At 40.9% G+C, this 70126-nt stretch overlaps 2 protein-coding genes and 1 long non-coding RNA gene across 5 annotated transcripts in view; 2 read left to right on the plus strand and 1 right to left on the minus strand.

Moving 5' to 3' along the window:
• LOC307038526 overlaps positions 1-1203 on the plus strand; it is a 2615-nt gene extending 1412 nt beyond the window's left edge. For both annotated transcript variants that reach the window (XR_013808010.1, XR_013808011.1), the window contains exon 3: positions 340-1203. This is a non-coding gene — a long non-coding RNA (uncharacterized lncRNA). The remainder of the gene's footprint in view (positions 1-339) is intronic.
• Positions 1204-37716: 36513 nt separating this feature from the next.
• On the plus strand, positions 37717-51253 carry mterf2 (mitochondrial transcription termination factor 2). Of its 2 annotated transcripts, none has more exons than XM_079679996.1 (2): positions 37717-38280; positions 50103-51253. In XM_079679996.1, exon 2 carries the CDS (start codon positions 50123-50125, stop codon positions 51248-51250), a length of 1128 nt encoding a protein of 375 aa, XP_079536122.1. In that variant the 5' UTR covers positions 37717-38280; positions 50103-50122; the 3' UTR covers positions 51251-51253. The 2 variants fall into 2 exon arrangements, with proteins under 2 accessions (XP_079536122.1, XP_079536121.1); XM_079679995.1 differs by lacking the exon at positions 37717-38280 and adding an exon at positions 48582-48993.
• A 5296-nt stretch (positions 51254-56549) lies between these two features.
• On the minus strand, positions 56550-60190 carry LOC307038525 (dihydrofolate reductase). The gene is made up of 6 exons (XM_079679997.1): positions 59954-60190; positions 59080-59129; positions 58858-58963; positions 58611-58737; positions 57443-57558; positions 56550-56974 (listed from the first exon to the last, which is right to left on the minus strand). Exons 1-6 carry the CDS (start codon positions 60058-60060, stop codon positions 56884-56886), a joined length of 597 nt encoding a protein of 198 aa, XP_079536123.1. The 5' UTR covers positions 60061-60190; the 3' UTR covers positions 56550-56883.
• Positions 60191-70126: the final 9936 nt, after the last annotated feature.

The following is a 70126-nucleotide window of genomic DNA, read 5'->3' on the forward strand; positions in this document are numbered from 1 at the left end:
TAGTGAGAACTGCTACTATTTATCTTTCAATATTGTTCAAAAAAACGTGGTAAAAGTTATTCTTTCAGTGAGACAACAGAGCAAGCTTCTACAGTTGCACTACGTTTTGATAAGAGTTAAATATTATTTTGATAATAACATACATTTTAATGTTGATGAACTTCATACTTTTCATTCATAATCTGATTGTCTTTGTAGCTCACTGTTAAAATAAGAAAAAAACATTACAATTACAAAATAATTATATCTACAGCCCCTAAACACACAAACACACAGCTTTCATAAATAACACACTTGTTCTGCAATAATATGTTTTATGTTTCCTGTCATTTTTGTTAGGAAAGGACATGCCTGAAAGACACAACATTTTCTCCTTCTCTGAGGGTCAAGAAGAACATCCAAGAGGAACATTAAAAGCTGAAATGAGATTTTAAGACCAGTACACTAAGAAACTACTTTTATTGTAAAAACAGTCAGCTGATCGAATGCACCTATTTCCACATCTACACTCCATCAGCTAATTATTTCTATTTGCCCCGCTTTATGAGCTTCACATCACTTGTGCCTTGTACCGCAGAGTTTGCAACGTCAAAAATAAATGGGGCCAATCTTCAGTCAGATGTGAATGTGTAATCTAACATCTTCAGTAAGAATAATGGACAAAAGGAGTGCAAATACAAATACAATTTATTGAAAATGGCAACCAAAACTTAATCAAACATGTTTTAAATAAAAAGCACATATGGACAGAAGGTGTAAAACTATTAAATGTATAAGTAAACACATTTAGTCAAATAAAGTGACAGACTAGGCCTGTGCAGTTGGTATCAGCTTTGCCCAGCATGGGCTCCTCCATCAGGTCTGGTCCTCCTCGCTGAGGAAAGACCCTCAGTCCTCTCCAAACCAACAGACAGGACGTCCATCACACGGAGGTTTCTCCCTGAAGTCTCTGCATTTTCTGGACACCACGCTGTCTCAATCCGTCCACACTGAATATGAGAGGGGGTAAATGAAAATAACAAATGCTTTAGACCAAGCGTGCCCACACTTTTTTGGCTGGTGAGCTACTTTTGAAATGACCAGCTCACCGAGGTCTACCAACTAAAAATAAAATCCCAAATTGCAAGGGTTGCTGACTAACACGTTTTATTTATACATGGGATAACTACAATAGGGCTGCCTGCAACAAATGACTAATTTGATAATCGATGAATCTATCGATTAATGGACTATTCGGACTATTACTGCCTTGCACAATTTCTCAAACACTCTTATTTAGCAATTAACTTTTAGATTTAGCTTGAGGTTGTTTTAGGCATGTGGAAACTAACAATGAAGACAATAAAGATGAATACTTGATTCAAAAATACATATATTATTAAATTAACTTAACAAATTGTGAACACAATTAACATTGCTTTGTATTTGAATTAAATAAATAATATTTCACATCAAAAGAAACAATGTTTTAACAAATCGTATTAAATAATCTGATGACAGAACTGTAAACAGAATAGCTGAAACTTTAACAAAATAAAGAGTAACTCTGTTACCTCTAATCATTAAACCATGTTTGTATAATTGAGTTAACTCCGTGTGTTGCTGCTAGCATACATAACACCTGACGTGGAAAAGTTACTCATGGATGGACGGGGCGGGGCTACAGAGCTACTAGAAAGACAGTCGAACCCGGTGCATTCCTCCGTCTGAATGTGGTGCTCTTTTGCTACATGCTAAACACTCTTGGCAAGGAACATTGTCCACCTCAAGACGGGGAACATTTAACCACACCTTGGAGCGCTTTTCTCCACCATCTCCTCCGTGTGTTGCTGCATGTAGCAGCCGCGTGTGTGTGTAAACTGCCCCGCCCCCTCGCACACAGACGGGGGAGAGAGAGATCTCTTCTGAATTGGAAAGGTCGAAAATACACCGACCATAGACGCATTTGTTTGTCTTTTTGTACGTTAGAAACGAGTTGGCGACACTAAGACTACGAGATAAGGTTTTTGTAGCAATAATACATGACCTTTCTCTTTCTCAACTCGCTACTCGGAGGGAAGTCGCTGTCATATGCCTTGTGAACACTCCGATAATGCCTCTCCACGTTACCTTTCTTTGGCAGAGCGACGCTTGCTTTACAAATAAGGCAAATAACCTTTGAATGTGACATCACAAAATAATATTCTTCCTCCCATTCTGTGTGGAAGTGTTATGTCTTTAGCTTTTTGCTCGGTCCCGCACTCATTTTGTTGTTTGTCTCTTTAACTTAATTTGAGTTTTCCCGGCACTTGACTGATTTTTAATCGCTTTGCATTCTGGGTTAACAGACTGGAAAGCGATAGGTCGCTTTTTCTGTCAATCAAGTAAACTCCTGAATTAAGTGGCAGGGAGGCCAAGGGAGGAGGGATCAAAACCTGTTTTTTCTATTTTAACGGAGCTGGATTTTTTTTTTTTATGAATGAATCGCGATCTACCAGCATTGCCCCCGCGGTCGACCGACGTACTGGGCACCTCTGCTTTAGACAATAAGAAACATAAAGTTGACTGTTGAGTTCAGTGGCGGCTGGTGGAAAATATTTTTGGTGGGGCTGTTGATATAGTGAGTAAAAAATTGGGAGAAATGACCCCTTAAATTGGGACTTCTGGTGATGTAATGGACCCATAAAATCGTGGTTCAAGGGCCAGGAACAACCAGGCTGAGTCGGGCTGAGTATGCTAAACTAGAGAGAGAATCGCTGTCAAGGGGGCTACAACTACAACAAGATGAACATATTTGACCGTGATTTAATTGTAATAAACGTTTCAAAATGATGCCGAAGTAACAACATACTGATACCGGATAGTAAAAACCATGAATTAAGGCTTTGACAAGTCTGCAGACAGACGGCAGGCGAAAAACCTTTTAAAATGCTTGTTTTCTAATGAAGATTTGGCTAAGCTAACGTTTTAAATGCTCCGACCGTCCACACTCACAACAACGGCCTATACAGACATAAATAAACCAGCGACTGTATTCGCCATGACACAGACAGTATGTGGTTTGTACTTGTTTAACTTTTGTCTAGTTTCTGAACAGATATGAAGAGCTGTGAGCTCTGAGTGCTAAGAGCTAACGGCTGTGTTGTTTTTCTGGGGAGCTCATTGAAGATGACGTCACGACTCCGCCTACACTGCGTTACTATAGAGAGGCGAAGTCCCGCCCATCTACTTCCGACCCATGGGACCCCGGAAGGGGAAAATTATACATTGACGTCAATGGAGAGAGAAAAGTCATCTTTCGATCCCGTTTGAATTGTGCCACGAATGACACATATGATGTTTGTCAAATTAAAATAACATTTTGCAAGTCAAAAAAATAAAAATGTGTCGTAAAACTGTGAAGTTACAATTTTTTTTGTGTGAAACCGCTCAGTGAACTACAGGTCTCTGGTCTCGCACAATACGCGTCACCATCACAAAGATGGCTGTCACGTTAGTAAATTTCACCTGTTTCTTTCAGAATGAGGCGAAAAAGTATAAAACGAGGTGAAAATCACTACAAGTCTGGGCATGTTGAGAGCTGTACATACACGAAAGGGAGCGGTTCTGTAAGAGCCAGCATGCGGGACCGGCTTTACAAGGTTTCAGTGAGTAATATGAGTGCAATGTTTAAGGATAATGTCAGCTAGCTAACAAGGTACACTAACGTGTTTTGTTTTAGCAACTAGTTTTCTCCTTAAGAACTTTGTGGTGTCTGTGTATGCTGTGGATAACATTAGTGTTCACAAGAACAAGATACACTCCCGTGTTTTGTTTTAGTTGCTCTTCAGATTGAAGCGGCCAGTTCTATATCGACTATATGTGTGATCTCCTTTTTACATCTCGTTGTGTCATTTGAGTTTATTTGCTGTGTGTAGATTCAAGGATTTTGGTTATCTTGTCCAGGGATGCAAACTTGTCACCTTTCGGCGAAATTCTCCGTTTTGAATCCAAAATAGGTCGTTTTTGTGATTCCTGTAGATCTGCAATAAAAATATTTTTGGGGTATGGGAGGGGGTCTGGGACCCGGATTAATGTGCGGCCGCGAGCTTTTTTTTATATATTATAATGAAGCGCGAGCTGTGTGCTCGAGTCTTCCTGCCTGTCGGCTCTGCTCATGATGTATAATAAGCCTCTGCTGCTCGGCGATGATGGTCTAGCTTCAGCAGCTACATTACCTACGGTGCGTTCGTTAATATTAACTGTGCGTCCGGAGTCACTGTGGCACAGACTGGACCGCTGGTGAACAGCTGTTAGAACGGGCCGTTCAGGTGTTCACAGTAGAGCTCCCTGTCGGAGCGGCAGAGCATGATGTGCACTGAAAAGTTTTTTTTCCCCGTCGCAATATTACAGTAGGGCCTGGCTCATTTCGTGGCATCTGCAGGCAGTGGCAAGTACTTCCGGCATCTGCCACAGAGGCCGCTACTCCGTGGTATCTGTGGCAAGTATACAGGACTGTCTCAGAAAATTAGAATATTGTGATAAAGTTCTTTATTTTCTGTAATGCAATTAAAAAAACAAAAATGTCATACATTCTGGATTCATTATAAATCAACTGAAATATTGCAAGCCTTTTATTATTTTAATATTGCTGATTATGGCATACAGCTTAAGAAAACTCAAATATCCTATCTCTAAATATTAGAATATCATGAAAAAGTATACTAGTAGGGTGTTCAACGAATCACTTGAATCGTCTAATTAACTCGAAACACCTGCAAGGGTTTCCTGAGCCTTGAAAAACACTCAGCTTGGTTCAGTAAACTAAATCACAAGTATGGGGAAGACTGCTGATCTGACTGCTGTCCAGAGGAACGTCATTGACACCCTCCATCAGGAGGGTAAGACACAAAAAGACATTTCTCAAAGAGCAAGCTGTTCACAGAGTGCAGTTTCAAAGCACATCCACAAAAAGTCTGTTGGAAGGGGGAAATGTGGCAGGAAACGCTGCACAACCAAGAGAGATGACCGCAGCCTTAACAGCATTGTGAAGAAGAGTCGCTTCCAGAATTTGGGGGAGCTTCAAAGACAGTGGACTGAAGCTGGAGTCCAGGTATCAAAAGTCACTGTTCACAGACGTGTCCGGGAAATGGGCTACAATAGCCGTATTCCCATGGTCAAGCCACTTCTGAACTCAAGACAACGGAAGAGGCGTCTGACTTGGGCTAAGGAAAAGAAGCACTGGACAGTTGCACAGTGGTCCAAAGTCCTCTTTTCAGACGAAAGCAAGTTTTGTATTTCATTTGGAAGTCAAGGCGCCAGAGTCTGGAGAAAGGCTGGAGAGGAGCAAAATCCAAGTTGCTTGAAATCCAGTGTGAAGTTCCCACAGTCAGCGATGGTTTGGGGAGCCATGTCAGCTGCTGGTGTTGGTCCACTGTGTTTCATCAAGCCCAGAGTAAATGCAGCTGTGTACCAAGAGATTTTAGAGCACTACATGCTTCCGTCTGCTGAAAAGCTCTATGGAGATGAGGAATTCATTTTCCAGCATGATCTGGCACCTGCCCACAGTGCCAAAACCACCAGTAACTGGTGTACTGACCATGGCATTACTGTCCTCGATTGGCCTGCAAATTCCCCTGACCTGAACCCCATAGAGAATATGTGGGGTATTGTGAAGAAGAAGCTGAAAGACACCAGACCCAACAATGCTAATGAGCTAAAGGCCGCTATTGAAGCATCCTGGGCATCCATAACACCTCAGCAATGCCACAGGCTGATTGCCTCCATGCCACGCCGCATTGATGCAGTAATCCGTGCAAAAGGATTCCCAACCAAGTACTGAGTGCATTAATGGACATTTTCAAATGTTTGATTGTGTTTTGCTGTTATAAATCTTTTTTTTTTACTTGGTCTGAGGAACTATTCTAATTTTTTGAGATAGGATTTTTGAGTTTTCTTAAGCTGTATGCCATAATCAGCAATATTAAAATAATAAAAGGCTTGCAATATTTCAGTTGATTTGTAATGAATCCAGAATGTATGACATTTTTGTTTTTTTAATTGCATTACAGAAAATAAAGAACTTTATCACAATATTCTAATTTTCTGAGACAGTCCTGTATGCCACAGATGTGGTATCTGTGGCAAGTATATGCCACAACTTGCCGTGGCAACTATATGCCACAACCATGCCACAACTTGCCGTGGCAAGTATATGCCACAACTTGCCGTGGCAAGTAAATGCCACAAGTTAAGAGAAGGTTTATGGTAGCTGCCACGCGATCTAACATTGTTGACCAGAGGTGGGAAATAGGCTAACTTGTATACTCAAGTAGCCCACTGTACTTGTGATTTAGAAATAGCCTACTTGTGCTATAAGGATAAGGACAACCAAGCGCAAAGCCTACAAGCACTGAAAAGCTGGCAAGGGGAGACGGATGAGCATGACTCAGCGTTCTGTCAAGAACTCGAACAATATAAATTGTTCGCCAGTTTCAAAACGCAATAAAAGGGTGGATAAAAAAGCATGCATTGTGTCTCGATTTTTAATATACTGTCATGATTGTCTTAACGGAATAACATGGTTTGTTTAGATTCACTGATATCAATATCTAATAAGAATAATCTTAAGCATTTAAATAAAAATGTTCAACCAGAATTAAAATATTAAATAACAAAACAGATACAATGACATTAATCTGTTTATTAACAACGAAAATAATACAAATTAAGTACATATGCCTGGATTTAAAATAACACATTTATACATGTGTACAATCAAATATAACTGTCCTTTGCCTCATTTATAAAATATAAATCTTAGCATCTCACTAGCAGTGGCAAATGCAATCAGTTACAGCTGCCCTAAGTCTGTAGCCAAGTCTAATAAAACCATTGTACACGTTGCTGTGTCAATACAGATATTTATTTTTTAATTATTTGTCTTTACTAGTAACAATACACCTGGTTATCGTCAGTGCTTGAATTGGAATAAAAAAGGTGCCAGTACTCTAAATCAGCAACAAGTATTTGGCACAAAGTCATAGTATATCCTATAATGCTGGTGGGTTTGTCTCTTTACTGTATATTTTAGAAAGGCTCACTGTACTTAATCAAAATGACTCAGGGTGCATCTGAGATTAGAGGGGGTGCAGTGGTAAAGTGCTAATATTGAAGTTAGATGCATCAATCTGGTGCAATTTGAGAGCAAAATGAAGAGATATATGGATACCTCTCAACATCCATAAGGAAACAACTGTAAACAGATTTACTTTTTCTTTATGGATATAAAAGAAAGTAAAGCTTGACTCCTACTGGCTGGTTAAATGACTCCTCGTCCCTGAGGCCACTACCAGTTTTTTGTGCCATTTTGCTGGATTTATTTGCCAATAGTGTCGCTGCACAAAGTGATAGCCCTCTAGTTTAAATCTACTACCCAAAAAGAAACATATGGAGATGGGTTACTATTTAAAAAAAATTGCAAATCTATTTGGGAACAGTGGGGCCGGGCCTCAAATCCTATAGGGGGTCCGGGGGCATGCTCCCCCGGTAAGATTTTTTTTTAAATGTTGGACTTAAATGCATCAATCTGGTGCATTTTGAGGGGGAAATAAAGAGACTACACCCATATGAAACAAAAATGTATACATTCAAATAATCATAAAATCATAAGTACATGGCCATAACCAATAACATACAATATCCAATATGAAAAAACATTGAAACTTGTTTATTTATTTGTTTTTGGTTCATTTATAGTTGTGAGTGTGTCTGGGCTCCTGAATCGGCCTCTCCTGTCTCCCTCCTCTCCCCCTGCTCCTCTTTGAGGCAACAGCAAAGACTAGTTTTAGCTCTCAACAAGTTTATCTTACCTTTTTTCACCTAGTTAACATTTTGTTTGTATTATTCATGCATATTTTACTAATCACTACCCCCTCAAATGGAAATATGTGTTTACATAAATGGTGACCGAACCGTTTGAGACCCACTGAGATAACTTAAACTAAGTTAACTATCTAAAGACTCAGAGATTAATTTACCTCACCAGAGCTGTAGCTCCTTATATCCGTTAGCGCAGCTAGCTAGCATCATGCTAACAACAATACACGTAACCGGTGCGCGCGCTTTCTCGCTCGCTCGCGCCAGACATACACCAACACACACCCTCCCGAGCTTGAATGACACACAGAGACCAATCGAGGGCATTAGTATGATCTGTATGAAAGTGGCAATGTCGGCAGGCCACGTCATGTAGACAGCCAGTCACCCTCTGTGAGGCAGAGTCAGACCCACATTTGCGCTGCGTTGCGTTTACAATATATACGTATATTGCCGGCGGCTGAGTACCGGCACTTTACTGAGTACCGGCACCTTGCCGGTACTCAGTAAGAAGTGCCGGTACCACATGGGTAAAAATCAGAAGTGCCGGTACTGCGTACCGGTGAGTACCGGCCCAATTCAAGCACTGGTTATCGTAGCAAGCAGTGGAAACTCCCCTCAAGAAGCGACAATTGCCAAGGGCTTGCGTTGCAACGCTCACTTGCCAATATTTCTTTTTTTATTACAATATAGGCCTATGTTTAGCCTACTATCATAGATATAGCACGTTTGTTTATTTTAGCAAACCAAGTAGGCTATTCCAAGTAAAATTGAATATAAATGATAATTTATTATCTTTTTGAAAAATAGAGATCGCACATCAGTCCTGTGATAGTCCAGCGACATTTTACACGATAAATACGAGTTTAAATATCAGCATTTGCCACGGAAGGCGAGTGGCAGCTACCGTAAACCTTCTCTTAACTCTTAACTTGTGGCATTTACTTGCCACGGCAAGTTGTGGCATATATAAGTTGTGGCATATACTTGCCACGGCAAGTTGTGGCATGGTTGTGGCATATACTTGCCACGGCAAGTTGTGGCATCTGTGGCATATACTTGCCACAGATACCACATCTGTGGCATATACTTGCCACAGATACCACGGAGTAGCGGCCTCCGTGGCAGATGCCGGAAGTACTTGCCACTGCCCGCAGATGCCACGAAATGCGCTTGCTGTCTCTCCAATATTATCGTTGAGCTAGCTAACTAGCATACATTGTCACTATCTGCTAACGTTAGCTTTAGCCTTCGTTTTCTAATCGTTTTTTTCATAGGCTATAAACAGCGGTGGTATAAGTATATATCTTGTAATTGATTAAAAGTAGAAGTACTCAGTTCTTGTACTTGAGTAAAAGTAGAAGTACCAGAGTGTAGGAATACTCTGTTACAGTAAAAGTCCTGCATTCCAAATGTTCCTCAAGTAAAAGTAGAAAAGTATTATTATCAAAATATAGTGAAAGTAGCGACAGTAAAAGTAGTCATTTTGCAGATTGGTCCATTTCAGAATAATATGATATGTTTTATAATGACTGATCATTAAAGTGTTATCAAAGCTGGTAAAGGTGCAGCTAGTTTGAATGACTTTGTATACTGCAGGCAGGGTAGCTTTTGGATTTACTCCAGGTGGAACTAAAGTCTGATTTAACACTTGATTATATTTCACATCATTCATCCACATCTGTAAAGTAACTAAAGGTATTACATACATGTAGTGGAGTAAAAGTACACCATTTACCTCTGAACTGTAGTGGAGTAGAAGTACAAAGTAGCAAAACATTGAAATACTTAAGTAAAGTACAAGTATCTCAAAATTGTGCCCAAGTATAGTACTTGTTGAGTTTATGAACTTAGTTACTTTACACCAGTGGCTATAAAGATAGAAAGACTAAGCCTTGCACAGAGGCATGAAAATACATTTTCAAAATGCTCAACAGTGCTGCCAAAATTATAAACTGACTGCTACACAATTAAAATAAATGCTTTTTATATATTTCTATTAGATGTGACTCTATGGCGTTTCTGTTAATATTAACACTGCTGCTTTAGTTGTTCTGACTGCTAAAATCCTCTGTTATTCCTCATTTTAAAGCCGATATTCTGTGGGGTCAGGGGGCTCGGATCCTTGTCACCTTTTTCATACCTGATGAGTTTGCATCCCTGTTGTCAATTTGTTTGGTTATCTAGGCACAGCTGTGTGTGACTCCCTCTGGTACACTGGTATGTGTTTTCCTAATGTAGAGAGCATTGATTAATTAATAAACTACACACTGACTCTAGATCCTGACCAAATCCTTATTTTTTGATCAAATGTTTTTCAAAAAAATGTATTGTATATTATATAACAGCTGCACATCACAGACCGGAGTCTCTGCTACTGTGGACCACGAAGGAGGGGATCATCATCATCCCCATCCCCAAAGACCCTGCATGGCATGGAAATCTCCTCCTCCTGGAACAATTCTACACCCAGCATATGCTCCCTGTGTTGTCCAGTAGAGAGGAGGACATTTAAATAAACATACTCTTAACACCCTCGGACTCTGCGTTGTGTTTCGTATGTGTGATGGGGTGTTATGCAGAGGGGAGGAAAACAGGACACAGCAGATTGGGATTTTGGTGGAGATGCTGAGCAGTTATTTAATTGTTGCGTGTAATTATTATTATACTGCGTGCTTCTTAGTTATTCCATCTTTTGCTGTAACATGGATCTGTATGTAACTCTATATTTACTTGTTATCTACCACACTTCCTTCTACATCATACACCATCATTATACATGGTGTATAGAGGATATATATATATTTATTTGTATACATATCTGTAAATTGTATAATTTTATTTTTCGTATTTGGGATTTCTCTTTTGTCCACTCAAATACACTTGGCCCTTTCTCTTTTCCATGTGGAAAATGGCAGCTGCATATTCTGCTTTTCTCATCTGCTCCCTGTCTGCTCATCTACGATGATAATTAATTACTAATAATCATTAAACCTGTTATTACCAATATTTCACAAATTCTTCATGTAAACTTAAGAGTACAGCTGTATGTTGAGTATGTCAACTTTGCTTGGTTCATCTTACTGGGGGGCAGCTACATGGATGTCGGTGCAGTCCACAATAATTTTGCAGCTGAAGGCAGAATTAATTTATTATTGACTCAGAATGAAGCACAACTTCATGTCATACAATACATTGACTTTATTTGTAATTGTGACAAATAAAAATATAAAAATTCAATTTCAAAACAAGTTGCCGCTCCTACAGTTTTCTAGTATGTAAAGATGATTTCACATGACCAATGCAAAATATCCCACTCAATACATGTGTGTCTCTGAGGGGTGCATTGTGCCTTTGATGTATATAAATAATATACCATAACCAAATACTATTACGTACAGTGGAAATCAGGTTGCCAGAGCAGGTCAGACCAGTGTGCATGTTCCTCAGGGTCTCAGCAGTTACAGGTGAGGTAAAGAAAATAAAAGAGAAAAAGGTCAGTAACAACACTTTAAAGTAACAACACTGAATAATTATCTCTTTTAATAATTTTCTCTCAGTAATCACTCAACTACTGTCTTTCCAACAAACAGATTGACTCACTCTCACTATCATCACAATGAAACACGTCCAGAAGAATGTCATGCAAAGCTGCCTGCCTTCCTTCCTTCGACTCTCCCTGAACTTCCTGATCTTTTAATGGTCAATGTTAACCATTTGTGCAGATAGCATTAAGTAGAAAAGATCGCTGATACTAATGTGGCGTTAGCCTACCTCCCGCCCCCTTAGCACCTGGTGGAGGGGGCGATAGGCTACTCTTCAAATGTTTCACAAAATACTTACGATCATGACTACTCTTACTGTTTAACATTTTGGTTTACTTAATGTTAAGGCTAATACAAATGACAAGGCTAAGTAATGTAATATAATGCTAACTAACATGCTCGCTACTAGCTAGGTAGCTAACTTGACTATGTTCCATGCAAAACATGTATATTACCTGATATGTTTGGTCCGACGACTCCTGGTCCTTTCATCAGACGGGAAGCGATAGAACGAGCAAGTGGTATGATCTCTTTTGTGATTACAACCTCGTACAAAGCACACAGGCATCTTGTAAAAGTGAATTTATTGGAGCAATCTCTTATATTTATTGGAGGGAATAAATCAGTCTTCTTCTTCCTCTTTGCTTTGCGAGTCACAACCAGTCTTGGAGCATTATCGCCTATGACATCACTTACGCGACCCAGAATGCATTTGGGATTTGTAGTCTTTCTAGTTGCGTATTATTCATAGTCTTATATTTCAGCATTTTTACGACAAATTGTGACTTTTTTTTGCATGGAAATGATTGTTTAAGATTGACAAACATCATATGTGTCATTCGTGGCACAATTCAAACGGGATCAAAAGATAACTTTTCTCTCTCCATTGACTTCAATGTATAATTTTCCGCTTCCGGGGTCCCATAGAGGCTCCCGGAAGGGGAGGGACTTCGCCTCTCTATAGATACTACCCCAGTTCCTCACGAGTCTAAAAAACAACTCACGTCAACGCACGAAAGCAACGTGGGCGCCAACGTGAGCGTCCTCGTGACCAAAATATTTGACGCCGCTGATTGGCTGAAATTATGTTTCGGCGGCACAGTTTACTATTGAGACTTTTGCAACGTGCTGGTTGCTGCTGTTTGGCTCGGGGGCAGCGCCCCGTAATGATAAACTAATGCCAAGGGCAAGGCCAGGCAGGAAACATGTGACTTATCAGTAACTTTAGACATCGTAACACAATTTTAAACAAGATTTTATTGTAGATTATACATTTTACTGATACCAATTGTATGATATTTACCTTGTTCATTAAAAATAGAAAAAAATAGAAAATATATATATATTTTAAATATATATATTTTTAAATATATATTTTTCTATTTAATTTTTTTTTTTGTATGTGGGAAGAGGTGGGGTGGCGCCCCTAGTGCCCCTATAGGCCCGCCGCTACTGGTTGAGTTGCTCAATTTTTTTAGATTGTCAATACTATTACTGTATAACTAATATATCAGGTTAAGAGGCACATTCAAATAAAGATTGGTCTTTAAATACATGTTTTCTTTTGAATTGTTTGTCTAAAGTCAAGGATCTAAATCTGTGTATCTACCGTCCAATTGTTTTTCTTTATTAAACACGTAAACGGAAGAGCGTTCGAGAGGTCTTTTTGCTTTTTGCTTTTTACCTTACTAAATGGTCTAATGTTCATTGGAGCGAGGGGCGGGGAGAAACTCACGGAAGTGATTTCAAAACAAAAGCACTCGTTTACTAAAATCACACTTTGAATCACTACAGTATCCTGCTGAAGGACCGGTGATTATTATAAACAAGGGGAATTTAGCGATCATAGCAAAAACGGCCAAGATACTTATTGAGCCCAGAAAATGAATGTTATTAAGGGCTGTAAATATAATAAGCCTCTGTCTAAAATGGACAACATTGTTAGGAGATTTAAACTATACAGCGATTCTGCACTGCGGTCACTCAGCCGCCTCTCGCGTTTGTTTTTTCAAATCAGATTCTCTTAATTATTCCTGCTATATTTGACAAGTGAAACAAATGTTTGTTACCACAAGTTCTTAAGGAAACTGACACTGTTGGACACGGTTCTAGTTTGACTTCTACCAGAAATAAAATGAAGTACTTTTACTGTGTGTGAGTAATCCTCTGTCAAAGTCCCCTCCTTAGTACATAATGCATGTTTTTCTGATATCTTTGATGAATGATACAAATATAATTTTACAATTAGTTCTTAATGAAGTTGATACTGTTTGACTTTGTATTAGTTAGCCTACTACTTACAATACATTGAATTACTTTTACTGTGTATTTATTGAGAAATACTCTGTCAAAGTCCCCTGCTGAGAACAAAATCAAGCCACTTCTGCTAAGTTTGATGAGGGAATTCTTTTTTGTTGCCATTAGTTCTTCATGAGATTGATCCTGTTGGACTCAGTACTAGTGAAACTACCCCCACAAGTAGGCTACTATGAAGTACTTACTGTGTAATTTTCCAGTAATCCTCTGTCAATGTCCCCTCATGAGAACAAGAATGCAACCTTTCTTCATGAGACTGATATTGTTGGACAGAGTATTTTAAGAGGATGGTAGACTGCACACTGATACACTCTGTCACTCTGGTTGCCCTGTTATGATGCTGCCGTCTTTTAATATATGATTATTTCTCAGCCGCTAGTTCGTTCCTCGCAGATTCTTCAGTCTCAACAGCCTCATCCTTCCATCAGTCCCAGTCAATGCCTCCAGCACAATTCCAGTGTCTGACTCCATAGGATATTGTCCTGATGCTGTATTCAAGGGTGATGCCCCATGATCACAAAATGACCCCTCTAGAGTCTGAGTGCCAAGGACCTTATATTATGTCTGTCATTAATGTTACATCACCCATTATAACAATTTTCTTTCCTTTTTCCTCTTCTCTTAAATAGTCCTGTCTTTAAGTATAATACAATGTAAAGTCCTTTTCTTGCACCATTTTAAGGCTTCAAAAACAGGCATTTTTGTATGTGTTTGGAGAAATAACACAATCAATGGCCCAGAATTGTACTTTATAAACTATGAATCTTGTGGTGCTTGAAAAAATACACACTGGCTAAGCCGGCCAGGTTATATGCCTATTTTGGAGCCCTTTTTTGCAATATTTATTAAAATGTCAATAGTTATTTAAACAAACCACTATCTGAGGATAATACAAGCAACCATAAAACACCCTTTACTAGAGAGCCATTGAAGCCCATGAAGAATTTATCCTTCCACAAATCTTTTCAACTGCTGTAAGTTAGGGCACTATCTGTGCAGAAAATTAAAAATTTTCTCATTTGCAGTATTTTTTTTTAAAAGTGTTCAGAAAGACTGCATCAACTGTATGCTATATAATATCAATATTTGTATTAACTAACGAAAGTCAATTTAAATAGCGGGCACAAATTGGTTAATTGCCATGCATCTGGTCTTTGATATAGTTTACGTTCACTATTCACTATTTTAGGCAGAAAAATAATTAATTGACTAAACCTTTTTTTAATAATTTAGTATAATTTAGAAAGGTTTTTGTGAAAAATCATTTCAAAAGTAAACTTTTTTTTCATTTTATATTTAAATTTGAAATGTTTGCACATAACATCATTAATTTATACATTTTTATCAATTTTTTAAAATTATGAATCCATTTATTTTATTGTATTTCCTTGAGGCTGGGGAAGATATCCAGCATGTAGTTCAACATGCAAATGTTCTAATGCAAGTAAGTATACATTTAACATGGAAAAGGAAATAAAATAGGTTTCATAGGAGGATGTGGATTTATTTTCTCTCACCTTGTAATTACACAATCAAACCATCAATAATTTAGATATGGCCTTCACTCACAAAACATTTTTTGTTGAATTGGACACATTTTTCGAAGCTCTATTGACTGACATGCAATGACTGGGACTGATGGAAGAATCTGCGAGGAATGAACTAGGAGCAGAGAAATAATCATATTTTAAAAGACAGCAGCTCCATAAGAGGCCAACAAGAGTGTGTCAGTGTGCTGAAGGATAGACCATCTACCCAGGCCAGACTCTAAAGACTTTCCAGGAGTGCTGATATCAATTCTACCATCCTCTTAAAATACTCTGTCCAACAATATCAGTCTCATGAAGAAAGTTTTTTTTTAAAACTTATTCAAAATAGAAGAGAAACATGCGTTCTCGTTCTCAGGAGGGGACATTGTCAGAGGATTATTTGAAAAGTACACAGTAAGTACTTCATTTTATTTCTGGTAGAAGTCAAATTAGAACCGAGTCCAACAGTGTCAGTTTCCTTAAGAACTTGTGGTAACAAATATGTGTATCACTCGTCAAATATAGCAGGAATAATGAAGAGCAGCTGATCTGAAAAAACAAACGCGAGAGGCAGCTGAGTGACCGCAGTGCAGAACCGCTGTATAGTTTAAATCTCCTAACAATGTTGTCCATTTTAGACAGAGGCTTATTATATTTAAAGCCCTTAATAACATTCATTTTCTGGGCTCAATATGTGTCTTGGCCGTTTTCGTTGTGATCGCTAAATTCCCCTTGTTTATAATAATCACGTTTCCTTCAGCAGGATACTGTAGTGATTCAAGTGTGATTTTAGCAAACGAGTGCTTTTGTTTTGAAATCACTTCCGTGAGTTTCGCCCCGCCCCTCGCTCCAATGACCATTAGACCATTTAGTAAGGTAAAAAGCAAAAAGCAAAAAGGCCTCTCAGACGCTCTTCCGTTTACGTGTTTAATAAAGATCAACAATTGGACGGTAGATACACGGATTGATCTAAATCCGTGTATCTACCGTCCAATTGTTTTCAAAGTCCCCTGCTGCCAAAATCAAGCCACTTCTGCTAAGTTTGATGAGGGAATTATATTTTGTTGCCATTAGTTCTTCGTGAGATTGATCCTGTTGGACTCAGTACTAGTGAAACTACCCCCACAAGTACTATGAAGTACTGAGGCCTACTTTGTACTTTTCCAGTACTCCTCTGTCAATGTCCCCTCCTTAGAACAAGAATGAATATTTTTCTTTTAATAAGCGTTAAAACACCTTTCTTCCTGAGACTGATATTGCTGAGTATTTTAAGATGGTAGACATGATATCAGCAATACTTCCAGTCAGTACTCCAGCAGCAGCATTTTTACCCCTTGGAAAGTCTATAGAGACTGGCCTGGATAGATGGTCCCAACTCCTTCAGCACACTGACACACTCTGTCACTCTTGTTGGCCTCTTATGATCCTGCTGTCTTTTAAAATATGATTATTTCTCTGCTCCTAGTTCATTCCTCACGGATTATTCCATAAGTCCCAGTCATTGCATGTCAGTCAATAGAGCTTCGAAAAATGTGTCCAATTCAACTAAAGGTTTTTCGTGAGTGAAGGCCAGAACTAAATTATAGATTGTTTGATTGTGTAATTAGAAGGTGAGAGAAAATAAATCCACATCCTATATGAAACCTATTTTATTTCCTTTTCCATGTTATACTTACTTTTATTAGAACATGTACATGTTGAACTACATACTGGATATCTTCCCCAGCCTCAAGGAAACACAATAAAATAAATGGATTCATATATTTTTTTAAATTGATACAAATGTATAAATTAATAATGTTGTGTGCAAACATTTCAAATTTAAATATAAAATGATAAAAACGTTTACTTTTGAAATGATTTTTCACAAAAACCTTTCTAAATTATAGTAAATTATTAAAAAAAGGTTTAGTCAATAAACGTTGTTCTGCCTAAAATAGTTGAAATTGAACGTAAACTATATCAAACACCACATCCATGGCAATTAACCCATTTGTGCCCGCTATTTAAATTGACTTTCGTTAGTTAATACAAATATTCATATTATATATATATAAATATAGATATATAGCATATAATTGATGCAGTCTTTCTGAACACTTTTTTAAAAAAATGCTGCAAATTAAGAATATTTGTAATGTTCTGCACAGATAGTGCCTTAACTTGAATTTGGAAACACGTGGCAACTTTATTAATACAACAGATGAAAAGATTTGTGGAAGGATACATTCTTCATGGGCTTCAATGGCTCTCTAGATAAAGCGCGTTTTATGGTTGCTTGTATAATCCTGAGATAGTGGTTTGTTTAAATAACTAGTGACATTTGAATAGATATTACAAAAAAGGGCTCCAAAAAAGGCATATAACCTGGCCGGCTTAACCAGTCTGTATTTCACCAAGCACCACAAGATTCAGAGTTTATAAAGTACAACTCTGGGCCATTGATTGTGTCATTTCTCCAAACACATACACTAAAAATGTCTGTTTTGAAGTCTTAAAATGGTGCAGGAAAAATACTTTACATTTTAATATACTTAAAGACAGGACTATGCAGTTAAGAGAAGAGAAAAAAGGAAAGAAAACTGTTATAATGGGTGATGTAACATTAATGACAGACATAATATGAGGTCCTTGGCAGTTGGCACTCAAACTTTAGAGGGGTCATTTTGTGATCATGGGGCATCATCCTTACAGCATCAGGACAATATCATGGAGTCAGACACTGGAAGTGTGCTGGAGGCGTTGACTGGGCCTGATGGAAGGATGAGGCTGATGAGACTGAAGAATCTGCGAGGAATGAACTAGTGGCTGAGAAATAATCTTAAAAGACAGCAGCATCATAAGAGGGCAACCATGTGACAGAGTGTGTCAGTGTGCTGAAGGATAGACCAGCTATCCAGGCCAGACTCTAAAGACTTTCCAAGGTGTAAAAATGCTGCTGCTGGAGTACTGACTGGAAGTATTGCTGATATCATGTCCACCATATCCTCTTAAAATACTCTGTCCAACAATATAAGTCTCAGGAAGAAAGGTTTTTTAATGCTTATTCAAAATAGCAGAGAAACATGCATTCTTGTTCCCAGGAGGGGACAGAGAGGAGTACTGGAAAAGTACACAGTAAGTACTTCATAGTAGGCTACTTGTGGGGGTAGTTTCAATAGTACTGAGTCAGACAGGATCAATCTCACGAAGAACTAATGGCAACAAAAAAGAATTCTCTCATCAAACTTAGCAGAAGTGGCTTGATTTTGTTCTCAGCAGGGGACTTTGACAGAGTATTTCTCAAAAAATACACAGTAAAAGTACTTCAATGTATTGTTAGTAGTAGGCTAACTAATACAAAGTCAAACAGTATCAATTTCATTAAGAACTAATGGTAAAATTATATGTTTATCATTCATCAAAGATAGCAGAAAAACATGCATTATGTAGGCTACTATGGAGGGGACTTTGACAGAGGATTACTCACAAAGTAGCCTACATAGTAAAAGTAGTCTACTTCAGTGTTTCCCCTATATACAAATAGTGGCCGCACATGTTCAATAAAGTTTTTTTTTTTTGCTAAATCTTGACACATTGCCACTGTATGTACTAGGCAGGGCCAATTTCTGGCATAGGCGACACAGGCGGTCGCCTAGGGCGCCAGATCTGGGGGGCGCTGCACTGGTAGCTCTGGGAGGGAAAAAACATTTTTTACCGTTGGCGCTCATCTAAATGTTCGGCCTTGATGTCACAACATTCATAATTAAGTGAACGTAACACCCCTTTCACCCCGGTTACACGTATAATTTGCCCTGTACGGTGGGCGCTGTAAGTGATGAAAGCGGGGGATGTTGGCTTATCAGGTGTCCGCAGCTCACAGCCAAAGTGCGGAGGAGAGCTCTCCTGTCAGAGGCTCAGTGAGGTAAAGGACTCTCTGAGTGTTTAGATAGTTAATTTTAGTCTAAGTTATCTCAGTGGGTCTCAAACGTTTTGACCACAAATGATGTAAACACATATTTCCAAGGCACTCCTTTATAATTATTAGGATAAATAAAAACAGGTTTGAAATCATTCCAATGTATACTATAGGACAGTAAACCAAAAATATCGTTTAAAGTTGGAGAGATACAAAAATATGCATAAATAAATAAATGTTAACTAGGTAAAAATAAGATATGAATGAACAACAAAAATAAAATAAGCTACATTTATTTGTTATTGGCTATGGTAGGTTATTGGTTATGCTCATATACTTATTTGATTATTAAAATGTAAACCGATCTTTTTCATAAGGGCGTTTTAGAGTTGTGCCCCCTAGATCAGGTCTCTAGTAGGGATGTGCATCTCCATCACTGAGGCCGATGCGATGCGCATCTCGATACGTTGCCACGATACGATACATTAACGATACATTTGAAACACCAGGCGATGCGATACGATACGATTCACCCCTGTTGCGATACAGTTCGATACGATTTGATTCAACATTATGCGATTCGGGGCGATACGATACGATTCAACACGATGCAAAAATAATGATACTTCAATATGGTACGACAGAGGATTTTTGTTTTATTCCTGATATGCAGCAAATCATACATTAACAAAAAAGTGCTTTACATATTTGGTACTGCACATCCCATCATGCCGTTTATTTTTTTACCTTTAAAAGCTCTCCAGAGTACAATTGTATAACACCTCACAGTTAAACAATGTAAGGATGCATTGCTCATGATTAACAATGTGCAAATAACAGCTACCATAGAGCAATGCCCATACAGCTGCCAGCCTGATGTGCTTAACACTCATTCATAGGCTAACTCACCAGTGAGCAGAAAGCAGTGGTTTCTATATGAACAATAAAGAATACAAATAACCTTTTACAAACAGGTATTTCATAACTGCTTACAGTAAGGAAGACATTTAAATTATTATTGGCCACAGGCTGCTGTAAACTAAACACCACTCTCTCTGACAGAACACCTCACTGAGTGATTTAACTCATATGTCTAACTTTCAGGTTTCTCTTTTCAGCCGAAGACCCCACGTCGCCTCTTTATGTGCGTCGCTAAGTTCCTCGAACTACTTGTGTACTTTAAAGCGGCTCGGCATCGTTAACAATTTGCGAGTGATTTTTCAAGTTGACCGTCTGTAGTAAATAGTGCCGCGCACATATACCATCAGGACGTTACTGATGGGGTGCGGCTGCGGAGTGATACTGTGTTTATGCAAGTCCGCATCTAGGACGGATCTATGTATCATGGCTGTAGACCTGTTAAGTAATAAAGATACCTCATACAAAGGTCTACGGATACCTTATTACTCTCCATGACCTGCGGTCAACTATATAGCATAAAGGACTTTTACACCGTCTTTCTTGAACAATCCGAAGTGTTGCCAAACGTTTGATTTGTAGGTATTTTTCGGTGCGCTGTGTTTCTCTTTCTCCTCTACTTCCGTGTGTGTTGATAACTGAGACTCTCGGCCTCCGTAGTGGCGAAGCAAATATCAAAGATCGTCTCTGCTGAGCGTTGACAAGATGAGGGGATTTTATATGAATGAATCGGTTTTTACCGATGCAAAGACACTACGCAATCGATGCATCGCGAGTTCAACCCGGTTCAACCCAAACTGTAGCCGATGTGCACTCTTTCAACCGGTGCACTCGCATCTTGAACGTTTATGCCGGTGCACCGATGCGAATCGGTGAATCTTAACATCTCTAGTCTCTAGTAATTGTGTGCTCAAAGTGCACCAGATTGAAGCATTTTACTGTAAAATGTTCCAAAAAAATCTTCCCGGGGGAACATACCCCCGGACCCCCCTAGAGGATGTGACGTCCACCCCCCAATTCAAACATGTTCATACAATACTGAATACATTTGAAGCCATTTTGACGTCTATTACCTATGTCAATAAGTTTCTGTTTTTGCAGTGTATTTGTCTTTTGTAGAGATTTTTCAGTTATTCTTTACATATAAAATGTCGCCTAAAATCTCACCTAGGGCAGCAAATTGTCTAGAACCGGCCCTGGTACTAGGCCTCAAGAGCCTTTCTTGTGCTGACACATAGAAACAAATTTGCACGCGCACATACAAAAAAATTCCACGCGCTCCGCGCTCACATTCTGCTGGGCCATGTTCAACTTTTGAAGCTTTGACGGAAGCGTCAGCCAATCAAATCCCGTTTATGAAAATCTGCCAGTACAACTGCTAGCCAATCAAACTGCGTGTATGCTGCGAGTAGTGAATCACCCGGTGCTGTATGATCAGTCTCTGTTCATCTACCGGGATACAAACCGGAGGAGCCAGGCATGGAGGTAGGTGGCAGAGATAGTGGGTGAAACTGGTAGGTTTTCGCCTGTTTGGGGAGTTTATATCCAGTGTACCTCGTTTAAACATTGAATGGACAGTTAGCAGGAATAGACAGTATATATAGCTAGCATGGAATGCTAGCATTTTGCTTTGTATGTCGGGGCCGGGAGATTCATGTGATTGGTTGTTGGTCGCGTTGCTCGCGTTGCTCGCGTTGCTCGCGTTGCTCGCGTTGACTCCCCAAGCTTGAGGCACGGCCACCGCCAAGCGTCAACGCACGCTGCTGTGTGGACGCTCCGTAAGCCAATCACATGAGCGCGCCCCCACGAGGGTATGATTTCTTGCGTTCATGACACTTCATATACAAATTTTGCGCAGTCTGGTCAGCTCGCTAAACAGAGGGCGGAGCTTCAGGTGATCATGCAGAGCTGCATGTCTCCGTCAGACTCAGCAGCTGAACCAATCTCTCTCTCGCGTCCGGTTACACTTCACTCGCGTTTATGTCCATATCGATCAGATCCAGCTCTCCTGATCGGCCTTTATAGAGAGCACCGATCAAGCTATTTAGAGTGAATATCGGCCGATAATGACCGGCGGGGCTCCCCCCCGTTAACAGTTCACTGTCTAGCACTGGCTTCGTAGTGCACTGATCGATTAGGCTAAGCTAACCTGTAGCTGCTTCCTCCACATTCACAACAACTTCATACAGACATAAATAAAGCAGCTGTATTCGCCATACAGGAAACACACATTTAAAACGGTTTTGCCTGCCGTTTTTGTGTACACACAAGCATTCATCAATGGTTCGGAAAGTGGCGCTGAACCTTAATAATATAAAGGCTTGTATTTGCATGCATTTCCTGTTCGGAAAGTGGCAATGTACTGAGAGTGGAGGTGTCCTGAGATTAGGACCTGTCAGCTCTGGACTGCGCAAAATGCGTACATGAAGCGCTACGTCATGAACGCAATAAATCTACCCTCGTGGGGTCGCGCTCATATGATTAGCTTATAATTGAGGAGACATCTGATTGGCTATAGATAGAAAAAAGGACAAGTACGAATCAGCTGACCGTCAGGGGAGTCTCAAAAAACCCACACACGAATGCACAGCGATCCATGCACAGAAAGCGGTTTGTGTTTGCAGGTTCAGAGGTTTTAAACGGAAAACAAATATGTGTGGATCAAAAATACACATTTAAAACTTTTTTCTGTATTTGGACTTTATTTACATGTAGCCTATATGAAACGGAACACATTTATGTGTGCATTGAAAAACACAAGTGTAGATCCTTTTGCGGATCATGAAATACAAGTGTGAATCCTTCTGTGTGCATGTGTGTATTATGAGACTGTTCTGAGCCCATAGTTCACTGTCATTTATATGGATTATAAAGCAAGTCATTAATCCTTTGTTTTGTAAAATGACTGTTTGTTACTGTGTGGAATGCACTTTTTCAGTTTGTCCATCCATCCATCCATCCATCTTCTCCCGCTTATCCGTGGTCGGGTCGTGGAGGTAGCAGTTCCAGCAGAGAGCCCCAAACTTTCTTTTCCCTGGCCACATCAACCAGCTCTGACTGGGGGATCCCAAGGCGCTCCCAGGCCAGCGAGGAGATATAATCCCTCCATCTGGTTCTAGGTCTACCCCTTGGTCTCTTCCCAGCTGGACGTGCCTGGAACACCTCCCTAGGGAGGCGCCCAGGTGGCATCCTAACTAGGTGCCCGAACCACCTCAACTGGCTCCTTCCGACGCGAAGGAGGAGCGGTTCAACTCCGAGTCCCTCCCGGATGACCGAACTTCTCACCTTATCCCTAAGGGAGACACCAGCCACCCTGCGGAGAAAATCCATCTCGGCCGCTTGTACCCGCGATCTCGTTCTTTCGGTCATGAGCCATCCTTCATGACCATAGGTGAGGGTAGGAACGAAAATGGCGCGATAGACAGAGAGCTTTGCCTTCTGGCTCAGCTCCCTTTTCGTCACAACAGTGCGGTAAAGAGACCGCAGTACCGCTCCCGCTGCTCCGATTCTCCGACCCATCTCACGCTCCATTGTTCCCTCACTCGAGAACAAGACCCCGAGATACTTGAACTCCTTCACTTGGGGTAAGGACTCATTCCCTACTTGGAGTGGACAGTCCATCGGTTTCCTGCTGAGAACCATGGCCTCAGATTTGGAGGTGCTGATCCTCATCCCAGCCGCTTCACACTCGGTTGCGAACCGATCCAGTGAGTGCTGAAGGTCGCAGACCGATGAAGCCATCAGAACCACATCATCTGCAAAAAGCAGTGGTGCAATCCTTAGTCCACCGAACTGCAGACCCCCTCCCCCACGACTACGCCTCGAAATCCGATCCATGTATATTACAAACAGGATTGGTGACAAAGTGCAGCCCTGGCGGAGGCCAACCCTCACCTGAAATGGGTCCGACTTACTGCCGAGGACCCGGACACAGCTCTCGCTTTGGGAGTACAGAGATTGGATGGCCCTGAGTAGAGACCCCCTCACCCCATACTCCCGCAGCACCTCCCACAGTGACTCCCTGGGAACCCGGTCATACGCCTTCTCCAAGTCTACAAAACACATGTAGACTGGATAAGCGTACTCCCAGGCCCCCTCCAGGATCCTTGCGAGAGTAAAAAGCTGATCCGTCGTTCCATGACCAGGACGGAATCCGCATTGTTCCTCCTCAATCTGAGGTTCGACAATCGGCCTGACCCTCCTTTCGAGTACCTTAGAGTAAACTTTCCCAGAGAGGCTGAGTAGTGTGATGCCTCTGTAATTGGCACACACCCTCTGATCCCCCTTTTAAAAAAGGGGAACCACCACCCCGGTCTGCCACTCCTTCGGTACTGTTTCCGACTTCCACGCAACGTTGATGAGACGTGTCAACCATGACAGTCCCTCAACACCCAGAGCCTTCAGCATTTCTGGGCGGATCTCATCCACCCCCGGGGCTTTGCCACTGTGAAGTTGTTTGACGACCTCAGTGACCTCCCCCCGGGAGATTGGTGTCGATCCCCCGTCATACTCCAGCTCTGCCTCTAACATAGAGGGCGGAGTTGTCGGGTTCAGGAGTTCCTCAAAGTGCTCCTTCCAACGCCCTAACACTCCATCAGTTGAGGTCAACAACGTCCCATCCTTACTGTACACAGCTTGGATGGTTCCCTGCTTCCCCCTCCTGAGGTGTCGGACAGTTTTCCAGAAAAACTTTGGTGCCGCCCGAAAGTCTTTTTCCATGTCTTCTCCGAACTTCTCCCACACCCGCTGCTTTGCCTCGGCCACGGCTGAGGCTGCTGCCCTTCGGGCCTGTCGGTACCTTGCAACTGCCTCGGGAGTCCCCCGGGATAACAAATCCCTGAAGGCCTCCTTCTTCAGTCGGACGGCTTCCCTGACCACCGGTGTCCACCAGGAGGTTCGAGGGTTACCGCCCCTTGAGGCACCTAGGACCTTGAGACCACAGCTCCCCGCCGCGGCTTCGGCAATAGAGGCTTTGAACACCGACCACTCTGGTTCAATGTCCCCAACCTCCACAGGAATGCCCGAAAAGCTCCGCCGGAGGTGTGAGTTGAAGGCCTCCTGAACTTGGGCCTCCTTCAGACGTTCCCAGTTCACCCGAACTACACGTTTGGGCTTACCAGGTCTATCCAGAGGCTTCCCCCGCCACTCGACCCAACTCACCACCAGATGGTGATCAGTTGACAACTCCGCCCCTCTCTTTACCCGAGTGTCCAAAACATACGGCCTCAGGTCCGATGATACGATAACGAAATCGATCATGGACCTTCTGCCTAGGGTGCTCTGGTACCACGTACACTTATGAGCATCCTTATGTTCGAACATGGTGTTTGTTATGGCCAATCCATGACTAGCACATAAGTCCAGTAACAAACCACCACTCCGGTTCAGATCAGGGGGGCCGTTCCTCCCAATCACTCCCCTCCAAGTGTCTCCATCATTGCCCACATGTGCGTTGAAGTCTCCCAGCAAGATTAAAGAGTCCCCTTCAGGAGCCCCATACAGGACTCTTTCCAGGTTCTCCAAGAAGGCCGTATACTCTGAACTGCTGTTGGGTGCATAAGCACACACAACAGTCAGAGTTTTTCCCCCCATAACCCGCAGGCGTAGGGAGGCAACCCTCTCGTCCACTGGGGTAGACTCCAACAACGAAGCACCCAACCGGGGACTTGTGAGTATCCCCACACCCGCCCGGCGCCTCACACCTTGAGCAACTCCGGAGAAGAATAGAGTCCAACCCCTATCCAGAAGTAAGGTTCCAGAGCCGATGCTGTGCGTAGAGGTGAGCCCAACCAGATCCAACTGGTAACGCTCCACTTCCCGCACAAGCTCCGACTCCTTCCCCCCCAGAGAGGTGACGTTCCACGTCCCCAAAGCCAGCTTCTGTGACCCGGTTATGGTCCGTCGAGACCCTCTGCCTTCACTGCCACCCTTCTGGCAGCGCACCCGACCCCATCGCTGTTTCCCGTAGGTGGTGGGCCCGCGGGACGGAGAAGCGGAGGTGTTGCCCACGTCGCCTTTTCGGGCTGTGCCCGGCCGGGCTCCGTGGCAAGCCCGGCCACCAGACGCTCGCCGACGAGTCCTCCTTCTGGGCCTGGCTCCAGAAGGGGACCCCGGGCTTCCTCCGGGCCGGGTATCCTCACTTCGTGTGTCGTCTTTCATGAGGTCTTGTGAACCAATCTTAGTCTGGCCCCTTGCCTGAGACCAATTTGCCATGGGAGACCCTACCAGGAACACAAGGTGGTTCCGGACAACACAGCCCCCAGGTTCATCAGGGCACACAAACCTCTCTACCACGGTAAGGTGCTGGTTTTTCAGTTTGTGTTTACATATAAATGTCTAACTTGTTTCAGTACCTTATTTTTTTGTTACTGTGAGGAATGCACCTTTTCAGTTCGTTTACAGAGACTGATTTTACTTGTCAGTATTTAATTTGAATCCTTATGCAAAGATTTGCACTTTGCAGCATCCCTGCTATAGGAGTAGAGGCCTTTATTTTTATATCACTCAGTGATGCACCTTACTATGGCAAATGTTTACATTTTACAATCTATTTGACACGTTGTCAAATTGTTTTTGTTTGATTTATTTTGGCAAATGTTTGATAGGCTTGCTGTCCTATAAATGCCAGGTAATAGTTGTTTCCATTTCTTAATATGGACCACTCATTGTTGACTCATTGTTCAGGGGAACACATTGTCATTGACTGATTGACTCAATTATATTTATTTGGGAAAATAAATATGGTCACTTTGAAGACCCAAAACTGTTCTTGGCTTTGTTTTGTTCATAGTAGTAATGCTCATGTCATTTGCTCACTACTAGTCTTTTTTTACCACCAGGTGTGCAAAAACTACAGGTACATTTAATATATATATATATTATATTATTATCGGTATCGGTATCGGTCTTGAGAAGCAGGAAGCTATCGGTATCGGTATCGGTTTCAAAAAAACAATATCGTGCATCCCTAGTGCACATGTTTATACAATTTATACTATTTATTGATGTAGTGTTTATTGTATTTTATTTTTGAAATGTGTTCCCCTTTCCCCATGTCTGTTGCCGTTGATTGTGTGCACCTGGTGCCCTGTGTTGTCTCCTCCCCCCTCACCTGTGTCCTGTTGGGTTGATTGGGTTGGGCATTTAGGCTCTGGGGTTTTTCTGTTAGAGGGAGTGTGTGTGAGATCCTGGTGCGGTGGCTGGTGACTGGTGACTGTGCGCACAGGAGCAGCAGATTGAGGCTGTGTCATATCACGTGTATGATTTAATAAATGCCCACACCGGTTTGTATTTTTGGACGTTCTGCCTCTGCCTCCTTGCTTGGTCGGGCTGCACAATTGTCAGCTTCACAGACTTCAGCCTAGCCCTGCAGAGGAAAACAGAGAAGGGAGGGAGAGACAAGAAAAAACACAAAAAGAGCACACAACAAAACCAAAACTAAACAGAATCATCACACACTCTGCAGATTTGTGTGTAATTCCCTCACAGAGGGACTGTAAGATAAGCTTTTATGTATGCAAAACCTTAAAAACTAGAAAATAAAATACTTTGTCTGAATAGATTTTCTTTGAAGGCACTTTGATTTTAACGCTATTTCAGTGGAACAATCCAGTTTTGTTAACATCAATAATTTTGTTCTCTTTTCTTGTGTTACTAAGATACTTTTAGATACACTTTGATGTATGGAACACTTTACAAATGGTAGAATATGAATATGAATATGAATAGGAATTGGGTTTCTTGGTAGAATATGAAGTATTTTGTAAGGACTTGGATTTCTTTAATGGCAGTTTGTGACTAATTGGTTCAAACTATTAAATAGCCCTGCTATATACTATGACCATTCTTTACTTATTTATAATATGGTTCAAATGGAGTAATTTGAGTTGTCTGATGCACTTTGACTTTTTAAAATACTGATGTGTTTATTCAAAACCATTTCATCACACGACCATGACCTTTTCAAGATCTTTTTGACAAAATATACTATGACTTTCTTTCATATTTTTAGAAATATTTTGACTTCCCTCATGATATTTTTCATAATACTATTCTTTTACCTATTTTTCTCTATATTTTCAACACACATACTATGACCGTTTGGAGACTATGTTATCTACTATTTACTTTTTTTTTTAAAAATATATTATTTTGCTATGTCTTTTGTCAAGATATTTTCGACATACTGTTAAACACATTTTATAGTTGTATGAGGTTTTTTTGTTTGTTTAGTTTTTTCATACTATTTTCGAAAATACTATGGCTTTTTTGTTTTACTTCTTAAAGATTTTTTCTTTGGCTCAGATTTTAAAAGGATAATGACAGTGTTAAAAGGGGGAGATAGAGGGATGACACGTGTAAACAGCGTCTTTTTTGTTTGTTTTCTTGTCGTTGTTCTTTTATTTTTCGGTGTACAGTGATTATATTTTTCCACATCTTATTTTATCAGATTTTTATTTTGTCCTTTTTCCTAGATTAATATATATATTTATTTTATTTTTGGACATAATATATAATGACTCATTTCCCTTTTTTTATGCTATATCATGACTCATGACATCCTATTTTTCTATACAATCATTCATTTTGACATACAGTAGTATATTATAATTTAAAACACATTATGTACATACTAAACACATATCTCTTTCTTTTCATTATTTTTTTACATACATGAAGTTGGCACACCTTAACCAAGCCAACCAATAGCTTGTGGCAAAGCCAGGGTGACAGCTAGTGATGTTACGTGCTGAGGCTCCGGAGCATGGTTTGAGTTATCCAGAAAGCTTTTGGTGAATTGGTATTGAGGTTTGTATCGCTTGTATCGCTTTAGGCCAGTGACTGCTTCAGATAGTGGTTCAGAGGTGTTAAACCACTGACACTTCACAGTTTTATTACACTCATATTTCCCCTCCTGTCACCGGACCCGGTCAAGTCAGAAAACCTCTACATAATCTTCTTTTTGCATGCTGTATTTTTACTTTTTATTTTATTTTAATGTAAGTTTAATTGATTTCCTACATAAGTACTTCATATTCTACCAAGAAACCAAGAAACTGAATTCCTTACAAAGTACTTAATATTATACCAGTTGTAAAGTGTTGCATACATCAAAGTGTATCTAAAAGTATCTTAGTAATTGTGACGAAGGTAACTTCGTCACTGTGGACTGACGGCTTTGGGCCTCGTAATATTGCACATGTGGTTTAGTTTGAAAGTGTTCCCCCTCCCGTTCTGTCTGTGGCTGGTGATTGTGTTCACCTGGTGCCCTGTGTTGTCTCCTCCCCCCCACCTTTGTCTTATTGGCCTGACTAGTGTGTGTGTGTGTATTTAGGCTCTGTTTTCCCTGTCAGTGGACAAGTAGTGTGGGTATGAGATCCTGGTGGCTGCTGACTGTGTTCAGGTGGACAGCAATATTGAGGCTGTGAATCATGTGTCGAGGATGAATAAATGCCCACACCGGGTTATATTTGGACGTTCTGCCTCTGCCTCCTTGCTTGGTCGGGCCGCTCAATGGTCAGCTTCACAATTGGTGTCAGAAGTGGGGTTTACCAAGTGAGGAGGTGAAAATGACGGGAGAAAAAAAGAACACCCAAAGAGAGGAGCCAGATGACGGTGTGGCTAGGCCTGGAGCTGACCATGGGGCCACGGATGGTAAACCAAGGGGCAAGTTTGAGGAACTGAAGGAGATGATGAAGTCATTCCTGCAGTATGAGACAGCCAGATTCAAGCGGGAGGAGTGCCGTTTGAGAAAGATGGAGCAGCCGTTTTCACGGATACAGGAACAGATTTCCCTGATAAAAGAGAAAGACGACTCTAAAGGCTCGACGGGCACTAACTCTGATGCTGAGGCAGCACAGATCCTGGCGGAGAACCGGAGATTGATGCGAGAGCAGAAAGAGGAGCCGCTCAGGTTGCAGAGGGAGGAAGAGGAGAAGCTGAGAAAGGAAGAGGAACATGCTTTTCTAGCGGAGGAGGAGCGGGTGAAAATGGCCAAGAAGATCCGTAAGGAGAGAGAGCGCGTCAGGCAGCAGAACCAGCAGGAGCAAGAGAGGAAGAATCAGATCCCGAAGAGGAAGAGAGGGAAGCTTCCTTCCGACTTCACGCCCCCCCCCTGAGGAAACCGTGCTGCACAAAAGGAAACAGAAACACCGGGCGGACTGGAGACACATGGAGGAGAGCAAAATGGCCAAGATCAATAAGTGTCGCAGGAATGAGGTACTGTTCTCTTTCGGGAGAGGAAGGAGGAAATGTGACGAAGGTAACGGCTTTGGGCCTTGTAATATTGCACATGTCGTTTAGTTGTGAAAGTGTTTCCCCTCCCGTTTTGTCTGTGGCTGGTGATTGTGTTCAACTGGTGCCCTGTGTTGTCTACTCCCCCCCACCTGTGTCTTATTGGCCTGATTTAGTGTGTGTGTGTATTTAGGCTCTGTTTTCCCTGTCAGTGGACAGGTAGTGTGGGTGTGAGATCCTGGTGGCTGCTGGCTGTGTTCAGGTGGACAGCAATATTGAGGCTGTGAATCATGTGTCAAGGATGAATAAATGCCCACACATGGTTATATTTGGACGTTCTGCCTCCTTGCTTGGTCGGGCCGCTCAATGGTCAGCTTCACAGTAACACAAGGAAGGAGACAAAAGCATTGCTGTTCACAAAACTGGATTGTTCCACTGAAATAGCGTTAAAATCAAAGTGCCTTCAAAGAAAATCTATTCAGACAAAGTATTTTATTTTCAAGGTTTTGCATACATAAAAGTATATCTTACAGTTCCTTTGTGAAAGATTTACACACAAATCTGCCGAGTGTCAGTAAAAATAAGTGTTAAAATCACACAACTTGCCTTTTAGAGAAACCCAATTCCTTACAACGTACTTAATATTCTACAAGTTGTAAAGTTTTGCACACTTCAAAGTATATCTAAAAGTATCTTAGTAACACAAACAAAGCAAAAAGCATTAATTTTAACAAAGCCTCAAAGTGCGGACTCATGAGCTTCGTAATGTCTCCCTAACATGGCACATAGACTATTTCCATCATCCAGGGAAACCCAACTTCAAAGGGGCTTCCTTAGTTAATAAAGTAATTAAACATGAGTTCACAAGCCATACAACTTAAAAGAACATCCTTAATTAACACATCATATAAAACTAATCTAATTTAGAGAGGAAAATAAAACAACAGGTCATCAGACACTCATCAAAGGTTTAATATAAGGGGCTGTTTAAGACTCCTAATATTAAACCTTTCACATCTATATTCACATCTATATGATATCTGTCATCAGACACTCAAAGGATATCAAAAGGTTAATTAGGGGTCTTAAACATATCACATCTATATGATATCTGTCATCAGACACTCATCAAAGGACATCAAAAGGTTAATTAGGGGTCTTAAACATATCACATCTATATGATATCACACCTCACATCAAAAGGTTAATTAAGGGGTGTGATATCACACCTATATGTTATCACACCTCACAACATCGGGGTCATTAACATACACTGAACAAAAATATAAATGCAACACTTTTGTTTTTGCTCCTATTTTTCATGAGATGAACTCAAAGATCTAAAACATTTTCTATATTCACAAAATAACCATTTCTCTCAAATGTTGTTCACAAATCTGAAAAAATCTGTGATAGTGAGCACTTCTCCTTTGCCGAGATAATCCATCCCACCTCACAGATGTGGCATATCAAGATGCTGATTAGACAGCATGAATATGGCACAGGTGTGCCTTAGGCTGGCCACAATAAAAGGCCACTCTGAAACGTGCAGTTTTGCTTTATTGGGGGGGTCTGGGGGGGTCCAAAAACCCTAGGGTTAAACCCTAACCCTAACATGTCACCCATTGAGCATGTTTGGGATGCTCTGGATCGGCGTATACGACGGCTTGTTCGCACAGCCATTGAAGAGGAGTGGACCAACATTCCCCAGGCCACAATCAACAACCTGATCAACTCCATGCGAAGGAGATGTGTTGCACTGCGTGAGGCAAATGGTGGTCACACCAGATACTGACTGGTTTTCGGACCCCCCCAGACCCTGAGGCTGTGCGAAGTTGCTGGATATTGGCAGGAACTGGAACACGCTGTCGTATACGCCGATCCAGAGCATCCCAAACATGCTCAATGGGGGACATGTTAGGGTTAGGGTTTAACCCTAGGGTTTTCGGACCCCCCCCCCCAGACCCCCCCAATAAAGCAAGAGTGGCCTTTTATTGTGGCCAGCCTAAGGCACACCTGTGCAATAATCATGCTGTCTAATCAGCATCTTGATATGCCACACCTGTGAGGTGGGATGGATTATCTCGGCAAAGGAGAAGTGCTCACTATCACAGATTTTTTCAGATTTGTGAACAATATTTGAGAGAAATGGTTATTTTGTGTATATACAAAATGTTTTAGATCTTTGAGTTCATCTCATGAAAAATGGGAGCAAAAACAAAAGTGTTGCATTTATATTTTTGTTCAGTGTAAGTAGTAGCACGTGTCACCTGTCACACCACCTGTCACTTGTTATGCATACTAATAGAACAAAAGGGGTATGAATATCACTACTACCCTTAGATCAGAGGGGGATTACATGTTCCAACTTCTCTGCCCTCATCTAACCTTTAAGGCAACACAATGGAATACACCAATACAAAAGATCTCAGAAATGGGAGCCACCGACACAAATACAGAGCATGCTTTTTCTGGTGATATGGGGCTGAGGCACATTATCAGCCGAAGGTCTTCCTGTACAAGCACACACAAAGGACGACAAGCTGCAGAACGCCCAGTGAGGGTCCTGTCCTCCGCAACTCTCAGCACTGATCCCTCGCTCTGCCTGCCTACAACATTGATTCCTCAGCTCCGAGCAACCGAACGCCTCCACACCATCTTGGTGAGATTTGAAACAGGCAATAAGAAAAAAGTTGAATCTTCTTTGAGTGAAAACTGAATCCTCCACGGGCCTCCCTGTTTAGCTATACCCACACTTGCTCCATACCACGCACAAAGTGCACAGAATCAGATGCGCATTAGAGATTTCAAGTGCCTTTCATTTTTCCTTTCTCCAGAACTATCAGCCTCTCAATATGCCTCACCAATCTACTCCCTTTCTTCCCAATATCTCTGTGATCCACCCCATATCTGATGCTTAACTTGACAGCAATCTTTCATCATAAAGTGGATGGAAATGTGCTTGGAAATCACTCTACTCTACTCTCTTAACCTTGTTTCCTTAGACTATTTTTCTATACCTGGGCTTGCTTGGCAACTTTTGCCCCTTCCGTTTTCTTTTACAGAAGTGATCAGTCAGTCAGATTTTCTGTCAGTCAGCGTGTCACAAGGCAAAGCAGTTCACAAGAAAGTTATCTAAGGCAGAATGTTGCCTGTGGAGGAAACTAAGTGTTTCCATATACGCTCTGTTTCATTTGATGGAGCGGGAAAAAAAGCTGGCCCTTTGTTCAGCCCTCCCTCTCTATAAGTGCAATAAGCAGGTGAAAATAAATCTAATTTCACCCACTAGTATGCCAGCTGAGACAGCTAAATTTAATTCAGCAAACAACCAGCACAGGGCACACTTTCTCTTTTTCTCACTGGTATTGCACTGGCAACCTCTAAGAATGTCATCTAAGAGTTATTGTAGCTTGGACCATATTAACATCGTGGACACACACAATTATTGAAATCAAATAAAGAGTTTGCTAATTGGGGATATACTGCTTATTACCTTAATTGCTAAGAGTTACAATACAAGTTTCATTGAAACAAGTGATTGATGCTGTAAACTGAACAAAATGAAAACACACAAAACTGGTTATTTTTAAGTAACATAACCACTTAGCTAGGGGTAAAATATCATTGTTTCCAATATACATAAAGTAAAACCGTATATTTTAATATTTTAATGTTGTGTGATTTTTCTTTATTTTGCTTTTGCACTCAAATCACTAAGAAGGTCCAAAAGAAATGTGTATCAATATGCTATATCAATATAAAAAAAGATGTATGCCATATTTCTTGTTAATGGGGAGGTCATGATTGAATTCAATGAAGCTGACCCCAATCAGACTTAGCATGTAAGTCTGTTTGAGTGCTTGTTATCCTTAAACCCACAGAACTCTGACCGGCTCGCCTCAGATCAGTGTTCAGTAAGCTCTTTAGGGCGAAGAGGATCATCTGGCATAAATGTGTCTTGCTCGTATACAATCCCATCGCTGCCTGGCTGTTTGCTTTGATAACTCCAAATCCAAAAATCACCGTCTTTATAAACCCAAGCTTTCAGCTAACATTTACCCAGCCGTGGTGTTCCCACCCTGTTTGCCAATTTTGCAAGGCTTCATTTATTACATTTAGGCTGGACGGTTGCGAGCCTAGGTGGTTTTCTGCCGGCAGAGTGAGCGAATCCGCTGAGTGACACACGGCATGATGAGAGGAAGGAAGAATGTGGGACATGAAGGATGAGAGAGGCAAAGAGAGGGATGGAGGAGAGGAAGAGCAGGAGGAGGAACGAGACAGTTTACACACACCATCTGTGCATCAAAGGTGTGGCTCTGCTGGATTGCCTTCACGATGCACGTCTGTGTGATTGTTTTTGAACGAGAGATCTCTTGAATATAGATAGTCTCATTTTCACTCCCCTGTCTACAGAGATCACCCATTTTTCTTTATTTCATCTGCACATGAGTGAGCAAGTCGGCTCGACTGTGTTGTTGTACCCTGCTGTGTGCACAAAAAAAACATTTCTGCTTCTGAGCTAGGGCTTGTAATTATCTGCTATATGGATGTGGGTAGCTGAACGACATGTAATGAAATTAAAACTTTTGCCATACTTTAAAGTTTTCTCCTGACACCCATCACCACATTTATAGTCACATTTACTTCTTATATGCCAGAGGAGTCAATTACATGACTAAGAATTTTGTAGTTAAGCTCCTTTTGCCTCCAAGAACACTTTCTTCACAAAATGGTCCCTTGTGAGGCTTCACAGTAACACATGAAAAAGGTAGATGAACTAAATGTTGCTTGTAAACCTCACACAATGAGCACAATCACTCCAGGGGATTACAAAAACAGAATGATTGCACCTTCTTCTCTCCATCAGTTTCATCACACGGGGGAGTTTAAGTTTTACAATGTGACAGAGAGCGTCTATCACAACATCTCCGCTCCACGCTCACTAGTTTCTAAGTTATAGACTTCAAATCAGATCTACTGAAAGCCTTTGAGACTTCTAGAGGGAAGTCGGTTTTATTGAGAGCGTTTGATTGGTCCCCGTCTCGCTTGAATTGCCCCTCTGAAAATAACAGACATAAATTCCTGCGTGGCTGCGCTCCAACCAGACACCTCCACATGTCTGGGTGGCGAGCAGACTGCTATTAGGAAAGAAAACCCCAAGTGGCTCGTCTCCCACCAGCGTCTAACAGCACATTTCTTATTTATTAATCCTGACTCAAAGACCTCTGCAACAGTTTTTCCCGCTACACGTTTGCTGTGAATCCAGCCCATCAGCAGTGATCTCTGGTGCATAGTTGGTGCCATTAGCAAATAGCATCACACACCATCACATTGAGGCTGGACGGCAGCAAGGTACTCTGCTTTCTCTCTCGCATTCGCATTCTAACACTATTCATCCCACCAACTGTTTCACACTCACAGGGCTCACAGCCATCACATTTGTGGGAGTAATGGGCCTGGCAAATTACAGCAGATCGGGCCTCAGCGGGCTCCGCCTGGCAGCCACCAGGGAGCAGCGAACAGACGTGCTGATTCTACAGAACATGGTCTCCTGATCGGACAGAAAGAGGTGCCCTGGGAGGGAGGGAGGGAGCCAAGGAGGGAGGGAGGGAGCCAAGGAGGGATCATGTTAACATCCGGTGGCAGTGATTTTCATTGTTGTGTTGGTGCGAAAAATGGGCCAGTAAGTGTGTGTGGGTGTGTGTGTGTGTGTGTGTGTGTGTGTGTGTGTGTGTGTGTGTGTGTGTGTGTGTGTGTGTGTGTGTGTGTGTGTGTGTGTGTGTGTGTGTGTGTGTGTGTGTGTGTGTGCATGTGGCTGTGTGATAGAAAACTTTTGATAATCTTCAAATTGGGAGTCTAGTCACATGTCTCTGGGTTTTTCTGCAGAAGTTTGTCAAGCCCAAGTGAACACAAGAGGCTCTGGGCAACAACCTGTCGAAGCACAATTTCTTGGCCGATTTCATTGATTATTTTTCAAGCTTTGGTTGTGCTTGCCACGACAATGGCTCACAGTTTGCCAAGACAAACATGCAGCACACAGACAGACAGAGGCAGACATGCAGCTGAAGCAAGCGCCCCCTCACACGCAGATGGTCTGAGAGATGCCTCGACAATTAAACCGATCCATTTAAACTCTCTCACTGTAACAAGCTGAAGGAAGCCTGCTGCTGGATCTTGCTGTTCTCTGAGGCGTGCTGATTCCTCTGCGCTCTGTCGGGCCCCCCGGGGCCTTGTGTGACCGAGCCCTCTCTTAATTACACCTGAGAGCAGCAAGCAGCTGCTCCTCTTTCACATCTGTTTCTCCATCAATCAAGCCTGTGGAGGGGCATATGGAAATCAAACTGGCAAATATGGAAGACACTCATCCTTAATCTTTATTTTACTGTGTTTTAGAAGATTTTGAAGCTTTGCTTTGATATTAAATCTGACTGTTTTTTCCTCAGCCAACAGACATTGCTCACCTTGTCCTGTGAGTGTTCATGATGACAGATGTTGTAATAAAGCTATTTTTGAAAACAAAGTTGTGATTCATTCATGGCTCAGCTCTAAATATGATGTTTTTCTCAAATTTGGTTGACTTTCATCATGTATTTTTAATAGAAATGCTTCATCTCAGGGTTGTAAAAATGTGGGCCGGGAGACAATGTTGGCAAAGAACACAGAGCAGTAAAAAAAGGAAAGCTTGCTATAGGAAGTCAACACTGTGCTATTATATCTCCTTATATAAATAAAACAAAAGAACAGATTATATCATAACAGGTAAACAATTGGTTTATGATCATAGAAACTCCACCTGTTCCCTGCAGCTGCATCTTCAGATATTGGCCAACATCAAATTAAGAAAAATGATGGATGAGCGTTAATGCTTTATATAGCAGCTGAGCAAATATTTCCTAACAGAAACCATGTTTCTTTGTTGGATTTATTGGCACTACTGACGAAAGTAAATATTTATCAGGGCTCGAAAAATTGAATTGTGTGGGTGTAATACAATCTGGCAGCTGAAAATATTTCTGAAAGACAAAATCTTGAGATTGAGTCGCAAGATAGAAATCTTCACACCAGTGCCGCTTTGCATTACCAACACCAAAAACTATTTTTGCAACATTTTGAGAACAAACAGGCTCATCAATATTGCAGCTCGATGCTGCCTCACATGTTGCATTTCCTCTATGCAACAGTGCAGACTGTAATTTTCAGCCGTGCATGTCAAAATTAATTTAACACCAAGGACACATTTCCTTTCAGTTGCAGTGCTGTGTCATCTACTATTACATTTTATTGTTTAGATGCCGCCTGAAGAAAGGATTTAAAAAGCTTATAAAATGATTTTACTAACTCCTCTACTTTATTATGTTGTAAAGATCTATTATTAAAGGTTTAATAAAAGAAAGCCTTGTGGCTATAAAACTAAGAATATTTCCATCTAAGGAAGGCATGGGCGCGGGAAGGGGGGTGCTGAGGGCGCTGCAGCACCCCCTAGCGGCAGGCAGGGGGTGCGGAGCTCCCCTGTCTGAATTATTATTTTGACGGTTATTGCTGCTCCCGCTGTGCATAATCTGTGTAATATGTAGCCAATAAATTCCACATTGTTGGTAAAATAATATTTTGGCCTGCCCCGAATGTTTTTTCTGTAGGCCCGGACAATTCTACCTCAATAATATAATACATTAACCGTGCTTTACGTGAACCTCATCAAGACACTAGAAAGGACGGCAGGGCTGTAATTTCCCGTGTTCAGTGAATGCAACAGAGGCAAGACACCAGACCAATCAGAGAGTTGCATGGAAATAAAAGTGCTTGTGTCATTCAAGCTCGCGGCTCTGTGTGTGTGCGGAAATAGCGCATTTAGTGTGTGTGAGAGAGGGGGAGAGAGAGGGACCGGTGCCAGCAGCAGGGACCGTGTTGTTAGCATCTGGTTAGCTAGCTGCACTAACGGACATACGGAGCTGTTTGTTCCACAACAAGCTGGAGGAGAGCTCTCCTGTCAGACTGAGAGACTCAGGTGAGATTAAGGACTCTCTGAGTGTTTAGATAGTTAACTTTAGTCTAAGTTATCTCAGTGGGTCTCAAACGGTTTGGTCAAAAATTATTCAAAAGATTATTTCCGCGGCACACCTTCATATGATCATTATAGTTATAAATAAAATAAGAGAATAAAGGAAAAACAGTTATGAAATACTATATGGCAGTAAAACAAGAATACAGTTTGAAAGGGGAGTGATTTGTAAAATATCCATAAAGAAAAAGAACATCTGCTTACAGTTGTGTTTCATCTGGGTGTTGAGAGATGTATCCATAGATCTCTTAATGTTGCTCTCAAAGTGCACCAGATTGATGCTTTTAACTTCAATATGTTAAAAAAATCTTCCCGGGGGAGCATCCCCCCGGACCCCCCTAGAGGAGGTGAGGTCCGCTCCCCACTCGTAAAAAATAGCACTTTACCCCTGCCTATATGCCGTGAGCTGATTATCGAGCCTTCATTGTAACAGTCGCGGGTTTACTGTGTGTTTGCGTGTAGGGAGTTTTTTGTGCGTGCTCTATAGTGCCCGTAATAGTGTTCACTGGAGTCCAGCACCCCCACTCAAAATACCTTCCCGCGCCTCTGAAGGAAGCCCTGGGAGGGAAGTAAGATAATCCTGGGGATCCAATGTCCAAGTCTGGGGCCGTATTCACAAAGCATTTTATCTTACCGCTAGGAGTGCTCCTAACTCGCGCTAAAACATTTTACGTAGGAGTTTTTTCTTAAAAGTTATTCACAAAGCCGCTGAGACCTACTCATACTAAGGATAAATCACTAAGAGTGAACTAAGAGTGACGCGCCGTTGCTATGGATTACGTCGATTCTCGTGCATGAGTTTAGAAGCGGTCAGTACGGTGATTGGTTGTTCAGAGCAGGCGGTCTCGGTGAAACTCATCCGCAACATCCCACAAACGAGCCCACTAAATCACCGAAAAACAAGGAAATAGCCTAGGCTAGAAATGTATTCCTATCAAATAGTTATGGACAGTGCAGTTAGCAGAATACACGCATGATGACAATTTTGTGCAGACCACGATAATGACGTTGTATATGCACGTTAAAGAGAGAGAGCAAACAATACAAATACGTAAATTGCATTAAATCAAGGAGGCAATTAAAAGCACCCTACAATCTATTATCCAATGAGCATATTTCCAGCACTTAAACACTTTCAATAACAGCCCATACCGCCGTTCAAGTCCCCCTATCATGATGAATGAAAACAATCTGCGTGTTGATGGAATGTACTTTCTTTCTATTGACGAACACGTCCTCATCTTTTGAGGGCGCAATTATTTGTATGTGCGTCCCGTCAATAGCACCGACCACACCGGGCATACCTGCAATTGCCATGAAGTTGGCTTTGATCCTGTGTAGTTGTTGATTGTCCAAAGGAAACCGGATAAACTGTTGGATGATATGTGGTCTAGAGAGCGCGTTGATGGTTTGGTTTATGGCACGGCTGACTGATGGTTGCGATATTCCTAAATCGTTGGCATTGCAAAGTTGCATTTTCCCTGTTGCTAAATATCGTAGTGTTGCCAAAGATTTTATTTCCGGACTAATCGGGTTATTCCTGTTAGTCGGGGATGTTATTGCACCCCGCACTAATTCCACAACAAGTGTGATACCCTCACGATTTAGCCTATCTCTTGATCGATTCACAGTCTTCCATTGTCTCCAAAACATTTCGTCTCGCAGCCATTTTCAGATTCTTTGTGAATAGGTCTTACTGAGTTAGGAGTCCTCTCGAGGACTTTTAAGCTCTCCTAAATTTAGGTGCTACTTTTAGGCCTAAAATACTTTGTGAATTGCTCTTAGTGAATAAAATTAGGAATTCTTAAATTAAGGCTGACACGCCCATTATGTTTAGGAGTTTCTCCTAAATTCGCCAGTTAGGAGCTACTTTTAGCCCTAAGATCCTTTGTGAATACGGCCCCAGATCTGGATTAGTAAGAACAAGTTTTATCTGGCAAGACTGTGTTGCACAGATTAAATAAAACCTTCTTTCTACCCGGTCAGAAGTCCTGAACACAAGACACAAAACAATAAAGATCAAAATTACAAATTGGATCATAGGCATTTTTTTCTTTCATTTGCCTCTCAGGGTCACCTGAAGCTATCTAAGACACAGAATAATTTACTGCATATACATCAGGGGCCGTATTCTCAAAGGATCTTAGGGCTAAAAGTAGCTCCTAACTGGCGAATTTAGGAGAAACTCCTAAACATAATGGGCGTGTCAGCCTTAATTTAAGAATTCCTAATTTTATTCACTAAGGCAACACTACAATATTTAGCAACAGGGAAAATGCAACTTTGCAATGCAGACGATTTAGGAATATCGTAACCATCAGTCAGCCGTGCCATAAACCAAACCATCAACGCGCTCTCTAGACCACATATCATCCAACAGTTTATCCGGTTTCCTTTGGACAATCAACAACTACACAGGATCAAAGCCAACTTCATGGCAATTGCAGGTATGCCCGGTGTGGTCGGTGCTATTGACGGGACGCACATAAAAATAATTGCGGCCTCAAAAGATGAGGACGTGTTCGTCAATAGAAAGAAAGTACATTCCATCAACACGCAGATTGTTTTCATTCATCATGATAGGGGGACTTGAACGGCGGTATGGGCTTTTATTGAAAGTGTTTAAGTGCTGGAAATATGCTCATTGGATAATAGTTTGTAGGGTGCTTTTAATTGCCTCCTTGATTTAATGCAATTTACGTATTTTTATTGTTTGCTCTCTTTCTTTAACGTGCATATACAACGTCATTATCGTGGTCTGCACAAACTTGTCATCATGCGTGTATTCTGCTAACCGCACTGTCCATAACTATTTGATAGGAATACATTTCTAGCCTAGGCTATTTCCTTGTTTTTCGGTGATTTAGTGGGCTCGTTTGTGGGATGTTGCGGATGAGTTTCACCGAGACCGCCTGCTCTGAACAACCAATCACCGTACTGACCGCTTCTAAACTCATGCACGAGAATCGACGTAATCCATAGCAATGGCGCGTCACTCTTAGTTCACTCTTAGTGATTTATCCTTAGTATGAGTAGGTCTCAGCGGCTTTGTGAATAACTTTTAAGAAAAAACTCCTACGTAAAATGTTTTACCGCGAGTTAGGAGCACTCCTAGCGGTAAGATAAAATGCTTTGTGAATACGGCCCCAGGTTATGATAGTTATGCTTGAGAAATCCTAAAATCTAATTTGTCCACCATGCTCAACTCTTTCAGACAATATTCCGAAACCTACATGATGCATATGCACTATATATCTGTCAGTAAGTATATATGTAAAGTAAGTGGGAGCAGCACACTTTGTTGGCGCTTATTGCTAAGTTTTGGAGAAAAGTGGCTTCATGGCCCCGGTGTACAACAGAAGACGGATAAGTACTCAGTGGCCCCTCTGCAGAGGAAGTCAGGGTCAACCTTCAATACATAATCACAGTAATGAGCATTTGTCTCTCAGTTTCGTAGTCTTTCTAACTGAACAAATCCGATTACATGATGCTAATAAACCATTTTCCAGATCCCACTTTGAAGGTATTCAAATTCATGACACACTGGCGCTGTGGCAACTGCACACATTTTATTCAAATATAAACTGCAGATCTCACTGTCTTCAATCATGTATTATAAAATGCACAGTTGAATCAATCTGAACAGTGTCAGTTAGTCAATAACATATACAATCTCTATGTATACTCTAATCCTATTTCTTGTTTGGCAATCATAAACTGTAATATTGGATCAATAGTGAAGTTCACTCTAAACTTACTCAGCGCTCAGGAGTTTCAGCAGATATTGATTCAATAATGCAGTTTATGTGCATAGCGTTGGATGAGATGCCTGTTGAACAAAGATAGGGGAACTTACACACAGAAATGCAAGATTCATAAGACACCGCAGGCTTTGAGAAACTAGAAGAGAGGACAGCTGTTCCTAGATCGACTGTCTTTGTCTTGTCATTTTTTTATTGTTTTTCTTTTTGGTAATTACACAATGACCCATCTCCTTGTTGATCTTTTGCAAAACATAGATAATATAGTCATAATGAGACCCATAGTCATCATTCCATGTTAACAACAGGGACATTTGCTCTTTAAAGCTGCACTGATATTCAATATTTTCGGCACATGTTACATTTGTAAATGATGGTCCCATTTAGAGTAAATAGAAGATGAAGGGGCTTCATCTCAGTGTAAAATATGAAAGATAAATTAAGCCTTTAGATTGCCTAAAATGTATGTTCAGCATTTAGTTGAACTTATCTCAATACTCTTGTCACTTCTGGTTCCAAAAAAAACAAGTTGTTGATGGCCAAATTTAAAGCTTAAAAAGGTCATCCACAAACCAATGGGTGACATAACGGTGACTGATTCTACTTTTAATATACAGTCAATGTCTTTTAACCTAAAACACCTTTCACCGTTTGTCTTCACTTCTATTGCTCTCATCAATCTTGTTTCCATCAGCAGTTGTACACTATACCTGCCCAGAACCAAAAAGTCAACAGACACAATTAGTGACTTGCTGTTGAACATTTTGGAGCATTTAGCAGCCACAGGGTCAGATATTTCAGATATTGGTGAAGACCCTTAAAAATGTTAAGGAGAGTGGATATTGGAATAAGAACTCTAAATGAATGCTAATGTTTCTTTTTGTGCCTGCTAGCATGCCGTGTAACCTTTACGAGTCAATAGTATGTCGATGTTGTATATAAAGCTCCTGTCTGCTGCAGCAAACATACATGAATGAATCAACTAAAAAGTAAAAACCCCCAAAAAGTACAGTAGTTGTATTTATTACTTGAATGTGCATGGCAGAAATAGTGTCACAGTGAAACAATTGTCTGTTGCCTAATGTCTAGACATTTTCTTGGCAGGAAGATTTTAGGTACTTTTCGGTCGTTACTTATTTCCTTGTTGGAATGCAGCAATCTGTTGACAAGAGAGCAGCCTGACTGGTTTAAACTCAGCATTTCATTTCACATTGCAGCCATCCCACATTCTGATCAGATATCAGATAAGGTAAAAACATGTATTACACCCTACTAGCTGCACTGAACGAGTGACAGCATTGACACTTTTTTTCCTTTACTTAACAAAGGATTTTTATGTTTTCAGCTATGGTTTAAGCTATGGTCACAAAATAGTAAACGATTTTGAAAAGACACACGTGTAAAAATTCTTCTTCTGTTTAAAACCCAGTCTCAGTCATATGTATCTAAAAAGAAGAGGGAATGAGGACATTATCAACATGACACTGAAACTATACTGTAGCTACAACTGTTTCACAATCACCAAGTAGTGATTATTCAACAGATTTCAGAGCACAGTTAATGCCCTTAAAAGGCCTTAGAGCTACATTGCAAAAATGTTAAGAATCAGGTTCATCACTACGAGTAAAACTGTGAGTACAACGAGAATCATATCACGGTATTTCCCTGGTTCTGGGAGGCCTTTGCCTTCCTGTTTTTCACAAAAAATATCACCCCTACAATCACTCCAACCACCAGCATCCCCACCAGTCCTGCACCCACAGCATAGGCAGTTACATTAGAGGTTTCTGGCTGTTCAGTCACTGGTTTTAAGGTAACATGCTTGATTACTCTCAAAATGGTCTCCTGTTTAGAGACACACTTGTGTGTGTCATCCCAGAAAGTGTCATCACTGTTCTCTTCTTCTTCTGTGTCTTCCTCTCCACCATCATCATAGTAATCCAGGAATACAGAGCCCACTAAAACAACACACCAGTACACCCCTCCATCTTTCACCTCCAGGTTGGAAATGGTCATCGTGGCCCCATTCTCAGACAGTCTGCCCCTCAGATCCTCCGGGACGGGAACAGCCATGTCGTTTGAATCGTGGATAAGTCCATTCTCGCCCGATGGTTCTCGACGGTACCACTGCACACTTAGGGAATGTTCTTTGTCAACATCACAATCTAGCAACACGCTCCTGCCTTCTAAAACCACTTTATTTTGGGACTCATTTTTGGGGCAAAGAAACAGAGAGTACCGCACTTCAAACAAAGAGGAGAAACAGGAATATTCCCCACTAAGTTCCTCAGAGAAGGCAGGAATCACCAAAGAGAAGTCCTCTGATTTCTCATCAAGTGAGAGGTTCATCTTCATGTTGCTACTATTGAACAACCCCAGTGGGGTCTCCCATTGCTGGTTGGTTCCTTCAGCGGGGCATTTTAATACAACTCTTTCTCCTTGTGTGGCAAAAATGTCCCTGCTTTCACTGTTGTCTTGTAGCTGCATGTTTTGGAAACTGACACAAGTCTTACCTTTGCTCACAAGACAGTAAAAGTGGCTGTTATTCTCTAATGCGCTTTTGTCAAACAAGAGGGACGCGCCATTGTTTTGGACCTTTATTACTCCCTGCAACTCCTTCACCAGAAGGTCCAGAGCCACACTGCTATCCAGTAACAGTATAGGCTTGTAAAGTGGATATGTTTCATAGTACCAGCGTACGGAGGTTCCCTCTGAACCAATGGAAGTGTTGTTGCACAGAAGCTTGGCACCTTCATCTTCTTTCACAACGATCTCTTCAGATTCAACCTCCTTATCGCACACAGAGAGCTGCTGGGTGTTCTGGCTCTCTAGAGTCTGGTGCAGCCAGCATTCCCTCCTGTAAATCCCAGAGTCCTTGTGTGTGAGTTGACTGATCTGGAGCCCAAGCAGGTGCTGAACTTTGTTGATGTGAATGCGACCCTGGAGGTCATCAGGAGGTGTAGATGGGCTTTCAGACGAGGAGTTGCCAAGAAGCTGGTCTCCCTCCGGAGCACAACGATAAACAACAATATAATCCACTCCAAAACAATATCCCATCTCGATAGTGGTGCCCTTTGCTCTGAACACTGGCTCTACTTCCTTACTGAGGACCATGTGGAGGAGCACGGGAAGCAGAAACTCAAGGAACCTAATGGAGGTCATGGTGTCTGTCACCCTCAAGGAAGTGTGCTTACTGTAAGCCTTGTAATTCATTCACTTTGGTTTGTCCCTCTAGCTCCGCCTCCAGCTAATATCAGTTCCTGCTCCACATTCTTCCACAAACACTCTTAGTTTCTGAGTGACAGGCTAATGAACACACACAGACACATACACATATACACCAAACATACAGGGGAAGTTATTGACAGGAGTCGTCTCAAAGTAACTGGACATTAATGTTAAGAACTGTCTGAAGTGCGAGACAACCAATAACGCTAAACATAAGCCATGAGACAGAACATGAAAAGGGGATTATCCTAGTTGTACATTAACTGTGTTGAAGGACAGGTTTTCACTCCACTATGGGAGCGCTCAGTCACCGTGCAAGGTCGCTTCACAGCAGTTGAGAGGGAGTGTTAATGTGCATGTGTGCTTTTTTTCCGGTCAATTAACAAGCATTTTAACGTGTATGCAGTGCATTTACCATCACGCTCTTATTCATTGAGCACACTAATCTGAACTACATCTAAACATCAGGTAATCTATCTGGCAGTGATTCCTCTGGAACCGTGAGAAAACACAAAGGACTCATTCAGTATTGTTTTATTTATCAGCTGAAAGGATCTGCGTCTTATGGTTTCATACCTTGCAACAGTTGAGCAATATGATATGCAACATAAAAACTGTAAAATCAAAATAGCCTCAACTCAATTAATATTAAACAATTTAAAACATGTGTGGTCATCTGTGCTTCTACAAGTGGCGTCATGATGTTGCACGTAAGAAATGTGTTTTATTTGGTTAATATTGAGATTTGAAATTGTAGCTGTCTTCGTGAGTGTATAATTCCTTTTTTAATAACACAACATAGCTGGGAGAGTATAATCTGTTAATAATAAATAGCTCTTGCCCAATCTCCTGCCCAATAAGTTAATGTGTCCCCACAAATCCAATGTTGCTCTATACTACACGGTTTCACAATATGAAGCTTTGTGTAACAGCTCTTTCCAGCTAATGAAATGTAGATGAGAATACACTACAAATATATACATTTCTTACTGGTGATGCATTCAAGGTTAAACTCCTTTAGTTTTAAATTGCACAACCAGGAAACACAATAGGAGCAACAAAAGAATAAACCTATGCTAGGCAATGTAAAACAGAATGTTATTTTACTCTTACATTAGAGTTTAATATGAAAAAGTCTCCTTTATCAAGAACTGTGATGTTTTTGTTCAGCATGCTCTCTCTATCTCTTTCGGTTTCTCAGTCTCTAAATGCCCAGGGCTATCTCTAGTATTATATGACAGAGTACACTGTCGGGAAAACCCTGTACTTTAACCAACAGTGCAGGAAGTGGGTCGGAGGATAATCTTTGTATCAAATGATGCCTTTGCAGTGGACAATAGAAACTACTTTTTTAATTGTATTTGGACAAAATTGCCTCTGTGATGAGGCGTATTTAATTTCTTAACTCAACAAAGCAGCACCCGGTGTGTGTGAGCATCTGCAATGACTCTGACAACTGGTACCAAATTGTGCTTGTGGTGCTCAGTGGCAGTTTGGAAAAGCTTGTACTTTCATTCTTCCTTTACATCTCTGCCCACATTTAATCGGAAAACCCCCATTATGCTATTATTCTTTGATTTGGTGACGGTGCTGTAACCTGGTTACAGTTGAGTCCTTCATTTGAGTGTTATAAAACACAATAAAGTTACAGTAAGTACATTGCGTCATGTCACAAGTCTAGGCAAGTTATGCACATTGGACACCACCATCATATTTATAAGAGGGGTAATTGCATCTCAGTCTCAAATAGATCTGGGGACTTGAATTCTGCATACAGCCCGTATCCTTTATGCATTTGTTACTTATCTTTGCCAAGTAAGCTTCCAAATGTTTTTGCTTGAGTTGGCTCCTAAAAAAACCTACTTAAGTTCCTCACACCTGCAGAAATAACAGGAGCACTATTGCCAGATGTGTTTGATTGCGTGACTTTGCTTAAACACTTGATACAGGTAGGGGAAACTTTAACAGGTTGACTGCAAAGAGAAGAAGGGTGAAAGACAGTGTTTACCCAGCAGGCCTACATGCTGTTGTATGCCTCTGCTCCACACAAAATAAAGTCCTCTCCCATGAAACACATGTCTCTTCTCTGTGTTGTGCTTGGTCACAATCTACCTATCACATCATACATATCTGTGCAATCTGATGACCAGCTCACTCCTGTCAACATATTGGGTAAAGGAAAGAGGCACCAACCTGTTTTCCTTTGAGGCGCATCATCTGTTTACTGGTACATAAACTCTAATGAACCTAGCTACCCACTCAGCAGCAGCGGCTCTGGGAACAGCTTGCAGAGCTGGTGATCAAGCATCATGATTAAGCACCAACTGTGAGAAAACTCTCCGTGTGTTCAGTCCAATTCAGCCCTGCACTGATTAGACTCATCAGGGCCCCGTATGCTGCAGGGCTTGGAGGCGCACCAACTGCTGTTTGAGATACAGACTTTTGCCACAGATATTTCACTACTGGACATATGGGCTACAATAAAAGAGCAGAGCTTTGAAAGGAGGAATACATTAGGGCATTGGGAGCATGGAATGAATTAACACTTTTCTACATTGTGCATGATGCAATAAAAAAAGGAAATCAAAGTTATTTCAGGGTCACATTTGTATTTTTGATGACTTAGTGGTGTTTTCCTCAAGTATTGGACACCGCGTCTGCACGACACTGATCTCTCTTAATAGCAGAACAGGAAACCAGTTTCATAACATAACTTTGGTCGGATAGAAAATGATGTTAATGTTGATGCTAAAGAGTGTATTATCTGAAGATAGGCCCTTCAGCGGTGTTTCCTTTGATGGCTCCATGGGTTTTTGTGTGGCCTGAAACAGATTTGTATTTGTTAGAGGCTTAAAAGGAAAGGAAACAATAAGATATACCTAAAAAGTGCATTTGAATACTATGTTAACAATGAATATAGGGTATTTCAAACACATTAACACAGATGGTGCTAAGAAACCTTGGACAGTAGTGACAGGATTTGGGGTGGCAGTACCGGAAAAAGGTCTTGGAATCAGCAGAAGAACATCTGATAGATTGGGGTGAGGAGAAAGGAGAAGGCCGATGGACTGTCAAAGGGGCCTTTAAAGAAGGGTATTGTAGAAATGCAAATACATGTTAGTAAGGCCGAGGTCAAATGTTTAATCTGGGAGAAAGTAAATGTGGCAAGAAAGGTAGGAAAAAGAGGGGAAAGGGAGGCATCTACATCAAATTCAAAATAGTGTCGTGTAGTGTCTGTAATAGGAGAGAATAAACCATGTTGAACAAATTGAGATTAGGGCACTGTGCACAAAACAAAATTAATAGTGCGCCAGACTGGTTTGTCTGGGAGTCAATAGAGTACGCAGTAAAGAGATGTAAAAGTATGAAACATAGAGGGAGGAGTACAGGATGTCACTTTAAAGGTAGTATTGAGAATATGAGGCAGCACAGGTTAGGGCATTGTGATATTTGCTGGGGGTTTATAGGATTTTAGGTGTTTCTTTCTTGTCTTTGTTTAATCTCATTTTATTGTGAGGGATTTAGAATAAGAAGTAAGTACTGTCTGATCCACACTATGGAACAGAAAGGAGGCGGTAATGCACCATTGAGCTGGATGCCAACCGCCGTCAAACCCGAAGAAGAAAACAGTTTCATAACAATACGTCACGTCCTCTGACCGCTGCTTAAGGTAACTCATTTCATTTAAAGATTCCAAAATACTAGCTATACCTTTAACATATTTACACCACTTTGTCAACAGTGACTGATAGTTACCATGTTAAGCCATATGGTTAAATTACGTGATTTTCCGCGAGGCCACTGTCTCTTAGTTAGCTAACAAGCAGGCTACATACCTAGCATGTTTCTATGACTAAAAAACAGCAATTCATTTAAGGAGACTTTTATTTTGAAATTGCGGAATGAGTGTAGCCTATTTAGGTATCCGCGTAAACTCTGATAAGATCGAGACAATTTTAATGTGCATAAATTGCACTAAGGTTGCTCATTATAGTTTTGAATGTGTTAGCTGATGGTTGTTGAACCATCCACGAGTTTGATCATGATTTCCCCTGTGAAACATCTGGAACCAGCTGTACAGAATAGTATAAAATACTGTGTTATCAGAGCAAGGCTGTTTTGGGTGTAATATATAACTGGTTATGAATTAGAAGGTTGTACATTTTATGCATGATGTGCAAAAATGTTGATTATGGTTGATGAAATGTGTTGATGTTCACAACATGTAAACATCTGGGTGCACTCTGTGTTGAAGCAGCATGGAGATTACATTACAAATGGCTTTTTCATCACTACACAAACAGCAAATCACTTTAATACAGGTAGTAGTCCCAATGTGTTTTAGTGGAAAATACATTGAGATAATACATTTCTGTCAGCATTCTGTAAACATTTCTGTCAGCATTCTTGTTTTAAAGGGGGACGTTTACATGAACTAGCACAACTGTGATTGTTTACATTTACTTTTCTTATCTGTGGGGCTTAGTGACAACAGGAAGCCCCAGAGAAATCCCCTGACTGCATAACGTTAAGAGGATAATGTTGTACAACTGCCTGAGGTTTCCGTGGATAGAGAAACAAAAGTATTTTACATCTGGTAGTATCCTGTCTTGATAGGAGCACATGGCCGACAGTGACACACCGTTGGCCTTTCAGAGCATCACCACAGCTGATACCATTGTTTGATTAATGTTTGATATGTTATTCTGTATCACTGTAATGGTCTGCTCATCATAAAGCTCCCTCTGCTATAAATTATTAATTCTCTTGCTCCTTTAGGTTATCTACCTCATGACTCAATGTTGCGTTTGATCGCAACATCCCTGTGCCTCAGATGCCAAAGTGCCGCAGCTCTATCTTTACACATAAGACCATGTGCAACACTCATCCCAGCAGAGAACCAGCAGACTGTGGAGGCTCTCTACGATCTCTCTGTGGACATCCAGAAGGTGCGGAAACTAAATAGCTGGGTCTTGCATCAGAGCCCAGCCTACACTAAGGAGGTAGCAGACCTGCTGAAGGACTTAGGGGCCTCGGGCCCTGTCATTGCCCGGATCCTCACAGTTCACCCTGAGGCGGTTCTCTGCCGGCCGGAGCAGATGCAGACTCAGAGGGAGCTGTGGATGTCTGTGTGCCCGAAACACAAAGAGCTGGTTGGTATCATTGAGAACTTCCCAGCCTCCTTCTTCACTTCCTCCAGCCACCACGACAACCAGCGGAACAACATCACTTTCTTCCAGAGCCTTAACCTCAACAAGAGAATTATCACTAAGCTCATGGCCAGCGCTCCGCTGAGCTTCAGTCGCCCGGTGGAGCAGAACGAGGTGATGGTGCGCACCCTCCAGCAGGCTTACCAGGAGCTCGGGGGGGAGGAGGCCAACATGAAGATCTGGCTGCAGAAGCTGCTGAGTCAGAACCCGTTTGTTCTCATGAAGCCCCCTGAGGTGCTAAGGGAGAACCTGCTGTTTCTGAGGGACAAGGGTTTCAGCACCGCCGAGCTCCTCCACCTGCTCTCCAAACTCAGGGGATTTGTCACTGAGCTGAACCCCGACAGCATGCGCCGCACCCTGGCGTACTCGCTGGACACCATTGGCTGCTCTGAGGCAGAGCTGCGGCACATCGTCCTCAACTGCCCGGCTGTGCTTTACTACCCTGAGGATATTCTGGCCGAGCGCTTTAAAGGCCTGCTCAGCGTTGGAATCAGCATGTCGCAAATCAAAGAGACTCCGACCGTTTTGGAACTGACCACGCAGATAGTGAATTATCGCATCCAGCGACTGATGGTGCACGGGTATGACGTAAGGACAGGTAGTCTGGAGGTCCTTAATGGCACTAAAAAGGACTTTGAGATGAGCTATGGAAAATTACATCTACGTAGTGAAAGACCTATTTTTAACCCTGTCGCCCCTCTAAAAGTGTATGACTGACATCATTTGTAGAATTAAAGTTTAAACTGGATGTGTATTAATATTCTTATTATTTATGTTATTCAGGATTAAAGTGTGCACCCATTTCAAACATTTAATTAATAATGGGATACATCTGTTTATCCCACATATATCTATTTATGCCACTTTAACTTGAGTGTCTTTTGGAAAGTATCTCAGTATGCTCGATTTATGGGTGTAAATACAGGCTAAATGTATATTTAAGGTGTGCAAAATTAGGATGAAGGATCATACTTAAGTATTTGAGAGTCCCTTTCTGCTGCCAAAATATTCAACCTGGTGGAATTCAAAGTAATTTAAATCCAATCAACAGACTACTTTTGAGTCATGAGACAAGCCCTTATTTCCTGTAATAACAGGCAACAATTCATCTCCCTCTCTGGCCACACATCCGCCCTCTCCCCAGTCACACAGGGGGTCCCCCAGGGCTCAGTCCTCGGCCCCCTCCTCTTCATCTGCTATCTTTTCCCCCTTGGTCACATTATTCGCAACCTCAACCTTGATTTCCACTGTTACGCCGATGACACCCAGATCTACATCACCACCAAATCCCCTCACAACCCTCCCCTCACCCATATCGAAACCTGCATCTCTTCAATAAAAACATGGCTGACTCACAATTTCCTTAAACTCAACAGTGATAAAACAGAGCTACTCATCATAGGCACCAGATCAACCCTCAATAAAACAGGACCCATTTCACTCACCATTGAGAATTCGACCATCACCCCCTCCCCCCTGGCACGCAATCTTGGCGTTATCCTGGACCCCACCCTCTCCTTTGACCCCCATGTCAGCTCCATCATCAAGATCTCCTACTTCCACCTCCGCCGCATTGCCAAAATCAAACACTACCTCCCCCCCCGTGCTGCTGAATCCCTCATCCATGCCTTCATCACCTCCCGCCTCGACTATTGCAACGCCCTCCTCACTGGCATCTCCTCCCATTCCCTCCATAGACTCCAAATGGTACAAAACTCTGCTGCCCGCCTCCTCACCCACACCCGGACCCGTGAACACATCACTCCCGTTCTCCGCTCTCTTCACTGGCTCCCCATCAAACAACGCATCATCTTCAAAACACTCCTCCTCACCTATAAAGCCCTTCACCACCTAGCCCCCCCCTACCTCTCTGACCTCCTCATCCCCTACAACCCCCCCCGAGCCCTCCGATCCTCCTCCACTCTCTCCCTCACAGTACCACCATCAAGACTCAAAACATTTGGCAACAGAGCATTCTCCAGATCAGCACCCCGCCTCTGGAACTCCCTCCCCCAATCTGTCCGCCACTCTCCCACACTGTCTACCTTCAAAACCCAGCTGAAAACATACCTCTTCTCCCAAGCCTTCAACTTACCCTACCCCCCAACCCACTGACTTCACTCACACCCCACGCTGTATCTCTTATTCACCCCACGCTGCATCTCTTATTCATACATTCATCAACTTTTTCTTTCCTCTTTTCCATTATGTTGTCTTTTGCTCGTTGTCCTATGCTTGCTCCCCCCCTGTGTTGTCCTCTGCCTGTTCATGTAATGTTCATGTTCAATTTTCTTGTCCAATATGTTGTCTTCTGCCTGTTCACCCCCTTTCTGTACTTTTTAATTTTTTTTGTAAGCGACTTTGGGTTATTGAAAAGCGCTATATAAATAAAGTTATTATTAATGAAGTGTATCTAAACACCAAATGCAGAACATTAAAATATTCACCCGGATCAAAGAAAACTCACAATTTTTCAGTCTGATGGCATTACAAATTAAATGCATCACACTTACTGCAGGAGTAAATTTGTGTTGAGTGATTAGGTATCAACTTCCCAGAGAGTAAGACAAATGTATTGGCATCAAAATATTTAGGAGAGAGTCCCTTGCCAAATAAAGAATGTATTACAGCTTATTTGCGAGTCACTTCATTACAATAACTTCAAAATTCAAGGCTTTTATTGTCATTCGTACATAGCTTCAGTGTAGTTATGACGATGAACATCTTAGTTTACAGGCTCCTCCAACAGTGCAACACAATAAAACAGATACAATAGTGCAAGTAAATACAATAAAATAGAATGGAAGTAGTGCCATAAGAGTCTATACAAGTAATAAATAATTTGTAAGTTACAAACAGGTGAATGTTATGGATTTTCTTAGTTCAGGTGTTTAACAGTCTTATGGCCTGTGGAATAAAACACTGCATAATATAACTGGGTAATGAGTATAACTGCGGACAAACAAGGCTGTTCAAAGCTTTTTATTTACAGCCTGTGTAAGTCTCTTATTTTCACACAATGTTCTTGGCAGCACTGTTTCCCTCAGGGAAGAAATCCGTGGCAGATTTGTATTGTTAGTTTACAGATTGAGACACTTCATTATATGCCATTTCACTACAGAAATGTCATTATAATTTTAAAGGAATTCAAATGCTATTGAAAGATGAGAAAAAGAAAAGTCAGGAAAATGTTCTATGATTTGAACGGTTTCTTTAAATGCACTTTTCAATATTAATTCAAAAAGCAGTTTCAGTTCTTTCATATAAAATAGATTTTCGATTATATTTGGCTTAATTAATGAGCTTTTCCTGTCTGTGTGCGTCATTCAGAGGTAAAAAGACTGCTTTTGGGCTAGTGCCCACTTTTACTTAAGTGTCGGCCACAAAATCAATACACAATTTTACTGAGCATTGTCTAATCAAAGGAGGGCATTGCAAAAAGGTTGTGTTTTGAATGTGTCTTAATATTTCAAAGCCAGCAAAAGCCCTTGAAGCATGTGAAAGAGTGCCCTTTAATGGGAGTGGGCTCCACGGCTAATGAAGCCATGACTTTATGCCTGAAGGTTCCTTCTCTGTGTAAGATGGGGGTCACAACAAAAACAGAGAGAGGACTTGTGTGTCCAGAGGGATGAGGTGGGACAGGAGAGGGGGGGGATTATATACTTTAACAACTTCCACTGCCCATCTGCCACTTCCTGCATCAAACAGCAAGGCTCTGTAGTCATGGTGATAGCCACTGGGCAGATTATGCGAAAGTGAGTGCATCTGGTAATGAATTTGTGCTCAGCAGATGGATGCTTGAGTTCATTTTTAAACCATTCATAACATGGAAACCCTGAGGGCTGTACAACAGGAGTACACCGCATCTGATGTACTGACGGTTTCTAAAACACAAACATCCGTGACATTTTTTAAAAACTCATCAAGGTTGAGTTTCGCTCTGCAATAAATACAAGGAGTTAATCAGGATGGGACAAGGCCTCAGGTGTATAAATGCAAGTCACCTCTATTTCTTACCCACCGTCCTCTTGTCCTCTGCGGCCGTGGCGTGCCGCACTGTGGGTTTGAATTACGAAGACAAGCCAGAGAGGTTAATAAGAGGGAGTATAAATTGTACTTTTTCATTTCAAACACGACACTGGTTGATATTAGCCACGCTTAACAAATTGCTTTTATGGATTATATCTCACCTGAAACAGATGACATCTGCAATTAAAAGCTATGATATCCAGCGGAAGTCAGGACTTGGACGACAACTACAGCAGTAAATATTCCTCAATGGGAGTTACATTTTTATTTTGTAAGTATATTCATCAAAACAAGGTAATGCAGGAAAAAAAGAAACACTTTTTTGTGACTGAAATAGTCCCTATTTCTCAAAGGAAAGTACTGTGTTCACCACTAAGGAAAACTTAAAGTCGCAATATATATTAATATTTGTTTTCCTCAATAGACCTCTAACATTCCGCCTTAAAATAAAAACATGAACAAATATCGTTATTGCACTTGTGTTGTGTTTCTTTAAATAAAAAATAACATTTGCAGTTCAACTTTTTCTATACTCTTAAAGCTAGAAAATTTGTTTTCTGTTATTACTTGTCTCTCTAGCTGTTGAGATAACTCAAATATACCATGATGTGGGAGGAAAATAAACCTCACATTGATGAAAAAATCAATGCCCAGGGCGGCAGTGGTTCAGTCTGTAGGGGATTGGGCTTTGGACCGAAGGGTCGCCGGTTCACGTCCCGATCGGACCAAAAATACGGAGTGTAGACTGATACTGGAGAGGAGCCAGTTTGCCTCCTGGGCCACTGCCATTGAACCCCCAACTGCTCACATGTGTGCATATAACTGTGTGTATTTGTATGTAAAAAGTGTGCACTGTGTGTACTGTACCTGTATAAAAAAAACCTGCATGTGTGAGTGGAAACTGAATTTCCCCCTTGGGGGATAAATAAAAGTCCATCTTCTTCTTCTTCTTCTTCAAAAAGTAAATAAGGTGGGGATAATGTAAAACATAATCTTGAACTTATTCAATATGAATAGCGGTACTTTATTAACAAGGTACAAGAAAACTAAAATAATTTAAAATGTATTCATAACATACCCTTGAAACAACTGTATTCATTCAACATTCTTGCAATTTTTCAAGATTGAAGATGAACATACAGTATAATGATAGCCTTCAACCAATAGTAATTTTTTTACTGAAAGATTAACCATAATAAAGCAACTCAATGTTACCTCCATTGAATAAGATGTTAGCTCCATTATTGATCTTGCTTACATAAAAGAGCTCTCCTGCTGCCATTATCAACAAATATTTGTCGTTCACAATTAAGTTCTTTCAATTAAAAAATAGGAACAACAGGACGCTCTAGTATTGGTGCCTGTAACACACTCAACCCAACATCCCATAGATAAAGGCTCAAGACACCACTGAGGAAAATTAACTGTGCCAAATAAATGACTAAAAGTCACAAATATCAATATTCAAATATTCTTATTGTTATGAATCAGGAGTATGTCATGAAATAATGTTTAACTATCTTAGTTTTCTTGTTTGTACAAAAGTGTTTGTATCAAAATGTAATTAGTTGAAGATGATGTGCTTTGACGGCGAACATGAAATCCAATACCTATAGGGCTCTCTGTCAGGACCCAGGGTGCTATTTTCATTAATGACCGCCTTGTTTTACATTAACCTGTGTGTGTGTGTGTGTGTGTGTGTGTGTGTGTGTGTGTGTGTGTGTGTGTGTGTGTGTGTGTGTGTGTGTGTGTGTGTGTGTGTGTGTGTGTGTGTATGTGTGTGCATATGGGTATGTGTTGAGCAGGTCTCCCTTGAAAAAGAGATCAATGATCTCAATGGGATACACCTGGATAAATAAAGGTTTGAAATTAAATGAAATCTAAGTTGGTGGTTAATTCAGTTCCCGGGAGCATTAAGGTGAGCTGTCATTCCTTTTCTCATTGAGTTGCCTCCATCTAGTGGCAAAAAGCAACACATACAACCAAATGAGGAAGGATTGTTTTATTTTTTTTGACCATTTCATGAAAAAAAAAAAAAAACTATCAAATTCACAAAAAACTAGACAGATAAAACCTTCATCCAAAAGTACACCCATTATTATTATTTATGACAAGGTGACAGCACAGGGTGGCTGTTTTTTTAATTTAAAATAAGAATGGGATTTCAGGCATGTCAAAGAGTATTAACACTGGAATGTTCCGTATAATACAAAAAGTGATAGCAAGACTTTGGCTTTCCCTGTCCATGAGTTGACTCGGAAATCGATTTTGAAAGGTGTGAACAAGTAATGAGTGACTTTGAGTTTTTCTCTGTTAAATGTCTAAACCTCGTCGCCGGTCTCTCTCTTGAATACTTGGAATTGGTACTTAACACCCTTCTCTTCTTGAATTTCACTCGGTACACCAGGAAATCTGGTTAGGAAACAAAGTCAAAAATAGCTTTGTGAATTTATTTAAAGAACAGAAAACTGGCAAACACAATAATTAAATAGATAAACAATATCCATACATAATACACATTTGTTAGGGAATACAACCTAGTGACATAGAACAATTAAAATACTTTTTAATTACAAGTTGTAATGTATCGCCTCAAATAATAAAAAGACAAGGGAATGATCTACTTTTAGTACATTCTTTTGTAATTTAGTCTTCAAATTCAGTGCAGAGAATTTTAAATAACAAGAGAAACCACCAACGTTGCGGTCCTATGGTAGTGCTGGTGTTTATTTTGTAACAAAGGCAAACATAACTTTCTCACGGGGCGTCAGCAAAGTGTGCCGAGGTTAAAAACAACTTTAAATGTCACTTCTCACGGTTTGGACGTGGGGTCAGGACAACACACACTATAATGGTCTGGGGGAGGAGATGGACACTCACCCTTCTTGTAGTTTAAATAGTTCTCTGTCAAACTCGGGGAAGAAAACGTCGCAGTCAAAGTCTGCCAGGACCTTTGTAAGGTAAACCAAGTCACACCACCGATGCAGCAGAGCTTCCTGATCAGAAGAATGAATAGTTGACAGTGCACATTGACAGTATTAACAATGTGGCGTTTCTTTTTCAATACGGTAATATGTGGTATACAAATAAGCCTTTATTTTAAGAACATACTGACATTTGAAGGAAGAAATCCATTAGTTGCGGAAGACAGCTCTTTATATTTGTGACTCCACACAGCACTGACAATGTTAACAGTATACAGTTTACCAAACCTGCTAGTGTAATACAATGTTAAGGTTTATAGGAACACTGAACTACAGGATGTTGCTCAATTATTTGCTCGCATCCTGTGAATAACTTGTGCAGACCACCTGATGCAGGAAGCTAACTGAATACATTTCTGTTTTGTAAGAACAGCTTGTTCTTAATTTGTCACTATCTTTTTGATTCTGGGATTTGCATGGGTTTTATTTAATGTTTAACATCCAGAAATTATTTGTCTAGCGGAAGGAAACATTAGTTTAACATAAAAACACACAAATCTCAATCAAATTAAGATTATTATACATTTTAAAGTCATTATAATAACTGGATTATTATATTAGTGAGTTAAAGATAAACTAGTGTTCCACTGATCCCAAATAATACCAAAAACCCTTGGAGGACGATATTTCAACTTCTCTATGGCGTACATACTGCCCTACATGCTTTTTCCAGTACCGCGAGAACTGTTTTATGGCCATATAATCCCATAAAATCTATTTTGTTCTGACAGTATTTAACAGTACCTTGATTTTCACTAGAACTGGAGTTCTTCTGCTCACAAGCATTTTTGGTGTAATCGCTTTAATTCTTGGTTATGTGTCAGAACATTTGCACACAAGACTGAAGGCCCATTGGCTCATAAATGCTGTTCACCACAACAACACGAATACATTTGTTACATTAGTCGGATGGAATAGAACGGATTGAAGTCTGGTAGAGCTGGTTATGCTGGTTATGCTGGGAGTCATGCGAGGAAAGGGGCCATAGCTGATTGCCCAAAACAAATTTTCCTGCCGTGCTCTCTGCCATAATGTATCACGAGGCTTCAATGAAACACGCTTACCTTGTAGACCTGCACTCCTCCAACAATCCAGATGGTCTCTATCAGGTCAGCGAGGGGGGGGCTCCCAGCCAGGCAGACAGCTGCCTCTAGGTCTGATCCCACAAAGTGGGCATGATCTGGAGGTGAGCTGTAAGAGGAGAAAAGTTTGTTATTTTCACAAGAACAATAAGAAATCTGGGATTGGTTTCTGGGTAACCCAAACAAAACTGGAATCTCAAAGCAGATGTTAATGAGAGAGAGCACTCACTCCAGTGTCGAACTCAGCACCGCATGAAGAGTATTGGGCAGTGGGAAAGTACTTTCTGGGTGGGAGAACCAGCACTTTTTCCCCCACACCATCATATTGAACTTTCCTGAAACAAAAAAGAATAGCCTATTTGACTTTCCACATCTCAACTTTTTCAGCTTTTAAAACCCAGCCCTAAATAAGATGGCGATAATATGATGAAATATGGACGTTGAGGCATACCTGGTCTTGACACCGTTGTGACTTTGTTCAGGAACCACTGGAATTCAGATCTGTAAGGGTGAAATGTTGAATATTAAAATCAGGCAGACAAAAGTCAGCTGTTAAGCAAAAATAACCCCATGTAGCCGACTGCAGTTTCCACATACAGCACAGGGTGCCCCATAATGAGATGTATAGTTTTAAAACATCAGAACAACTCTTTTTCAGATTTTACTATGTTGTATAAGCTCAAAAGACACTGCTTTTATGAGTACTGTCTCTCTCAACTAGCACTGCTGCTGCTTTCACCTACTGTATACATCAAGAACTTCAGCATACACTGCTTTCATCAAATGATATAATCAAGGAAATAAAATGACAATTTTTCATTTGTCCTTTAGAAATATTGCAAAGTTGTCCAAAGCTTTATGTCGGCTCACAGCTGTTTGATCAAAATGCCTTTATTAGTCCCACAGCGGGTCGATTTATATTGCATCATCACCTCCAACAAAGTATGCATGTAGCCTATATTGACACTTCTGGTACACATTGATGGAAAAATAATACACATTTGACAGTGAGAATAGCTCTTAGAAGCTGCTTTCATGGGCTATGTAAACTTTCCACTAGACTTTCCTAGAGGTTGGGAGATAGTGGGATACAAGCTAATAGTTGGAAATACTCACCATTGGGCTGTCATATTGCACACATGTGTGGATACAAAGGCTCCAGCATATCAATATCAAGTCAAATTGTAGCCTATATGACAGGGCCAGACCGGTTATATTATACAGAGGCTCTCTTCGATACAGCAACATCTCATTATATAGACTAGAGACATTTCCTGACTGAATGAGTCACATAAGAGACATCATCACAAAGGTTTCACTCTTACGGTAAACTCCAGGGCATTTCCCCCTCTTTCCCGATGCCCATGTCATTGCAGGCAGCCGCGATGAGGCGAACAGGCTTCCTCTGCACTTTGTCCTGGGAATTTTCCATCTTCAGCGTTAGTCAAACAAACACAGGATCGAGGACCGGCAACTCTACCTGCCTCTGTGTGCGGGAACAATTTATAGAGGCTTGAACTCAACTATCACCGCCCACTGACCGTCAGCAGCCATTGGACACGGAGGAGCTACAGTGGATTCTCAATGAGATTTTCACAGCGTGCTGCCTCCTACAGAAAGCCTGCTCGAGGCTAACAGCACAACGCTGCATGATGCTCACACAACGTGACTCCCTTACACATTACATTGGTTAAAGAATATTAAACCTCCTTTTGTAATAATTGTATTTTCTTAAACAGTTTAATAAGAGTGAAGGGGACAGACTAAGCCAAGCCCTATACAAAACAACCTATTATATCAAAAATGTATTACCACAAATGAGGGTTATAAAGCTTGATAAGCCATTGGCAAATGTATTGATTGTTAAACGCTGCTTGCATGCGATAGTTCATTTTGGCAGTGTACTTGAATAAATAGATATATCAATATACTCAAGTACACTTTTGAGTATTTCCTGGAAACAACCATGTCCCCTCTATTTGGTTTGATCTAGAACGGAAAAAAACCTATGAATGGGATATATCAATCTCTTCAATTAAAACAAGAGCAGATGTTTCCCCCCTTTAAAGCTGTTATAGGAAAACAAAATTCTATAGATGTTCAGCGTGAAAAATATTGACTAACTGCATAAGGGATCATGAGTACAAACTTGGTTTAATCTTTTTTGCAAATTCGTTGAAAGTATAGCATTCTGAGAATATTTCGCATGGCTAGATGTCAACACAAAACATTATGCAGGATTATCAGACTTTAAAAAGGCATACTAATACCTTCATTCTTGTTGAGAGAATGGTGTGATAAAACCATTTTACAGAAAGTGCAAATAAAAGGATGAATCAAAATTATATAACAATGTTTGTCATTTATTGCCATTCCAATACAGTTTTAATTGAGTTATTCTTTATACAAAAATATAATATTTACAATCACATGGGAGGAAATTAAAAATATAATATTTACAATCACATGGGAGAAAATGAAATGCATATCCAATAGGTTTATTTTTTCGTAACACATTATTTACAAAAGGTATTGTAAAACCACACAACCAGATATATAAAGTTTGAAATAAAAACAATAAATATTGAAAACATGTCCGATAGCCTTTATAAAGGCATTCTTTATTGTCAAACCTGACAGTGAGGTTGTATTTTCATTACTGTACATCTCCTTTTAGTGTCCAGAGCTTTTAAAAACTGGAATCACGTTATGTACATTTATGAAAAATGTATTTATTTCCCAATATTTGTCTCTCTAAAGAAATATTGGGAGATATTTCAGAAAGATACCACTGTGTGTTATCCAGGTCCTATATGTCAGGTAGGCAACTCCAGAATGTGTTATATGTTCCCATCACTTGAATGAGAACATTGATGATAACGATCAACAGTTGACATACTGTAGTGGAAGACAATAGAGGTCTTAACAACAGCTGGATGTGGATACTGGAGATCAAATGTTTTTGCCTTTTACATCTCGCAGTTCCAGGGTTCTTTGTCTTCAATTATAGTCTAAATGCTTTCCGCCTTTCCTGGGATGCATAACATGTCTTATTTGAAGAACAAGGAATTGTATGGTTAGTGATGGTTGTTAGTTACAGCTGCTTCTGTGTCAGCTGATGCCAGTGCAGATAAAGACGCTATCCAAAAGTTCCAGACTGACTGGGACTCCCTTTGTAATCGACCTTTTGCACACTATTTGCTCTGCTTTAGCGATTTGAAGCCTCTATGTGGACCCTCTTCACGGCGCCTCTTCTGCGTGGTCTGTACTCTTTCTGCATTAAAAAATGACACGTAGAACAAAGATTATAGACAATCACCTCGATACATTCAGCAGTGACGTGAATCTTTACCTATGTAGCGATTCATTTCTCAGCTAAGGGCATTTTATTGTTAATCAATATTTCGTCTTCTTTTGGGAGAAATGTAGGTTCGCAACGTACAATAATGAAGACCAAAATTAAATTACCGTTATTCAGTTTAAAAAGGTCCAAACCAAATCTGAATGCCACAAATAGCAAATATGTATAATCACAGTTGGCTCAAGTCTACTGGGCTTTTACTTTAGACACAAGTGTTATGACTTAAGGCCCAGATACACCGGCCAGTCACCTGAGAAGTCGCCGACGCCGACACCGACGCCGGAATCTCCTGCGTATTTGCCAACTTCGCGCACTGGAACAAACCGCAATTCCGAGCCGAGCACGTATGAACTGCGCATGCGTGAGTGGCAATAACTCTCCTTACCAGCAGGCGGCGGTAGTGTGTATTCATCATTCAAAAGAGGCAACAACCGGAACAACTGGAAGACAGAGAAGAAGAACAGACTCCGTGATATAAACAAACAACAAATAGCGTTTTTCTTTCCATGTTCACTCTCGTCCATTGAAAACATGAACGAACAGGAGCTCTATAAACCGATGAGGTGAAATAGCCGTCCGTGTGTGTTCCATCTTCCATTTTAAATAATTTGTTTACCTCCCTCACTTCCGTTAACGCTTCTCATGCACTGATTCGCTAGCTGAACAGCCAATCAGTGTTATCCGTTTGTCCGACTTCCGGTGGTGTTCCCGACGCCGAAAAGGCATCAGGTCGGCAGAAAAGACCCGACGGTGCGGCGCACACCACTCAGAATAGGGCGTGCCCACGCTCATGTTCGGCCCGACTCACATTTACTGCCGATTTCGGGCCGGTGTATCTTGGCCTTTAAGTAAATAACACACTTTTCTGCATTGTAAAATCTTACATTTATGTATGTATTAAATGAAAATAATGGTATTCTAACAATGGGAATGTAACTATTCAATCTACCTGTTTGAGGAGTTACAGTGTATGTGGAGAAGCCTCCCACACTGTGACTGCTTCCTGTGTTGACTCCTCCGACGCCACTTTTGGGATTGGCAGGCATGGTCGCAAGCATGCCTGCAAGGGGACAAAAGCATTCAAATTAACCACAAGACAACACTTGTTTTGGAAAACGATACAGAAACATTATAGCTCTGAATTTCTTGGCTTATCAAAGTATTTTTACGACAACAGGTATCAAAGGGAGCTTGAAGTTATCAGTGTATGGGTCCTGTCCCTTGTAGTGGCAATTTCTTATATTACTTTATATGGTAAAACCAAATGCAATGCTTATAGATGAAAAGTGTACTCAGTGACCCAGTTTTCATTGCTCGACTTGTTATTCACCCAGATGCTTCCTGCCAAGGTCACATTTGAACAGTACAGGTATTGTTCCTCAGAAGAACATTGCAAGATAACAGTCAGGAGAAAGTGTTATCTCTCTTTGTTAAAAAAAGAGCGCCAAGGTCCTCTTTAAAACAGCCACATACATTATGCAAGCTATTGATAGAATAGAGCGGGAACCTACACCCACTGTAAGCACATATGTAAATTATGACGAAGCCTCATTTAAGAAATCTCCTACACTCACACTGACAATTATGGGCACTGATTTAACTTTTCTGGTTGACTGAGGGGCCACTCGTTCAGTTATCAAAAGGCAGATTTACCAAATTGTAAACTCAGCGGTAGATTTAGTAAAGGAGAAATTCACAGTGCCGGTAGGGATAATGGCGATGACAGCCACCCATTTCCCACGACAGTAAAACATAGTTTTCTGCTATCATCTGTCTGCCCTATATATTGGGCAGAGACCTGATTCTTCGCTTTGGCCTCGACCTCATTTCTACAAATGAGGGTTTACAAGTCAAGCGCCCATCGCCAACGATGGTTCAAAAACTAAGTTTTGATGACAATCTACTGTCTGTGTACCAATAGCTTGCTGCATTTCCTGTATCACAGGAAGTACTGCATTTGGTACGTCAAAATGTCGCCTCACAAGCTGTGTTCATTGATTCTCCTCACTTACACTGTACTGCACATGTAACAGATAGTCTGGACAAATATTTTGAAGAGGTTTTTCTGTGTAATCATGCTTGAAACAATGTATTGGAGCTCCCTGCTCCTGTGTGTAGGGGCCGTGACGGCCCCAACACACGCTGGCGTGCGTTGACGCTTCAACGCTTCTGCCCATTCACTTTGAATGGGGTGACGTCACGCTTCGCTGAACTGCATTGTGGGAGCAAAGCATAGCTTTTCTCGCGGTGCTCGCTGCAAAAGTAGATCAATGTTCTACTTTTGAAGCTTCGACGGAAGCGTCAGCCAATCGAATCATATGCCAGTACAAGCTCTAGCCAATCAAACCGCTGCTTGTGTGTCCGGGGCGGGAGATTCAGGTGATTGGTTGTTGGTCTAGCTTCAGACATGCCCGCCGGCAAGTGACAACGCACGCCGTGTGTAGGGGCCATCACACTCACACCCGCACAACACAAGTTGTATCAAATCACAGGGGCTGTCCCACACATTTCACTAGCCAGGGGCCCCACTGATAGATGGAGGGATTTGGGTCCACTAGTTAAAGAATGGGAGTCAGTCACTGATTGGGCGCCAACACAAGGCAAGGCAAGGCAAGGCAAGGCAAGTTTATTTATATAGCACCTTTCAACACAAGGCAATTCAAGATGTTTTACAAAAATGAAAGATATTCAGACAAAGGCATTTAAAAACAGTCATTAAAAAGAAAAGATAATAAAAGAAACATTAAAAGAAAAAATACATGAATAAAAAGTACATGAATAAAAACACACACACCTCAGGTTATGTATTCTATGTCACATGACGTATTCAAAACTGAAGTCCAAACTAAAATACATGTCCTGCGTACACTGGTATTGGTTGAGGATGGTGACGTTGGTGATGCCACTTTTCCCGCCTTTACGGGATATTCTCATATTTCTGAGCTTCCTGCCGCACTTTCAGATGTGCCACACTCACTCTGGGCAGCTCACAAATATGATGTAGGTTTAATCCGCTCTGCCGAAACTGTTGTAATCACTCCAAAGTTTACGTAACGTCCCAAACAACCCCAGTACCCATTAAAACGTGAAGTACAGTTTTTACCTCCCTGCTTAAACAAAGGGTAATTATTGCATAATGATTCTCCAGTCTGCACTCCTGTTTTTCCGGTTAAAAAGATCCGTGACAAACCCCCTGCCGAATGGAGATTTGTGCAGGATTTACGAGCTGTAAATGAAGCTGTACATGCACGCGCGCCGCTCGTTCCAATTCCTTATTACATTCTTGATTTTGGAATAAATAGACGTCTTTAGCCTGCAATACAGAGTAGCAAGGTCAGGTGCGGACACTGAAAGAATACAAAGAGTTATTCATAAACAGGACATCACTCCGGCCTTGAGTTGTATGCAGTGGCGGTTCTACCCCAGCTATCACCCCAGTTGGCAGCTTTGTTTTGAAAGAAAAGTTGTGGCTCATCGGACATTTATGAGGGAAAATCTCTAATGTCCGAGTGCAAGTGAATGCAGCACAAGAAGCGAGCCTTGTAACCCCTCCCCCCCTGGCGGGAGCTTGGAAATATGATTGTCGGCGATTTCATTTGAAAGGGAGGACAGCGCAAAACGAGAAGCATTTCGAATACAAGTAGACAGAAGGAATGAGGTATTTGCGGTCAGGGTATGGCTGGCTGGGGTAGGCTACAGCCATACCAATAAATGGCTTAGCCCCACCATGAAAAATGATGTTAAAGTAAGCAAAATAAACTCTGCCAACTCGCGCTGAGTAAATTGCACAGACAGCAGTTAGTAAGATTGATTTCAGTAGCCACTTGTCTGGAAATACCGAAGACTAGAAACGGTTTTGAAAACTTTTGTCACGTAGTGATCGTCTTCTCAATAGAACATCTTTGATAATGTCTTCTGGCCAATCAGAATCAAGACAACGGCGTGGTGTTGTTGCAGGAAGTCCCGACGGAGAATACTTTTGCTGTAATACATCTCTAAACATCGATACAACATTACGTGTTGATAGAAATCAACACGTAATTAAATAAGACCCCACGGTTTGATGATTAATAGGTGTGTGGGCTGTCTTTCATTTTGACACACAGAACAATGGGGGCTATCCACCCTTATCCACAAAGTAAAGTCATTCACACAGCCTCTCCCCTCTTCTCTCTGTGAGGAGCAGCAGGTTCAGCTTTCAGAACAAAGTAACAAAAAACTAAAATGGCATTTAAAAAAAAAAAAAATGTCGTGTAGTAATAGATTTATTTATTTTTCTTCTCAAGAGAGTACCAGAATGTGTGTTTTATGTTAGTATTTCTAAAAATCTCCTGGGGGAGAATCCCCCCAGACCCCCTGCAGGGGTTGGGTTTTCAGCATGTCAACTCTATCACCTGTGGAGAAATTGCAGGATTGGCTCCAGGTCGCCTTTTTTATTTACTAAAAGACAAATGTGCCTTTTTATTTCATACAGTTCAATTTGGATTGAGACAGGAAAATAATCTAAACCTCACGCGTGGCGTTTCACTGTCAAGGGGAGCGTGTATGTAATTACATTGCAAATACTGACTTGAGCCCCACCACTGTATGGGATTACCCAACACAAATACTCTGGCGCCGCAACTGTTTGCGGTCTACAATGACAGAGAAGAGCCTGTCAAGTTTGGCTGTACTCAGCATTGAATCAAAACGCACCATAGCTTTAAATCTTAATAAGTTTGTGTGGCGTTTTGCTGATCAAGATGGTAATCGCCACATTCAGCTGTTATAGACATGCCAACTTGATGCTCTGCTCACGGATGAGTCGATTACAATAATAAACTGTTAAGATGATGACCTTACTGTACCTGTGTAAATACATTTTTCTTCTTTGTGGGGGTCTGCCCCCAAAAAACAGTTTCAAGTCCTGAGAAAGTCAAATAAGACGGTGTGTAAAACTTCACTGCCCAGCCAAAAAAAAGTAACCACTTTGATTAAACTAGGCGAGTAGGTAAGGACTTTCCACTGGATAATAACTTCAGCGATGTATATGTTTTAGTTGAATACACGTTTTTTAACCCTAACTGATGCACTTAGTCATTTCTTTAATGTTTGTTTTTTCTGATGTAAAGTCAAGGTTATAACTGTTTGCAATGAAGTTGTGGGGCTCTGAACTGTTCTTTTGGTTATTTTGATTTATGATAGTAATTACTGGTCTTTCAAATTTGAAGGAGGGTGAGCAAGCATCTTGAGGAACGTTCATCATTAACTCCTCCAAAAAATATAGTTTATTTAATAATAACACTGAATATGTGAATCATAATAGTGATTGACAGCTAATAGGAATAATATGATTGTTAATATTATCATATTCATACAGACACACATCGATGAGACAGTTAATTAATGTACTTATTGCAGCAGTCTGCATAGATTTGGTACCCCTGCTGGTCTATAAGAGTGAAACAAACTCATTCAGTTATTGTTCAGTTAAAATTCATTCAATTAAGTCTGCCACCTTATATATTTATATTTAAGGCTTTACTGATGTGCCACAATAATGTCACCTATGTTATTGAGTTAAAATATCAATATTGTGGCTTTCCAAGTTAACATTGATTAATATGACTGCGATTAAATCAGCATATACTTCTGCCAGGGGATGCCACCCCTGAAATTCTCCTGCCACCCTCTTGCCACCCCATGAATATTTGTCTAGATCCGCCCCTGGTTGTATGGGAGTTTCGCTCCCACACACAGCTAGCAACATTATGATTTGCGCGCGCCGACAGCTGAACAATGTGAAGCCAACACCATTGCTTTGTTCACCTTTGGCACTGTTGGTTCCACATGCTGTTTCTCTCATCCTCTGTGAACAGAGAACATCACACCTCTAAATATTATGTATTTAATTTAAATAAAAAACAATGTTAGTTTTGTTCATAATTTGTTTAGTTAGTTTACCTTATTTTTTTCTCAAAAGGAATCGATAAAAGTACCGTTAAAAGACCGGATCGATAAACGGTATCGATAAAAGTAGTAGTACCGTTAAAACCTTAACGATACCCATCCCTACTTATATCGTACTATTGTGACTCGCTCCGCGTTTAAAACAGACGGTGCCTGAACAAAGTTTTACGGTAAGTGAAATTTGAGTACTTCATTTATGTCTTGCTTATGTTTTTAGTCAGCTAACGTTAATGAATGTTAAGACTTGAGTTAGCATGTAAGCAAGTGGTAGCTACATCTGTGCTAACGATGCTAATCGTAGCGTCCAAGTTAAAACGTAATAGAGAAGTGTTAAGCATTAAGTGGGATAATACTGCAGAACAAACGGATTCTTAGGGTCATAAGGTCATCCTTGTAAGTTAGAGAGATATTTTATTAGGGAGGTCACTTTTTGCATTGATAAGGTTGATTTAAATTTGCTATGATCGATTATGTAGACAAGCTAACGTCAAAGTGTTGAGCGGCCTAGTGTATGTGAAATTAACCTCACAATAAGATGTGTGTATATTACAAATATGAATGTCATATTCCATGATGATTACTTAGATATTACAATAAGGTTGGTTTAGCTGGAGTTCATCTCCAGTCAGACTGAGAGGCTGATAACTACAGCTCAGTGAGGTTAAGGACTCTCTCAGTGTTTAGATAGTTAACTTTAGACTAAGTTATATCAGTGGGTCTCAAACGTTTTTATCACAATTTATGTAAACCAGGGTGTCAAACTCAATTTAATCGCGGGCCACATCAGCATTAGGGCTGCAATCAAAGGGCTGGTTGTAACTTTAAGACTATATAAAAATACATATATAAATATATATATAAAATATGTATTATATTAGATTATTGCCTCTGCATTGGATTATTATCAGATAGGGTAATAACTTCATAATTAACTACGTCTGAAAGCAGAAGTCTGGGGCAAATAATTGCAAGTCTCTTCAGTGAGAATGTCACAAAATGATTTTAAAAGAAAAGCCAAATTCTGGAAAAAAAGACGAAATCAAAAAACAGAAGTGACATTTAAAAAAAAGGAAGTGACATTTAAAAAAAAGTAACATTTTGAAAAAAAGCAACATTTGAAAAAAAGAGTGTAATTCTGAGAAAAGGGCACATTAAAAAAAAAAAAGGTGAAATTCTGAGAAAAAACATCTAATTTGAGATGCATTGTGGGACATGTAGGTTTATGGGCAACGTGCTTCTGTAAATCATCATGTAACCGTATAATAAACATATAATATTCTTTGCAAGCTCTTGTGGGACCACAGAAAATGAAGTCACGGGCCGGATTTGGCCCCCGGGCCTTGAGTTTGACACCCCTGATGTAAACACATCAAGGCACTCCTTTATAATTATTGGATAAACAGGTTTGAAATCATTTCAATGTATACTATAGGACGGCAAACCAAAAATATCGTTAAAACTGGAGAGATAAAAAAAATGCATTACTAAATAAATGTTAACTAGGTAAAATAAGATATGAATGAACAAAAATAAAATAAGTTACATTATTTGTTATTGGCTATGGCTTATTGGTTATGTTCACATACTTATTTGGTTATTAAAATGTAAACCGATCTTTTTCATATGGGTGTTTAGAGTTGTACCCCCAGATCTAGTCTCTAGCAAGTGTGTGCTCAAAGTGCACCAGATTGAAGCATTTTACTTTAAAATGTTCAAACATTTCTTCCCGGGGGGGCTAACCCCGGACCCCCCTAGAGGAGGTGATGTCCACCCGCTAATTCAAACATATTCATACAATACTGAATACCAGTGGCGGCTGTGGAAATTATTTTAGGTGGGGCTATTGTAATGGTGAATAAACCACACGGGAACATTTTGAGAAATTACCCCTTAAATTAAATTGGCTACACCAGTGTTTCTCAACCTTTTTCCACCAAGTACCACCTGAGAAAATAGTTGGCTCTCCAAGTACCACCATATGACCAATGTTAAAATACAGTCTATGCACAGTTCATGCAGGACTCAAGAGGCAAATGTATTCATAATACCATTATTTATTGTGCTCTCTCTCTCTCTCACTCACTCACTCACTCACTCACTCACTCACTCACTCACTCACTCACTCACTCACTCACTCACTCACTCACTCACTCACTCACTCACTCACTCACTCACTCACCTCACTCAC

The sequence above is a fragment of the Notothenia rossii genome, assembly GCF_949606895.1.
Source record: "Notothenia rossii genome assembly, chromosome: 5".
NCBI lineage: Eukaryota > Metazoa > Chordata > Actinopteri > Perciformes > Nototheniidae > Notothenia > Notothenia rossii.

Coding starts and splice junctions, on each gene's coding strand:
- mterf2 (XM_079679996.1), top strand. CDS start 50,123: ATGTTGCGTTTGATCGCAACATCCCTGTGCCTCAGATGCCAAAGTGCC.
- LOC307038525 (XM_079679997.1), bottom strand. CDS start 60,060: ATGGAAAATTCCCAGGACAAAGTGCAGAGGAAGCCTGTTCGCCTCATC. Junction 57,559..58,610: donor GAGGAGTGCAGGTCTACAAG/GTAAGCGTGTTT, acceptor TCTTCTGATCAG/GAAGCTCTGCTGCATCGGTG. Junction 56,975..57,442: donor CTATTTAAACTACAAGAAGG/GTGAGTGTCCAT, acceptor TTTCCTAACCAG/ATTTCCTGGTGTACCGAGTG.